Source organism: Benincasa hispida, chromosome 6 (assembly GCF_027475165.1).
Source record: "Benincasa hispida cultivar pf3 chromosome 6, pf3_genome.v1.1, whole genome shotgun sequence".
Classification (NCBI taxonomy): domain Eukaryota; kingdom Viridiplantae; phylum Streptophyta; class Magnoliopsida; order Cucurbitales; family Cucurbitaceae; genus Benincasa; species Benincasa hispida.
In genome coordinates, this window is record NC_143483.1 from 4,590,543 (window position 1) to 4,662,631 (window position 72,089).

General features: G+C 34.5%; 3 protein-coding genes and 2 long non-coding RNA genes across 21 annotated transcripts; 1 reads left to right on the plus strand and 4 right to left on the minus strand.

Annotated features, from left to right (window-relative positions):
• The first annotated feature begins 9,179 nt into the window (after positions 1–9,179).
• APG10 (Aldolase-type TIM barrel family protein) lies at positions 9,180–29,746 on the plus strand. 17 transcript variants are annotated; one of them, XM_090314843.1, is made up of 10 exons: positions 9,180–9,455; positions 13,173–13,334; positions 13,431–13,489; positions 13,700–13,907; positions 14,248–14,333; positions 14,546–14,658; positions 14,899–15,024; positions 15,107–15,155; positions 15,330–15,491; positions 29,086–29,746. In XM_090314843.1, exons 2-10 carry the CDS (start codon positions 13,208–13,210, stop codon positions 29,095–29,097), a joined length of 942 nt encoding a protein of 313 aa, XP_090170969.1. In that variant the 5' UTR covers positions 9,180–9,455; positions 13,173–13,207; the 3' UTR covers positions 29,098–29,746. The 17 variants fall into 17 exon arrangements, with proteins under 17 accessions (XP_090170969.1, XP_090170970.1, XP_038890082.1 ...); XM_090314844.1 differs by having other exon boundaries at positions 14,557–14,658; positions 14,891–15,024; XM_039034154.2 differs by lacking the exon at positions 29,086–29,746 and adding an exon at positions 28,321–28,856.
• LOC150035361 (uncharacterized) lies at positions 22,047–22,594 on the minus strand. Its single transcript, XR_016530202.1, has 3 exons — positions 22,455–22,594; positions 22,266–22,367; positions 22,047–22,187 (listed from the first exon to the last, which is right to left on the minus strand). It is a non-coding gene; the product is annotated as an uncharacterized LOC150035361 (long non-coding RNA).
• On the minus strand, positions 22,627–23,501 carry LOC150035362 (uncharacterized). The gene is made up of 5 exons (XM_090314734.1): positions 23,372–23,501; positions 23,163–23,306; positions 22,988–23,086; positions 22,713–22,919; positions 22,627–22,635 (listed from the first exon to the last, which is right to left on the minus strand). Exons 1-5 carry the CDS (start codon positions 23,462–23,464, stop codon positions 22,627–22,629), a joined length of 552 nt encoding a protein of 183 aa, XP_090170860.1. The 5' UTR covers positions 23,465–23,501.
• LOC150035363 (uncharacterized) lies at positions 24,204–29,087 on the minus strand. Its single transcript, XR_016530203.1, has 4 exons — positions 28,949–29,087; positions 26,720–26,788; positions 24,416–24,562; positions 24,204–24,342 (listed from the first exon to the last, which is right to left on the minus strand). It is a non-coding gene; the product is annotated as an uncharacterized LOC150035363 (long non-coding RNA).
• On the minus strand, positions 29,560–35,088 carry LOC120079848 (putative disease resistance protein At4g27220). The gene is made up of 4 exons (XM_090314288.1): positions 32,181–35,088; positions 30,918–31,448; positions 29,642–29,836; positions 29,560–29,598 (listed from the first exon to the last, which is right to left on the minus strand). The coding sequence occupies exons 1-4, from the start codon at positions 34,917–34,919 to the stop codon at positions 29,560–29,562; spliced, it is 3,504 nt and encodes a 1,167-aa protein (XP_090170414.1). The 5' UTR covers positions 34,920–35,088.
• Between the last annotated feature and the right edge of the window lie 37,001 nt (positions 35,089–72,089).

The window sequence follows — 72,089 nt, forward strand, 5'->3', positions numbered from 1 at the left end:
TTTATCCAGTAAGTCATTTCTTTGGTTGTATATCCAATAATTCTTTTACATTAACAAAATTATTAAAAATTAAATGTTGTAATTAAGGTTTAAACATTGATGTTGATGAAAATATTGAGGTCCCGATTTTATGAAAATATTAATATCGAGGGAAATTCCAATAAACTTTATGGAAATTGATGAGAATATTGTTATAATTAGTTAATAAAACTTTAATTGTGGCTGAATTAGACCATTATTGACCATTTTCAATTATCATTTCTATAACGTAAAACGACATTTAGATGTATAGTGTAAAATATATATGTAAATGTCTATGCGAGAGCAAAAATTTAAAAAGAAAATGAAAAAATAAGTACAAAACAATATCAAATATTGACAATTAATTAATTAATTAAAGACATGAAATATTTATATACAAAATGACTATAAATTGATAATTATAAAATGAAGTGGATACATAAACAAAAATCATAGCATTAAACTTACATAACATAACATAACATAATAACGATATAAAAATCATAATATTATGTTTGCACGAGATTTCAATAGAAATTTATTTCGTGGAACTTGTATTAATTTTGTGGAAAGTGAGTACAATCTCTAATACATAATATTTTGATGCTTTCAAAATAAACTATAGTCTTCAAGCTGATTGATCTTCTCGAATGATCGGGGCTTGTTGATCTTCTTGGATGATTTGCCTTTGAGCTTGTTGATCTTTTTGGAGATCGGTCTTTGGGCTTGATGATCTTCTTGGACGATTGGCTTTTGGGCTTGTTGATCTTCTTGGATGATCGGTCTTTGAGCTTGTTGATCTTCTTGGATGATCGACCTTTGGGCTTATTGATCTTCTTAAATGATCGACCTTTGGGCTTGTTGATCTTCTTGGATGATCGGCCTTTAGGCTTGTTGTTGAACGATCGACCTTTGAGCTTGTCGATCTTCTTGGATGATCAGTGCTCGCATGAAGCTTTCGGAGAAACTTGTTTCGTGGAGTTGAACTTGAGTTGGTGTTGAAGTTGATGTTGATTTGATGCGATGTGGTTCGATCTCTAGTACTTGATCCTCTGATTCTCTCTCAGTTGAATGCGTACGCTTGATGTATAGAAGCGGGGCATGTGAATGTTCTTGAGCTTCGAGTCTTGGAAGAATGCATGTATCTTTAAAAGACTTCAGTCTTCAAGCGTGGTCAGATTGCTTATATCTTCAAAGGACTTCGGTCTTCAGAACTTTGATATGTCTTCTGATCTTCAGGGCTTTAGTGTTTTCTGATCTTCAGAGCTTTGATATGTCTTCTGATCTTCAGAGCTTTAGTGTCTTCTGATCTTAAAAGCTTTGGAGGAGTTATGTTCTTCAGATCCTTTGAGCTTTATACTTCAAATCTTCAGAGAGATTTTGCCTTCATTTCTTCCCCCTCCCCCCCAAATGAAAAGATAATGTCTCTATTTATAGAGGTTTCTCATGAGCCTTACATGGGTTTGGACCTAATTACTTTTTTGAGCCAAAATTGCCGAAATTTCTCATTCAACACATTAAATATAAAAGGGCATACAAAAAGTATAACATTAAGTATAACACATTACAGAAAAGAAAGAAGAAAAAGAAACCTCTACAATAAGATAGAGTTTGAGAGAAAATGGGAGGAATATTAAAGAACTCACGTCAATTCAAGTTTGAGGTGAAATGATATGAAAATTCGATGAAAATTTTTAAATGAAGTTAAAAATAAATATATGTTATTTTTCTCAAATTTTATTTCTTTGAAAACGAAAGCTTTGGATAGTAAAAAAAACAAAACTCACACCAATTCAATTTTGAGGTGAAATAATGTGAAAATTCAATGGAAAATATTTGAATAAAGCTAAAAATAAATATATGTTACTTTTCTCAATTTTTATTTTTTGAAAATGAAAGTTTTTGGATAGTAAAAAAAAAATAAAACTCACATCAATTCAATTTTGAGGTGAAATGATGTTAAAGTTTAATGAAAAAAATGAAATTAAAAAAATACATATATAGTTTCTTGAAAATAAAATTTTTATGTTAAAAGTGCTATTGAACTAGCATAGCTAATTGTTAAATTTTAAACAAAAACTCCAAATTTTGTTGAAAATTTTGAAATTTAAAAAAATTGAAAAAAAAAAATCAAAATTCATTTCAACCGAAAATTTCAACTATGGTTATCATAGATATAAATTTTAATTTTGCATCCACCAGGTATCATTTGACATTATCAAAAATTAATGCAGCTATTAGCTATAGGATTGGTAACGGGGCTGGGGCGGGGCGGGGCGGGGGAGGGTTCCCTGCCCCCACCCCTATGATTTGAAGGCGGGGACAAGGGTGGGGATTCCCCGTCGAAGAAATGAGTCCCTGCGGGGATCCATTCCCTGTTTTTCCTTTTGTTTCCCTATGAGGACTTTTTTTTTTTAAAAAATTTTTTTCCTAAAATTCTATTTAGTTTGGGCTTGAATACTTTAGTTGGACTTAGATTGGGCTAAATTAAAAACTAGGCTAAATGTGAAAAGTTAAATACCTATATATATATATATATTTAAGAACCTAATCGAGGCGGGTTCGGGGACGGGAATGGGGCGAGGTTATCCTCCCCATCCCCACCCCGTCCTTGGTTCAAAGTGAAGGAACTCTAATTTCAGAGAACCTTTAAGCGGAAGTGGATCGTCCAAATCCTACTATGAATGAATTCATACATTTATAGTTATTCAGAACATATTATGCAACAAAATCAAAATTACAGCATGCTTTGGAAATGAAAAACAATGGATAAGAAATTATACCTTTGAATTTAAGGAACTCTTATCAAAGAGACCAGTAATCGAAAGCAAGACCAAACCTCATTGTGACAGAACATACACATTTACAATCAAACAGTAATAGTTATGCATAAACTCTAAATTATAGTATGCTTTAAAAGGAAAATACTAAGGATCAAGAGAACATACCCTTGAAGAACTTTTTTTCTCGTTCCCTCGATCTAATAGCATGATCGTTCACCAACACGGATGTCACACCTTAGCAATCTCTTCGAACAAGTATAAATACCACCTGACCCTCGAACAGTAAGTAGACACCACCAGAAGGCTACCTTGTATTCTCGTTGTGAGAATCCAGGAGTTGTGGGCTTTGTATGGATCTGGTAAAGGGTAGGAGGAATTGGCAGATCGTGTAGACGATCAAGTAAATGGGAGATGACTAAAGTTTATCGTATAGACTGAGTACTCGATCGTTTAGAAAACAAATGTCTATCATGTAGTAAACTCATGGCACGATTGTTTATGCTCTCAAGCTATCATATACCTATTTCTCTTATGCGTCTGATTGTTAATCGTTTAATGATCGCATTTTTAAAAAATGAAAATTATTTTCATTTTATCCATCAGTTACCATAACTGATCACAACTTCCCACTAAGTTAGTTATTGGGAGAAAAAACTGAAACCAATTATCCTATAATTGATTTAATTACAAATAAATAATATATTCATAACTTATAGTTTTAATATCACATCTCATGCAATATATAAACCATAGTTCTTTTTCTCCCTTATAGCTTTTAATAATAATTCCTCCAATTAATATATCTAATAGATTAAGTCAATTATATCTCATATAATTGATGCAATTTAATTATATCATTTATAACCAAATTTCCTCTTGTTAATTTGAATACTTCAAACAAACCCAAAAATTGATTCTCAACAGGAATCCATTGAATTACCAAGGGGACCTTATGGACCTGTAGCTTGAAGCTCCAACGGTATGTGAGTAATTCACTAAACTCTTTAATCACGATATCCACCATCCATTAACTTTTGGGCATTCCACTAAAGACCGACAGCTGCACTCTTTGCGCTACAGATATATTTCTATGTCCATTGGATATAACCAATCAACAGTACGATGATCCTTCACAAATCGCTCGTAAGTACAGTCGGGCCAATTTACTGCTTTGCCACTATAATTATATCTAACTTCTTAAGTACCACCGATTCCTCTAATGAACAATACATCATAGTCCTACTATGAGTAAATCCTTCTCAGGCTAAGAGAAGGTGTGACATCATATTGTTCAAGCCTCAGAATCAACCCTTAAGGGAGCAATTTATCTACTTATCCCTGAATCGGGGAAGGAGTGAGTTACGTCTTGTGTAGCTAAGTACCCAACTCCCCAATCAGACGAATCCCCAAAGTAGTAGGTTTGAGTCGGCAATCTGGTCACTCACATCTCATACAAATCAAAGGACCACCCGCATAGGCAGGAGTTCCCAACTCACTCAGAATTAAGGTCATGTTACCTATAGTCATCCTAGTGCAATGAAAGTCTCTGTCATGAACGGTGTTATATAACGAGACTAAACATTTCGTAGTCTAGTCTTATACAAACTCTTTTGTATAGAGCATCCCCGCTCGCATATCTAACACATGAATGGTCAGGATCAAACCACTTGTAGCACTTTACAACACTAGCATCAACAGGATAAGGTCTCCCTCCTTTATCCATATACTACAGACCATTTAGGTTATCACTTAAAGCACGATCCACTTGTATGTCAACACATACATGCTTAAGTTGCAACGATAACCTGAGATCTTAGTTTATTGATTTGTGGTTAATGCAACTAAAATATCTCATATTTCAAAGACTATAGTGAATAAAATATCTCATATTATTACATCACAAAATGTTTGTTCATCAGGTGTTTACAAACTACTGGACCTTACGAAATTTAGGACATCAACTCAACATGAAGAACCTTTCTTCAAGATAATCCCTTAAACTCGCTCACGAACGTAGCGAATAACTCGATCTTCCTCGAACAAGTAGCAACTCGATCCTTGAACGAACCAGACACTACCACTAGATTACCTTGGTATTCTCGATATGAGAATCCAGAAGCGGTGTGCTTTGGTTTATTTTGGTAAGAGGAAAGTTTAGCATGGAGGAAGAGGATGACTGAGTAAACGAAAACACGGTTGTGTAGAAGATGAAGTCTATTACATAGACAATATACTCGATCGTGTAGTCTCTTAAGTGATCGTATAGTAAGACTTTCTTACTCGATTACTAATAATGTCAGTAGTATGTGATTTTGAAATCCAATTTGATTTTTATCCCAAATTTTCCATAAAACAGTATAACTAGCCATAAGGGTGGTTGTGGAGAAAAATAAATTTAATCAAATAATTAATAAATATAAATAAATATGATAACTAATTTATCATATTATATTTATAACCTATAGTTTTAATATTGCATCATATACAATATATAAATCATAGTTATTTTTCTTTATTTATGACATTAAATATAAATCATGTTTATATTAAATTTAATAACTATGAATCTTATTCATAGAAAATATATTTGAATCATATTCAAATATTAGTTCCTCTAATCAAACATTAATGTATCAAATACATAATATCAATTATATCATATACAATTGAATTAATTTAATTATATCATATATAATTGAATTCCCTCTAATTAATTTGAACACATCAAATTAACCCAAAAACTGATTTCAACTTAAATCCATTGAGCTAGGACCTTATGGACCTGTAGCTTGAAGCTCCAACGACACGTGAATAACTGACAAAACTCTTCGTAAGTACTACTGATCCCTCTAATGAATAATAAACCATAGTCCCACTATGACTAAACCCTTCTCGGACCAAGAGAGGGTGTGGTGCCACATTGTTCAAGACCCGGAATCAACCCTTAAGGGAGCAATTTATCTACTTATCCTTGCATCGAGGAAGGAGTGAATTCCATCTTGTGTTGCTGAGTTCTTAGCTCCACAACCAGACGAATCCCCAAAATGGTAGGCTTTTTGAGCGGCGATTTAACCACTCTCACCAATGTAAATCAAAAAACCGCCCTCATAAGTAGGAGTTCACAACTCACTCAGGATTAAGGTCATGTTACCTATGGTCATCCTAGTGAAATGAAAGTCTCAATTATGAACGACGTTATATAAAGAGACTAAACATTTTGTGGTCTAGTCTTATACAAAATCCTTTCTATAGAATATCCCGCTTGCATGTCTAATACATGAATGATCAGGATTAAATCATTTGTAGCACTTTGCAACATTTGTAATATCTACAAAGCGAGCCATATTCGTAGTGCCACCAGGATAAGGTAACCAGCCTTATCCATATACTATAGACCATTTAGGTTATCACTTAAAGCACGATCCACTTGTATGTCTCCACATATATGTTTAAGTTACAACGATAATCATGGATCTTAGTTTATTTGTTTGTGGTTAATGCAACTAAAATATCAAATATTTCATAGACAATGTGAATAAAATATCCATATATTATAAATCACAGAATATTTATTCATACAAGTGTTTACAAACTACATGACCCTATAAGATTTAGGGTTTCAACCCCAATACGGGGACCCTTAACCCCATCCCACCCCGATCCGTGCGGGATCTCGCGGGAACCCGACCCCGCGAAAAATTTTGCCAACCCTAATTAGCTACAAATATGAAAATTGAAGGTTTAGTTAGACATAAAATTGAGACGTATATAATAAGACAATAATTTTTAAAATTTTTAATGTATCAGACTATGAGATGTAATATTAAAAATTTAGATGCTTATACACAATTTTAAAAATTTAGAGGATGTTTGGAGTAAAAGGTGGAATAGTGAAAAGTAAGAAGTTATGAAGTCTACGGAGTCTACGGAGTTGAACTCCTGGGTCCACAATCCAAGGAGTTGATAAGATATAAAATTGATGTTTTTTTAGTAGTGATCTAGATCCACTAACTTTTTGAGCCAAATAAGGAGTGAAGTTCACAAATTCCTACTTCCCTACTCCTACTTCTCAACTTTTTACCCTCAACACTCCCTTAAAGGACTAAATTTATAATTTAACAAATATAAATATAATTTAAAAAACTTTGATATATAATATTTATTATTATATGAGAAATAATTTTAAATGACAATATTAATTACAAAATTATTATAAACCTATACAAAACAATTCACTTAAATATATAAGAAAAGAATGAAGCTTAGACAAATTTCTCAAACTAAAAGTCTGTTTTTTATACAATAACTCGATACTTAAATATTAAAAAATGTAGGGAGATTTAAAATATATATATATATATATATAACAAAATTTTGATATTCTTTGATAGAGGTTGATAGAAGTCTATCAATGTCTATCAGTGATAGAAATTGATAGAAGTTTATCATTAATAGACACTGATCGTGTCAATTTTTTTTGTACTATTTTTATGAATAGTTGACATTTTTTCTATTTGTGAAAATTTTCAAAAAGGTATATGTGCATACATATGTGAAAAATTAAAATATAATTAAACTTCTCATACCACTTACAAAATAAAATAATCATAATAATAATAAAGAATAAGATTACAATAAAAAATAAAAACTGCCATAATAGGTTTTGAGCAACTTAGGGGTGTTGAACTGATTCGATAATCCGAACTACCCAACTCAAATCATAAAAGTTTGATTGGGTTAGTTTTGTTTTTAGATAGGGTTGGATTGGATTGAAGTTAGTTCTATTTTATTTGGGTTGGGTTGGGTCTCAAGTTAGAGGAAAAAAAATTGGATTGACCCAACGAAACCTAATATATATATTTGTTTAATATGTTTAAAATTGTTACGATGTTTGTCTTTGTTTAAAGCTTATAATAGATATCATGAATATTTAGTATTTAATATTTGAATTTTGTGAGATTTTAGTTATTACTCATGGGTTCTAGATAAATTTAAGTATTTTAAATTAATAAAAAAGTAATAACCCAAAGTTGGGTTGGAGACCTGTTTGGGTTTTTCGAGTAGCCAAACCGACCAACTCGAATTTTTGGGGTGGTCCAAAAAACCTATCAACTCAACCCAACCCATATATACCTCTACTTAGACTAGATAGAAAGAAAAATTGCAAATGTCTGCACGATTACCATAAAACGGAAGGAAAAACTGTCATTTAAAAGGCACGTACCCTGACCCCTGGCTCTTACATGGCTCCACCCTTAGATAAACGGCCATTTAAAGGCACGCACCCTGACCCCTGGCCCCTACATGGCTCTACCTTTAGATATACTCAAGGATGAAAATATATGTCGATATGTTGATATATCTACAAATTAAAGGGTTTAACATCGACATTAAACATCCACAAATTTCTTTAATATCTTTTATAAATACTCGTAAAATGTAAAAAACATCATCTATTGAATCCAATATGAATAGAAATACTAATAACAATGTCAATGGCTAACTTTGAGAGTAAAAACAACTTAATTATTAATTTAAACAAATTTTCTAAATTTTTTGACTTACATAAATATCCGCGGATATTTATATTTTATTGACATTTTTGTCGATAGATCCGTTAAATTGAAATATCGATGTCGATATGGACATTAATATTTTAATCTTTGGTTATACTTTATATTTATAGTATATCATTCATAAAATTGATATACCAAATTATGTTATTGCTATACGAAATTTATAGATCAACATGTGCACTATAACACCCTGCATAATAAAATTCAGGCCTTTTGAAGTAAAATATGTCTTTAATTCTAGTCCCTTAATTTTAAGTTAATTAGATTTTTCCTATCGTGAATTCTTACCTTTTTTTTTTTTTAGTACAAATGGGATAGTAAAACATGTCTTGTTTCTTGTTTTTGGTTTCTTATTTCTTATTTCTCGTCCTTTTGTATTTTTTTCCTCTTACTTTTTCTCTCATGTATAAATATAATATATATATATATATATATATATATATATATATAACATGCATTAAAATATTAAAAATAATTATAAAACATTTACATTGTCAAATACACATAAGCCTGGTACAAAATTAATAATAATAATACAATAGTTTCTATCATTCAAAATTTGATTTTCAATATTATTTTTCACTCAAATCATTTATCTAAAACGACGTCGACTCAAATCTAACTCAATTATATTAATAAGTAAATATCATGGTGGTAAAATATTAAAGTGAAATTAAATAAATTTCTTACTAAACAAAATTTATATCTAATTTATATATGGTAAAATTCTAATAAGTTTTAGACGTAATAAAACTTGAAGTATTTAAATTTAAAGTAATATATAAACATGCATGTTACAAGATTTAACAAAATAAAATTGTCTGAACTGGGATTCGATCCGAGGACCATGAAGATGTAGGATAGCGTAAAACTTTTCCCACTCCACTTCCCAGCCGCACGCCTCCCTCTCACTTCACTCTCTTCTCCCCAGTCTTCGGTTCACCGCCCAGCGCCCCGCCTGCCACCGAACGTCCTGTCGTTTTTCATTCACCGGCAAGTCCCGATTCCACCAGCCGCCGGTCACTCTCCTCTTTTAGTTTCAGCTGCTTCTCTCCTCTGTCTCATCTTCTCCAAGGTACTCATTTTGAAATTATTTTACATTTTGGGTTGTAAGTTTGTGTAAATTTGCAAGCTAATGAAAGGAACACACTTTATTATTATTATTATTGTTATTATTATTCAATTTAGTTTGTTTGCGTGAGTTGAAATTCTTCATTGAATCAGCCCAAATGAATAATGGTTTTCATTGGGGCTACATGAATTTTCCTTTTTTTCTTTCTTTTTATTTATAAGAAACAAATTTTATTGATGTATGGAATTTACAAAAAGGGCCGAAGCCTAATCCAAAGTAGTTATAAAAGAGATCTTCAATTCGTCATAAGGGAAGAGAAGGTGTATGATTTGAAAGAAGAATTGCATTTATACCAACTCATAACATGAAAGATAATGAGTTAAAAAAAAACTATCAAAAGAGCTTCCCTTATCTTTGAAAAGACGATGTTCCTTCCTTCCAAGCATTCCATAAGCACGAATCAAATGCATCAAGATGAGCTTCTTGTTTTTGGTAAAAGGATGACCGGTGAGAGTGTAGGTTAGGGTACTTTCAATGTCCTTTGGAAGAGCAGTGTACCAACCAAAGGATGAGAATATCACATTCCAAAATCTCCCGGCAAAGCGACAGTGGATGAAAAGGTGGATAATAGATTCATGTCCAGACTTGCACATGAGGCAACGGTGAGGAGATGGGGCCATGTGGGGGAGACGTCTCTGTAACTTGTCACAAGTATTGATGGCATTGTGACTAACTTCCCAGAGGAAGAATTTAACCTTTTTTGGGTAAAAATCATCCCAGATGGCAGCATAAAAAGGATGGTCAGAGGAATCCGAATCGGCTCCCAGTGTGCGAGATAGGGATTTTGTGGAGAAGGACCCGAAAGTGTCTGGTTGCCAGAGCCAAGCATCCTTAGTATTGGATAGGTGGACATCATTGATGGTGTTCATAAGATCAAGCCATCCATCAATCTCCTCCTCCTTGAGGTTCCTTCTAAAATAAAGAGACCATCCATGTCTAGCATCCCACAGATCGTGTACAGAGGAGCGTTTATGAATAGATAAAGAGAACAATTGGCGGTAAGTCTCATTGAGAGGAGAAGCACCAATCCATGTGTCAAACCAAATAGATGTGTTTTGTCCATTTCCCACTTTTATAGTAACTTTTTCTTTAATGAGGTTCATGTGCATCAAGATGGCATTCCATGGTCCTTTGATGTAAGCGGGGAAATTAGTATTGGGCCAAGACTTTGCAGAAGTCACCCCGTACTTAGCATCCACAACCTGTTTCCACAAAGCCCTATCCTTGTGATAATATCTCTAAACCCATTTAGGGTTGGAGAGTGCAGTTTGTATCAGCCATGCTTTGTAATCCGAGGCCCCCTTTAGCCTGAGTCTTGATGATCTTTCCCCATCTAACAAGATGCGAGCCACGGTCTGATGAGGCACCCTCCCAAAGAAAATTCCTGAATAATTTCTCCATAGAGTTTGCCACAGATGATGGAAGCTTGCTTTAAAAGAGAAATGATTTGAGCACATGGAGAGTTGGGCAGCATCATTTAATTTTTTTAATTTGGCTCTGACTATATGCTCTTCGAATCTATAACCTAAACATGAGCAATCTTAATTTGAGTTTGTTGGTGTCTAATTTTATTGCTTTTGAATTTTAAGCTTATAAGCACGTTGGTGTCTTGTTTTGTTGTTTTTGAGATTGTTAACAAAAATTATTTGGTTAAAATTAAACGGAAAAGTAGTAAAAAAAAAGATGGGAAACTTTCCCTGCAGGGAATCCCCGTAGAGAATTTCGTGGGGGCTTCCCCGTCCCCACACCACCCTGTGGGCATCTCTAATACCAACCAACCAAAGCTGCTTTGTAATTCATAATAGAAATGAGTTTAATAAAATAGAAACGGAATGGGGAGAATGTACTACATTTTTAAATTTGGCCCCATTTTTTAGAAACGTTGTTCAAATTTTAAAAATGAAAAACGGGAATGATTATCAAACAAGTCAATTTCTCAAAAATTAGAAACAGAAATAAGAAATAGAATATGGGAACATTATTGAATGGACCCTAAGACACTCTTATGTCAGTCGAACTATGCTCACTTTGGCTTGTGAATTCTTACCTAGAAGATTAGAATATTAATTCAGCCCTTAAGCTAAATTAAAATTTTCAGATGTTTGGGAAAATAGATTTTTGTTGAAAGTTGAAAAGGTGAATTAAACCCAAGAGAAGAAATTCTACCCGTTTAGTTTGTTTGTTGTGTGCTAGCATGCTACGTGCTTTAGTTGTCCTATATTTTATTATTTATGACATAAGGTTTGATACTCTTGAATCATGTGTCTTGGATATATATAAGCATGTTGTGGTGCTGTGTTAAGTGTTTGAGAGAAATCAACGTATTTTTCAAGAAAAGTCTCTTCAATAGTTTGACCGTTATGAGATTGCAAGGGTTAAAGCTTCTTCTTGGTGTTCACTTTCCAAGAATTTTTCGAATTATTCTATTCAAGATATTTGTCTTAATTGGAATGCTTTCATTCATTCTATGTAATAGATTTTTAGACACATGGTTTTCTATTGTATTCAAAATGTTCGTTTTGGGATATATTGAGGATACTATGGGTGTGTCAACCTAATTAAGATAGCCAGTTGCATCTGTTGATCTCTAATTTTTATTTTTAATAGTTTCTTATAATTCGAGCATTAGTCTCTTTTCATTTCATCAATGAAAAGTGGTGTTTCCTTTTAAAAAAAACTTGCAATATGATGAGTTATTAAGTGGCCTTGTGTTTATTTGCATGTGTGCTTGTCGAGAAGCCTAGGTATCCATATGATTAAGTTGAGGGCGTGCTGTGTTTTATGTGTTTTGGCACAGAATATAGTTGTGTTATGTTGTGGAACTCATATATCTAGTGTGATTGTGTGAGGAAGAGGTTAGAGACCCTTTTAAGTTTGTAGAGGAAAGTAAGGTGAATATCATTTGCCTTGAGTAAAACTGGTCGATGGGTGATATGTCACTGTTGAATTAAAAGGAACATCGAGGCCTTGTGTGAATATCAAAGGCAAAGCAGTTGCATGTGGGCTGGAGGTTGTTGGAAAAGGTGTCCCGTCTATGCAACCCGACCCGACCTAGTTTAGTTTGATGTATGGTTTTTTAGGGCTTCTAGACTAGAACTTGAGAACCTGCCTTTTTCCTCTCGCCATTGCCAACACCAATGCCGACTACTTAGTCATCGTGCCATCATGCCATCAACATCAAACCTCTTAATCTGCTAAAGTCAGCCTCCTCTCAAAGCTATGATGCCATTGATCAGTGAAGCTCGTTTTCAGGTAGGATTTAGAATTTGTTTCCTCTTCAACAATTTGATCAGCGTAATTTGGATGAGATGACAATTAGTGAGAATTATTTCGTTTTGGAATTTCACTGGCAGTTACTTCAGTTTGATTTTTTTTATTTTTTATTTGGAAGAATACTTGAATTCGTTAAGGAGTTGATGTTCGGTAGCAAGTGTTTGATGAAACATCTGAGGTTTATATAAGGTTTTATGCCGGCCTTGAGGTTTCCGTAAATCTTAGTTTCCTTTCTTTTTTAAGGTTTCTTGATTGTTTGTCTAATCCCAATTGTCCATGGTCTCTGTTTGCTTTTTTTCACTTTTCACACTGTAATCTCCCCAACTTCATTTGTTGACGGATGGCATTTCAATCTATTTTTGATGGAATCTATAATGCCTTTTACAGTTTGAAAGGCGAGAAATCAGTTTCATTAATTTGAAATGAAATTCCAAAACCTTTGTTCTACCAAAAGTTCCAGTCTATGTGCATTTGTCAGAGCTTCAAGCTCTTCGCATTTTGGAGCTATGAAGCTTGGAACCATTGGAGTGACGACTTCGCTATCTTCCAGTAATCTTGCATTGGCCTTTTTGAGATACTCACATGTATTGTGCATTATTGTATGTAACTTGCAAAAATTTTGACTCTCATTTATATTCTGGGCAGGATCCTCAAGAATGACTGTTTGCGCAGTTAGTTTCCGCCCTTGTATTGATATACACAAGGTATTTGATCTTTTGTTTGGCTACATTCCTCAACGTTGAGAAATTTATTGTGTTATGAATATTCGAATTGTGAAACTAGTGGCAGTTGTAATTTAAACAACTTATTTAGTACCAAATATAATGATCAAGAGGCTTCTACTTGTTTAAATTTAGAAAATGTTGTGTTTCCTCAGGTTGTAATCTGATTTTTTGAGAAATGATTTTTATAAGGGGAAAGTGAAACAAATTGTTGGATCGACTCTTCGAGATTCAGAGCAGGATGGATCAATTCTTCTCACCAATTTTGAGTCAGATAAATCAGCTGCAGAGTATGCAAACTTGTATAAACAAGATGGGCTTACAGGCGGTCATGCCATCATGCTTGGAGCAGATCCTTTGAGCATAGTCGCTGCCCTCGAAGCATTGCATGCCTATCCTGGTTTGTCCTTTTTATTCTCTCTTTTTGTTTACCTTATCATGCTTAGTTCAACTATATTAATGATATTAGCTCATCTTGGGTAGTCATTATTAGTTCTATTTATTTCTAGTGTCATTTGGATGTTGTATCTACTTTTGGATATCTATAAATGTGTTCAACTTGGTATCTCAGTGAACATCAATGTTTGTTTATGGTCTATTAAATTTCTTTTGGATGTTTGTACTTCCCTTGAATTCTTGTAGTCATGACAGTTTTTGAGGATATTCTTGTGCTCATAGATTTAAAAACTTTAAGAACGTTCGTTAGCTTAATCTAATGCAAGTGGTGATGAAACATGTAGGTGGCTTACAGGTTGGGGGTGGGATAAATTCAGAAAATGCTTCTAGTTATATTGAAGAAGGAGCTAGCCATGTCATTGTTACTTCAGTAAGTTCTTTCCTTTTATCTATTTACGATGATATTGCTTAATGTATTGGCCGAAATGGAGGCAGTGTAACATGATTCTGAAATTCTGTAACACTGAACCTTGTTGAGCTATTGTAGTACTTGAATATAGAAGATAATAAAGATTTCATTTGGTCTTAAGTGAACTGTTTCCGAATGGTCCACAATGGCTTTAAATGTTATATGTTTCTTAGTTTTGTCACAGTATGTGTTCAATAATGGACAAATGGATCTTACAAGGCTTAAAGATCTTGTTCGCATTGTTGGGAAACAGAGGCTTGTGCTGGATCTCAGTTGTAGAAAAAAGGTACTTCTTTTTATGCTATTGTTGCTGAATTTTCAATTTAGAAGCTGCCATGATTGATTAACATCCTAAGTTATGGTTAACCCTTTAGATCTAATCATATTATCTATCATGGATTCATTCTAAAAGGTTACCCGAAGTCATCTGCACTGAAACGAACAAAACATCTTGCAGCTTTGGGCTTCACTAACATTTGTTTATGCTCATGCATTGATTAACATTTAGTTCGATTTAGGAAGGTAGATATGCAATTGTGACGGACAGATGGCAGAAGTTCAGCGATGTATTTCTTGAGGAGGAAGTCCTGGCTTTCCTGGCTGACTATGCAGATGAGTTTTTGGTCCATGGTGTGGATGTTGAAGGGAAAAAGTAGGTCATGATACTCTAATAATATGTTTCTGTTGTTATCTTAATTTATATATCTTGACATATGTTATTTGATTAAATATAGACTCGGCATTGATGAAGAGCTAGTGACATTGCTCGGCAAGTATTCACCGGTTCGTCTACTCCTACACATTGCCTTCAAATTTCTTTCCTTGTTTGTCTGTCTTCTCAAAAGATGAAAGACCGATATTGATGGGCTAATGTCACCATTCTTGCTTCTGAAGTACATACAAACTTCTGCCCCTGTATTGCTGCAAAATACTGATCTTGCTTTTTAAAAATGGCAGATTCCTGTCACATATGCAGGCGGGGTTACGACGATGGCAGACTTAGAAAGGATCAAAGATGCGGGCATGGGGCGTGTGGACGTTACTGTGGGAAGTGCTTTGGATATTTTTGGAGGAAATATGGCATACAAGGATGTTGTTGAATGGCATGCCAGGCAGAAGGTATCAACAGTTTAGGACCCTCTTGTTTGCTGCATAATTTTGTACTGTTTTAACTATCACTGCCTTGTTGGTCACAACCCAGAGGACTGAGTGCCTTGGATATTCTTTATTCACCCTAGGATCTTAACATCTCAAACTCCTAATTGATCTTTAATGTTCCAAGTCATTCATGAATAAGATCTGATTACATGTGTGGGCAGGTCTATTTTTCTTCAAAAATCAAAGAATAGTTATTATTATTATTTTGAAAGGAAACAAAATTTTTCATAGATTTAATAGAAAGAGACTATGTTAGGAACCAAGGTAGTATGGGATGCCTTTGTCCCACATTGGTTAGAATGGGATGACAAATGTGATACTTAAATGGCTTGGCTCTCTCACCCAATAGCTAACTTTTGGGGTGTGGTTCTTCAAGGTGCTTAAGTACCTAATAATGGTATTAGAGGTTTTGACTGGGTGTAGCCGAGTGAAGTACCATCGGAGTAGTCGTTGAGACGTTGGCTTTACGGGGCTGAGGTATTATTAGGAACTAGGATAGTATGGGATGTCTTTGTCTCACATTGGCTAGAATGGGACCGCGAATATAGTTAAGTGGCAGAAATTGGTATTAGAGCCTATTCATCCTGGAACAAGGCTTTTAATTTTAGGAATGGATAGGTTCGAATTAGTAATGTTGGAGATACAGGAAGAATTGAAAGATTACAATGCAAACGACAACAAATGATTAAGGATTCCTAGCAACGAGAAGAGAGAAGATTGGCAACCATGAAGGAGCGGAAGGAAACCCGTGTCCGAAAACTGTCAAGGAAATTCGTACGGATGGGTCAAATTTTGAGGCCCACTCGAAATTTGACCCACCTTTAAAAAATATTTGAAAATTGGCCTCCTGATGACGTGAGTCTCGTGCAAAAGTACCGTTTTAGCCCCAGAATGCGCGCGAGACCAGATGCAACACAGATTTCTCACTCTTTTCTCTCGTTCTTTCATCTCGTTCCTCTCGCTCCTTTTCCCTAATTCATGTTGTTCTTCATCATTTTTCCTTGATTTTTTCGCCTTTTGAATTCTTCCTCTTGCTTCTTCCTCTCGTTTCTTCCTCTAGCTTTTCCTAATCAATTTTGTAGTTTTTTCCCTAATTTTTTTCCCTCCATTTGCATTCAGAAAAAAGAAGAAAAGAAAGCCAGAAGAAGAAAGAAAAAGAAAAAGAAAGGTAGAATGAAGCGAAAGAAGAAACTGGTGGATTGAAATTTAAAATTTAAAACGTTCGATTTGCTCGATGAAGAACAAGAGGAAGGCATGAGAGGAATGAGTTCAAAACGAGATGAAAGAGCGAGAATCTGCGATGTGTGCGCGACATCGAACGCTTTGGGGACTAAATGAACATTTCACACGTGGCTGACATCATCAGAAGGCCAAAATTCAAGTGTTTTTGAAAGCTGGGCCAAATTTCGAGTGGTCATCAAAATTTGACTCATCAGTATGAATTTCCCAAATTGTCAGGTTGAGTTCGAAGGGTTGTTGAACGACGTCGATCCTACCCGAGAATGCCTCAGAAAAAGAGAGGAAGAATCAGACGACAAAAAAGGAGACTTCGATGAAGACAATTAAAAACACCACGAGAAGGTAAAAACATTCAAAATCTAAAAGTGGTGAAAGTTTGTGAAACGAGAAAGGGAACGAGGAGGAAGCGGTAGAAGAACGATTGAGCAGTAAAAAGGGCAAAAATTGAGATAGTGTTTGGAAGAATAAAGGAAGAAGAAGAAGCAAAATAGGGGAGGTTATTTGCAGGAGGAAAGGGTAGAGATGCTGAATACAACAAGAGGTTGGAAGTGCTGAATATGGTAGAAGAGGTGCAGAGAGTAAGGGTCGCGGTAGTGACTCAATTGAAGAGGGGACCCGAAAGGGGAAGATGGAAAAGAAGAAGTTGAAGGGTGCTCAAACTCACGGATGGGCGGATGAAGAAAGGTTTGCTTCTTAAAGTTTAAAGAGAATGGTTGGCCTCGATGGAAGGAGAGGGAAATAGTTCATGGCAATGGACGGGGAGGAGGAATGGCGGAGAAAAGAAAGTACGCCGACAACCATAGGGTTCTTCCTCTCATTTCTTCCTTTTGTTTCTTCCACTACCTTTTCCTCATCAATTTTGTACTTTTTTCCTTTGAATTTTTTCCTTCATTTGAATTTAGAAAGAAGAAGAAAAGAATGCCAGAAGAAGAAAGAAGAAGAAAGAAGAAGAAAAAGAAAGGCAGAATAAAGAGAGAAAAAAGCCGGTGGACTTAAATTTAAAATTTAAAACGTTTGATCTGTTCGATGAAAAACGAGAGGAATGATTCCAAAACGAGATGAACGAGCGAGAATCTGCGATGCGTGTGCGACATCGAACGTTTTGGGGACTAAACAGACATTTCACACGTGGCTGATGTCATCAGAAGGCCAAAATTCGAGTGTTTTTGAAAGGTGGGCCAAATTTCGAGTAGGCCTCGAAATTTGACCCATGAGTATAAATTTTCCAAACTGTCAGGTCGAGTTCAAAGGGTTGCTGAACGATGTCAATCCTACTCGAGAATGCCTCCGAAAAAGCGAGGAAGAATCAAACGACCAAAGAGGAAACTTCAGTGAAGACAATTAAAAACACTATGAGAAGAAGGTAAGAACATTCAAAATCTAAAAGTGGTGAAAGTTAGTGAGACGAGAAAGGGAATGAGGAGGAAGCGGCGGAAGAACGATCGAGCGGTAAAAAGGAGCAAAAATCGAGACAGTTTTTGGAAAAAGCAAAGGAAGAAGAAGAAGCAAAATAGGTGCAGAGATATTGAATACGACAAGAGGTTAGAAGTGTTGAATATGGTAGAAAAGGTGTACAGAGCAAGGGCTGCGACAGTGACTTAATCCGGGGGGGACCGAAAGGGGAAGATGGAAAAGAAGAAGTTGAAGGGTGCTTAAACTCATGGATGGGCTGATGAAGAAAGGTTTGCGGCTTAAAGTTTAAAGAGAACGGTTGGCCTCGATGGAAGGAGAGGGAAATAGTTCATGGGGAGGAGGAATGGTGGAGAAAAGAAAGTACGCCGATAACCATAGGGTTAGAAAATCGAGGTGTTGGTAGAAATAAGTCGCGATGGAAGAAATACACTGTGCCGAACATCAATGGCAAGATGCACCAACGAAAGTTGATGGACATGGTCATCAACGAAAGAGGAAGGCCAACCAAATGTTCACTAACTAGGTGGTGGGGCCAGAGATTAGAAAAAGTTGCAGCATTCCTTCTGAATTATTTGAATTAATTTATGGTTCGAAATGGCATGGAAAGGTCCAGATAGTCTTCAAAGGGCCTCGTTTAAATAAGGTAGTAGAGTCTAAATTGGTATATGAGTGGTGGGTCAGATATGAGGGGCTGGAATCTTGGAAATTAGCTTGAAGATTTATGAAGAAAGAAGAACAAGAATATGTAGGTGGTAATCTAGGGGGTTTGGATGTAAGAGGTGACATTTTCTTTCAGGACTTTTTGTTGGAGTTGTATAATCTAAGTGGGATTGACCCAAAAAACCACAATCTCACCCTAAGATGTCTATACAACTTTGGATATAGGGTTCCTACGTATTTGATACGAAATGATCAAGAACTTGGGTTCTTTTTAAATGGTGAGGATGCATGTAGGTCTTCTATTTATTTATCAATGAAATCCAAACCTATGTATGGCGATAGTGACTTAAAGAACCCTAGTTGCTCATACCAACCAAGTTTTTCATACAATTTAGCCTAATAATATCCATCCCTTTATTATCTTACACAACCTTCCTTCGAACAAAATTATCTATTAGACTATGCTACATCACTAACCCTTTTAGATAATAATGTTGCCCATATAACATATCTGATGACAATTTCTTTGCTTATCCATACAATCTTGAGGATAATGGTCCATCTTCCTCAAACGGTGAAGAGGATATTGGTTGTGCAGACGAGAGGTTTGGGCAAAATTTAAGGAAAATGACAGAAGATGAAAATGTACGGGGTTTTTGAGCATGGTGTAGGAGAGGAGAACATAGTTGAAGATAATTCAAACTACGAATGGGAATTACTAGAGGAATTGGATGATGAGTCTAATAAGTCTGATGATCTGACTAAAGAGGATGACAGAGACGTTTGAATGGAGGGTGAGTGTAGTAACCGTCAATGCAGAGATACCAACCTATAGGTAGGAAATACTCATGCGGAACCTTCGAGTGTATGTCCTAAAGTAGCAATGATTGTGTTAGGTCAGATGTTTGAGAGCGAGGATATTGATATTAAGGTAGGGTAGATATATCTCTCAAAGGGAGAACTTTCATTTGCATGGTCCCTCTTTGCTATACGTCGGAATTTTGAACATAGGGTTGACAAATCCACGAAATCACTATTGGTTGTTAAGTGTAGACACGTTGTCTATCATTGGAGGATTCGGGCTCGAAAGCTTAAGGATATGGAGTTGTTGAAAATAACAAGGTATCAAGATGTCCATACATGCTCTCAACAATTAATGGATCACGACCACCGTCAAGCTAGAAGCAAGTTAGTTGGTCATCTGATTAAGTCCAAGTTCACGAACGTTGGTAGGACGTATAAGGCCGAAGGATATTATGCAGGATATATGGGAAGGATATGGTGTTAATGATAGTTATATGAAAGCTTGATGGTCTAGAAAAGAGGCTTTAGTAATGGGCTTGGTGGTCTAGAAAAAAGGCTTTAGTAATGGTTCGACGAAGGCTGGAGGAGTCTTTTGGCCAGTTACATGCTTATGGGGAAGCTTTGAAGATAACGAACCCTAGTACTGTCTACAAATTGAAGCTTCAAGATGATAGGTACTTCAAGTATGTCTTCATGGCTTTGGGTCCGTCAGTACGAGGCTTCTTAAACTACAGAAGGCGTGTTTAGGTTGTTGACGGGACACACTTACGGGGTAAGTTTAAGGGTGTCATGTTAACTGTGAATTCGGTGGATGGGAACGGTCAAATATATCCAGTTGCATTTTCCATTCTGGATGGTGAAACGGATGGCATTTGGACATGGTTTTTTGTGTAGGTTAAGGAGATGGTTGGTGCAATATCTGAACTTGTTATTGTATCGGATCCCAAAGCAAGTATTAGCAAAGCAATCAGTATAGTATTTCCTTTTTCCTTCCATTCTGCATTCATCATATAAGTATAAACCTACTCAAGCATTTCGGAAAAAAAGCTCTCCTCCCCAATTTCTACCTAGTCGCAAAATCACCTCATGAGACTACTTTTCATGTACATTGGGCCAAAATCACCCCATTCAGAGGAGTGGGCCAATACTTTAGGAGATTGGATTTGAAAAGTGGACCAGGGTATTTCAGTGTTGACGAAGGTTCGATCAGATGACTACAAATGCGGCTGAAAGTTTGAACGCTGTATTGAAGGACGTTTGAACATTGCCAATAACTAAATTTCTTGACCACATAAGGAGTTTGTTGCAAGATTGGGTTCATCGGCGAAGAACCTACACATTGAGTCATTAAACGATGCTTTCAAATTACGTGGGGGCGAAAATGGCGACGGTAAAGTATAGATTTAGAAGGCATTTTGTTAGGCCGATTGATCAACACATTTTTAAAGTCGTTGATAATCATCTTAGTGGAGTTGTTGATTTGAATGCACATATGTGTACGTGCAAGGATTTCGATTATTACGACATTCCATGCTCCCATGCAATTACAGTAGCCCGTTACCAAAACATTGATCCATACACATTTTGCTCTCCATGTTACAACATTCAGGTTGTTTACGGATCATATGCATAACCTATTTTCCTTGTAGGCCCTATTTCAGAATTGCCTCGGGGTGATGATAACGGAGACATCCAGATGTTGTCACTGATACGTGTTGCTCAAGTTGGCCGCTGCCAGGAGATAAGAATACCGTCTGTAGGAGAGGTCACTTAGATTCACAAATGTACTAGGTGCGGTATGCGTGGCCACAATCGAGTAAATTATCGATAACCATTGACAACGACGTGAATCCAATTTATGTTAAAATTTGATTGGGTTATTTTACGGTGTAACATCTTGTAATTAAACTAACGTGACAGTGTAATATTTAATTATCTCAAGCGAAGTATCAAAAGAAGGCGTAGAAAACGAGCATTGTTGAAGATAAAAAATGCACTAATAAATAGCTTTGTTCATGTATATTTGTACAGCAAACTGACGTCTGAAGAAATCCATATTTGATTGGGTCAAAGTGGACATATCACACCCAGTTACAACATACTCAAACATCTTGCCACAAAATATACTGCAATCTCCGCTAACTGATTGCTGCGGTGCATCCTTAACTCACTCCAACTCCCAAGGAGTCAGTGGTAGTTTAGGGTGAGCCAGCATCACACCCGCTCTATGAAGTATCGCGGTACAACTGTCCGCATGACCGTTAAATGATACCCCAACTCTGGCCAAGTACATCGTCTCTTGTATGAATCCCAAACTACTAACCTACCTCGTACCATGTCTATCTTGATGAGTATCCAATGTACGTCAAGTATATTGTAAGGCATATATATGGCATCAACCGTCAACCACGGAATGCTGTAGTCAGTCAGCTCGCCTTGAACATATTTCATGACTGTGCTTGCTTTATCCCAATCGTATGTCGTGGTGCTTTGTGACTTTTTCCATTCAGAGTACAACGTATGTGGATGACGGAATAAGTTCTATCAACAAAATTAGGTACGATCAACATAAACAAAATGTTGTATATAAACTATTATATTTAACTGATGACAACTTACAGTAACTACTCGATCAGCTGTTGTGAACAAATGGATATTTTGGGCTGGAGACTTTTCACTTAGTATCTTGTTTCGTAAGAATATGAACAAGATATCCATAGTCTGTTTATGGATGTTAAAAATTATATTAACGAAGACTATCAAAAAAAAAAAAAAAAGGGGAAATAATGAAAAAGTTTAGATGGTTACCTCGTCATCCGACCATTGACCCGGATGAATTAGGGACTTCCACCAATCATTCCCTTTTCTAGATAGTACGCACAGTCGCCATGAGTTCGACGGTGTTACTTGTGGATGATTTATCCACTCCATCATGTACTTCTCCATCTGTTTTGGAACTGAGACCATCGGGTTATACCCCTTATGTTTCCTCTTACCGTTGTTTCGTTGAGGTTCAGGGGCCTTATATGGTGATGATAGTTTCCACAGGACTCGACGTTTACACACCAATTCGGACCGGCTTTCCTGCGATGCCACTGGAACGTTCGATATAACTGGAAAAGGTACAAGAACTGGAATTGGGTCATCTAGTATCACAAATGTCTCCTGCTTCACCTTCAATCGAGCAGCTTCCCACTGTTCCTCCAATGCCTTAAGGTGCTTTTGGCATTCCTCGTCTATTTTTGAACGATCCAATTTCCTCGTGGACGTATCCTGCCAAATAACTATTAAGAACGTAGTACGACATTCAAAAGCACACATCAACATCATAAAATACAAACCTCAACTTCTTCGGTATTTGAGGGTATGGCTGCCTTGCCCTTGCGACTGGTTGTCTCCTGCTTTTTATCCCTGTCCTCATCGTCCACCAGTTTTACTGTCTGAATTAGAAAATCAGATTGACCAAAATGAATAAACTTAATATAACAACGTACGTATAACATGTAGAGTACGTACCGATTGGGTATTGGTAACTGATGTATTGTATGCCTTTCGTTGACGTTTTGTTCCCGAGCCTTGTTTAGGCCGATTATGTATGATGACCGAGGTGGCATCTTTCATCGGTTGGGTCTCTGAGGCTATAATGGATGTATTGTATTCCTGACATATATTAGCTGAAATCAGAATTTGCGAGATACTAATTTGATCTATTGAGTTTCACGTACATTTGATTCTTCAGACTCATCCTTGCTTGTGCCACCGGCACCTGAAGGCATAATCTCCATGACACTAACGTCCTGTGAGTCAAGTGTAATCATCTCCTATCCTCCGAGTACTGGTTTCGAAGGAACGATTTGGAGAGTGAGGACAATTGAGTCATCCTTTGCCTCAGCTCCTCCCTTTAGAGGGCTCTGATGCAATATCCCCCTTAACTCCAGATGGGCCACTAACATCCTCAGACACGATATAAGGGAAATCAATTTCTGGTTGTACATCGGCATCATCAGACTGAGCAACATCTTTTTGCTGCAGTTGCGTTAAAGAAACCATAAGCGAACGTACAAATTTGTAAAGATCGTATAGGTTCAAAAGATAATCATACCTTCAATAGTTGCCTAAGATATCCCATCATAACTGAGACATCTCGCTGAACAGCAGCGACCTTGGAATGAAGGGTGTCAAACTCGGACTTAACACTGGCCTCAAACTGATCTACGTGACCCTCCAATCGTCTTATCTCTCCCGCAACGCGGGATGTCTCGGCATCCAGTACTTCACAACGCGTCGAATGTGGAGAATTGTGAGCGTTGATATCTGGTCTGCGAGTGGGCTCCGGAGAATTCTGAACATCGATGTTTGGATGAGAGGGATCTTCTTTCACCCGACTCATCTCAAAATCAACATGAACTCAGTCTTGGTCCTGGTTATGTTGGTCATTGTGTCCATGATCATCCTCATCGTCATCGTGATCACCCTTACTATGGACGTGATCACCCTCGGCATGACGATCGTGGCCAGAATCACCCTCATCACCACGATCACCATGATCGTGGCCAACGTTAGCCTCAGCACAACGAGCGTCACCCTCGACAATAGGATTAGGTGGGAGGACATGTACTTCAGGGGCAGGAACTACACGGTGCATGTGAGCTACCTCCTCTGTTCGTACTAGTCGTACAGTAATAATGGGGTTCTTCTGCACGTGACAGGTTAGGATCATAAGCAGAATGAACTTACAACAATATATCAAAAGAATTGCAATCCATTACTTGTCGTGTCGTGAAAATATCTTTGTCCAATGCGGCGTATGTTGGGTTTTTCCTGCTCTCCCATCTAGACAAGCGTGGAATGACTGTCTCACTAGTACGAGTTGCCACAATATCTCTGAGCGAAGAATTCGTCTCATACGCCCACAACTACAAATAGGAAGATAGAGTCAAAGCATAAAAGTAATTGACGATAATGAAGAAGGAAACATGTGTAGAATACGAATGTGAACTAACTTGTAAGGCAAATGGGAATCCTACAGGCTGTATCTAGCTAGAGCTCCGGGTTCTGCTCGATCAATAGCACTGGTGAGAGTTCTCTTAAGACTATTGATAGTCTTCTAAAAAATCACATTACTCCAGTCGTGATTGCAAAAAATCTCCCAGTCATCCATAATGCCAAGTATGTGAAATGGTTAAACACTTGCCTTTTCTTCCTTCCCCATCATGACTAACTCTATGAAATATGCAAGTGCTACTTTCACCGCATCCTCATCGCTCTCAAAGTTCATGACAAGAAAATGTTCCTTGGCTTCAAACGGTTTCAGTCTAGGCCTATTGTTGAAGTATAAGTTTCTAAGCCTAGTAGGGTTAGGATTATTTCGCACCACTCGCGTCTGTACACTAAACCCAGTGATGAGGTCAAACTCGTCCTTACCGAAGGACACCTTAGACCCGAATAGATTAAAAGAAATTACATTCGGCCTATCATCCATAACCTCCCTTAGAAGTAGGTGATGTATCAGTTGTCCATTGAGGGAGAGAGTACTATCTAAGATGGGTTCGAATATGGTCTGCCTAAATATGTCTAACTGGACCCTTGTTAACTTCATCCGGATCAGCATACAGGTCTTAGCCAAATGAGAACACGAAGATAACAAAACCTTAAAGTATTCTGTTGGCTTGATCCTCGGTTCTATAATAATTACCTATATGTGCCACAAAATACAGTACAATGTAAAAATCCCTAGTGAAAGAAAATACCTTTAAAAAGGACGACTTCACGAGAAAGAAGCCTGAAAGCCATGACCAAAAGACAAATCTCGTGCAGTTTGTAAAAAAGCTTGAGTTGCACTCTCTGTGGTGGTTTGTCTCATGAAGTTGAGTTGATTTCTGTCGTTTGTCTCATTGTTTGTCTCGTGAAGTAACTTCAGAGACAAACTTACAACATTACGAGACAAATGACAAAGAGCTTTCGAGCTATTTTAAAAACTTTCAACTGTTGTGCTTCACGAGATAAATATTCACAACAACTTCACGAGATATTTGTCTCGTAAAGTTCAATCCACCCAAAAAATGGCACAAATCAAACCCAGACGAACATATGGCCCGTACCCCATATATTTTACAGGTTCTTTTAAGTTCGTTAAAGTTCAAAGGATGATAAAAAAAGGATTTTAGGTTTTTCACTACACATTAGAAAACAAAATGGAAAAGGTACCTTTTGTCAAAATCTGAATCAGGCAAAGGGGTAACGGAAGACGAAAAGATTGATCTTTTCTACAAAGGTTGGGGAATCTTTGCGAGAAGAGAGTCCAACAATGGTGAAGACAACTCAACAAGAAGAAGAAGAATAAATCCTAACTTCCACGGGAAGTTGAAGAGATTTCCACGGGAAGATGAGATTTGATTTAACTCTTTGAAATGACCATTTATGTAGGGGTAAAACTATCTTTTTACGTGGTAGGTCCTCCCACTTAAAGTCTGAAACGTTGGAAAAAAGGTTAGAAAAAGTGGATTTTAAAGACGAGGTTACTTTTGAATGGGAAAAAAGTTTTTGGGTCAAAATCGGCAATTTTCTAATAGATTTTTGGTAAAGATGAGATACTCATTTTTGTTTTTCAAATTCAAGCTTTAATACCGCTTTGTTGGAAGTGTGTGTTGGAGACTTGCAAATAAATAATAAAATATATATATATATATATATATATTTGAAGTAAACAAAATCACTTGTATTTGAAAGACTCTTCAAACTTGGTTCATACTTTTTATTTGAACTCTCTTTGTGTATTTTTCTCCACACTCAAATGTAATCCTATTTATAGGATTTTTTTGAGCAATTCTAGATCTATAACTTTTATCAATGACAATTCTAGATCTATAACTTTTATCCATGACAATTCTAGATCTATAACTCTCATCTTAATTAAATTTATGAAACTCATTTAATCCCATATTAACTTGATGAAAACACTTCCATCTTTAATCTATGTATAACTTATCTAGAGAAATATAACACGTTTAACTTTCAACAGTTACAATGAAAAGCTTGTAAATTCTAATTTTAGCAGCATATAACGAAATTACCTTTGTGCTATAAAACAAATGCACATCCCATCATTGAACTATAGAATCTGCATAATCTTCCTCTCCATCCTGAAAAACAAAGAAAAATATGATTTGAAATCAATTAATCAACATACAATATATAATTATTATGATTTTAGTTTTCTGTAATTTTAGCTTGTATGGTTTAATTTTTTACTATAACTATGATCCCTATTTGTTGTAGCCCAACTTCTAAAAATGAAAAATAAAAGTAGGTAGTTGCAAATGTAGCAATTAGACTTAAAATATTATTAAGTATATCAAAATACAAAAGAATTTGCAGATATAGCAAAACTTATATCTATCTCTTCGAGTCTATCAACGATAAACTACAAAAGGATAAATTTTACTATTTTTGCAATTTAAAAAAAATATATTGTTATACACTTAATATTATCCCTAATTTCATTGCAATTACCCAAAATAAAATTTATACTTTTATTCTCAGAAATAAAATTTGATTTTTGAAGATAAGTTAACATATATAGTGAATAATAGTGATACAATGATAAAGATATTTAGACCAAATCTATGACCAAGCAAGGAAATCTATCACAAAGATGAGAGAGAGGACTCCCTAGAGAGAACAAAGGTTCTATATTCAAAATAAATAATCAAAAGCTTCCCATTATAGACCCTAAAGGGGGCGTTTGGTGCGCAAGTTTGGAATGTAAAGCCTAAGAATGTTGAGCCTGGCTGGAGGTTTAGGTAGTCAGGGTTTAAGAAAACTGTATTTGGAATGCAGGTTTTGGAAGTCTGGTTTAAGAAACCTATGTTTGTTTGGAGTGTAGGCTTAGGAAGTTTGGGAATGAAGTGCAGATTTATAAATTTTGAGTTTATGAAACATTTTCTTGTATTTAATTAGTGGTTAGATTTTAGATTAGTTCAAATTTGTCATCTTAATTATTTTAATATAGTTAAGTTTAAAATAATCTAAAAAAAATTAGAAGAATATTTATTTTTTGAATTTTGAAATATAGATTTGACTAAAATTATAATTTTATTTAATTTATTGTTTTATAATTTGATATTTTGATTTTATTAGGTTTTGAGATAAAATGTTATACAAACATTTATCTCTTTTACTTATTTAAATTGGTGTTTCTACACATAATTTAAATAAATATACTTGATTACGCAAAAATCTATTCTAATTTACTTTTCATCCCTCCTTACTATTTAATTTTTATTAAAAATGTGTATATAATAATAATAGTAAGAAGAAGAAAAGCATGTAAGGAATGCTTCTTGTAGTGATTGATTGACAGCTAGGAGAAATAGGAAAACAAAATAAAGGAAATTTCCTGAAATAAAGGAAACATATAAATAAATGAAAGAGAGCGAATTAAAAAAGATAATCTAATAAATAATAATAATTAAAAGGAAAAAACTCCAAATGAAAAAAATAGAAGAAAACGAGTTTATTTAAAAAATATTATCATCATTAAACTAAGGGTCTGTTTGTCTTGATTTAAAATAAAAACACATGTGTTTAACAAATCTTTCTTAGAAGTATTTTTATACACAAGTTTGTTTGGTTTGTTATATACTAAAAATGTTTTTATTAATATTTTTCAAAGTTGATCGATGGTATCCGAAGTGTGGTCAGAATCAGTGGTCGGAAGTTTGCTAGCAGAGGTCGCCGACGGTGGTCGTCGAAGTTGGCCGATAGTGATCACCAAATGTGGTGGTCAAAGTTGGCTGATGGTGATCAAAGTTTGGCTAGAGTTGGTAGCCGAAAGTCTATCGACGGTGTCGTCGGAAGTGGTGATCGAAGGTGGCCGACGATGGTCGTCGGAGGTGGTAGTCGGTGTTGGCCTATAGCGGCCACCAGAGGTGGTGTTTGGAAGTTGGCCGACAAACTTCCTAAATTAAATTAGAAAAAAAAGTGTAACCCCATGGATTTGAATAGTGTTTACTATTCAAACTCATGGGAAGAGGATAGGAAGCCTGACTTCCTAAACTTTTATTCCAAATAAGGGTTGGGCTGAGGATATCTAACATTTCACAAACTTAACCCTTGAAACAAACACCGCCAAAGTGGCTATTTATAGCCTTACAAGGAAATATGAAAATAACTAATTGAACATTAATTTAATCTAAATTATCAACTAAACTAAACGTTGTACTAATTATCTTCTAATTCTCTCATCAAATAGGGATTTTAATATAGAAAAATATATATAAAAAAAAAAGGATTGTATATACCTCTTGTGTGAACAAGGATTTTATGCTCCTAATGCAATCATCCTCCAACCAAATGTTGTAAATGATGAAATTTAGATCATGTTTTAGTGATATTTGAACTTTGTCATGTTGTCTTATCTTCAAATATTGCAACTCAGGTGTGCTTATAATTCCATGAGAAAACAGCTTCACTTCAGGACATTTATTTATGATCAATTTCTTCAAGCATGGTAGCTTAATTGTGCATTTCCCAAAGTAAAAGCTCTCTAGTCTTGGCAAATCATCAACTTTCAACTCAACCAATTTGCTGAAAACAATTTCATCCTTTCCTTCTTCTCCCTCTCCTTTTGCAAGTATTGAACTCATTCCTTGGCATTCACTTATCCTCAATTTCTCGAGTTTCGAAAGACTTTTCGCGATCGAGAAGCATAGTAAGTTCATCAACTCATGGCAACGATCGACTGAAAGATACTTGAGGTTTGAGAATGTGATTGACGATGGTGGAACCAAACACTTTAATTTACCACATTCCTCTACATGGATGGCTTCCAAATTATCAAACAATATGGTCATTTGGATATTGTCCTTCCACACATGTTTAAGGTTGGGAAGATGAGACAATGTTAATTTCTTCAAATCTGCACATCTTTGAATAGGATTACTAATTTCCTCTTCATTTGAGAATATTTGTACAAGTTGAGACACAAAGCTCACATTGAGTACTTTAATATTGTATAATATTTGAGTCATTTCTAGGGGCAAAGTGGTCATCTCATCATCATAAGAACCCATTAATGAAAGATTTCTGAGATTGGGAAATGACCTTGATTTTGAAAATTGAGTTAGCCAAAAATTTGTCGTCATCGCCTTTGTGTCCATTGACAAACCTGTCAAGCTTGGGAATAAAATCTGACAAAAAAGAAAAAAGTGTTAATTCCCTTGTAAATCATAACCTAAAAATGTCAAATGTTGGTTCAACAGCGATGTATTTTGTGTCTAGTAGGTTATGTATTATTCGACCTTTCTTGAAACTATATTAAATTTTAATTTTTGTGTCTAATGTTCATGAATTTGAAAAAAATATCAAATAGGTCAAAAATCACCGTAAGACTAAAATTGCAAGCTTAAGAATTTATTAAACACACATAAGGTTCAATGTTTAGGCCATGTTTGGTAATCATTTGATTTTTGATTTTTGGTTTTTTAAAAAATTAAACCTATAAACATCATTTTCTCTAAACTTCTTGTTTTATTAGTTACTTCTTACCAATGTTTTAAAAAACTAAGTAGTTTTGAAAATTAAAAAAAGTAGTTTTTGAAAACTTATAATTTTTGTTTTTTGAATTTGGCTAAGAATTTAACTCTTTTACTTAATAAATATGTAAAATATTGTAAGAAAATTGAAAGGAAGTAACCTTAATCGTCAAAAACAAAAAACTAAGGTCTCGTTTGGTAACCATTTTGTTTAATATTTTTGGTTTTGAAAATTAAGCTTATGGACATTACTTTCACCTCTAAATTTCTTTCTTTTTTATCTATTTTCACCAATGGTTTAACAAATCAAGCTAAATTTTGAGAATTAAAACAAATAGCTTTCAAAAAATTGTTTTTGTTTTTGGAATTAGGCAAAAAATTCAACCATTATACTTAAGAAAGAAGCAAATCATTGTAAGAAATGTAGATGAAATAGACTTAATTTTCAAAAACAATACCAAAAAATCAAATGATTATCAAACGGGGCCTAAATTGTTACCAAACAAGGCTTTAAAGATCTATTAGACACTTTTTATTCGGTGTTTTTTGTTCAGTACAACAACTATGGGATTAGGGGATCAAACTTTCGACCTCTAGAGAGGAAGGTCATGTCCATTACTATTTAACACAAATTTGAAAGTTTGAGAAACTAAACTTGGTAATTTAACCGAGAAAAAAAAAGTAAAAATTTAGAAGGAAAAGCAAGAAATATAAAATGGTAAAGAATATTCATTACCTCATGGAACATTGACTTTGATGTTTCATCTTCAGAAAACATCTTATGAATCCCAAGAACGACTAAATTTTGGAGTTGGTGAACATGTTTGATTAAGGAAGCTGGAAAAAGAGTCTGAAGCTGAGGACAATTTATAGCAATGACATCTCTTAACCTTGGAAACTTCAAAAACTTGCCAACATCTTTGTTCCACACATACTTCAAATTTGGTAGATGCTTTAAATTTACCTCTACCAATGGAATTACTTGAGCATCATCATCATCATCATCATCTTTTTGCTTAAAATTGCTTGTGTTTTCCATTTCAAATATCCCATCAAGTAAATAACAAGACTCAACCACCAAAGTGTTTAAGGAAACAAGTGCTACCACAACATTTGAAGGAAAAATGTATCTTAAATTGTTGCAACCATTGATACTTATCCTTTGGAGTTTGGTGAAGAAATTTGGAGCCAACCCATTTTTATGCCATAACGTCTTCAAATTATTTGCTCCTATGATTGTTAAATCCTTCAACTGTGGAAATGCAACCTACAATGTAACAAACCATTGATTATTGAAGATTTTTCTTAAAGAAAAAAAGACACCTTATGTTTTTTTTCTTTCCCGAAAATAGTGAATTTTAGACTAAAATATCATTTCGGTCCTTGACTTGTTCAATTCTAGTGCCTATACTTTTAGGCTCGTATTTTGTAACAGTTTTGTTTTTTGAAATATATGTTTGTTTTCTCATAGATTTCCAAATTATGATTTTTACTTTTTTTTTTTTTTTTTGTTTAAAAAACACTTGAATTCTTAGTTAAATTCTAAAAAAAAAAAAATAAAATTTGGAAACTACTTTTTCGGTTTTCAAAAATTGATTTGGTTTTTGAAAGCAATATTGGTAGAAATTGGGTAACAAAATAAAGAAACTTTTAACTAGAAGTAGTGTTTAAAAGCTTAAATTTTCATAAACCACAATAGTTACCGAACAGAATCTTAACTGTCTAGTTTTAATATTTTTCCGATTTTTCTTAAAACATTTCATTATCTATTAGTCTTTCCACCATATAAATCTTTGAAGCATGTTTATATAGCGTATTTTCTTGCATGAAAATTACTATCATTAATTATGTAACCAACTTCAATAAAATTAAACATGAAAGAACGAAATTTAAGTTGTATAAAAAAAAAATAAAAGGACTAAAATTGAACCAGACCAAAATACATGGATTACAAAAAACAAGATATACTAGGTTATGAAGTTTGCAAAGGAAAACTTACACAATTGCACTCAGCTTTAATTGTTGAGTCTTCACTATCCATGAAAAATATCTCATCCATCATGTTGCAATCATATATAAAAACCTTTTGTAGATCCACAAGGCCTTTAAATATAGAGAAGGAGAAGAGATATCTTAATCTTTTACAACTTATTACTTTTATGGATCTCAACTTTCTGAAAGGATTTGTAGATACTTGCACATGAACTATATTCTCCAAGCTCTCCATTTTTTCAAGAGACAAGAACTCCAAAGAAGGAAAATAAGCAAAGCAACCATTTCCAATCAAATGTCTCAACTTTGAATCTTTAGTGAGAGTAAGATGCCTCAAATATGGATAATTATTTCCATTATTTGGTTTGAAATGAATATTTGTAACCATCATTGATCCTTCCACACACAAATTTTCACTTTGTTTCAATAGTATTTCAAGTACCTCATGATGATCAATTGAAACAATTTGGGATGATGATGTAATGATTTTAAGCATCAAAGTTGTTGCATATTGTTCACATCCTTGTAATCTTTGAGACATTTTCAAATCACCAATATGGATAACAAATCTTTCTAGCTTCAAATTTTTAAAAAATAATAGATCTGCGAGAATATTGATGTCCAAGATATGTAACTTTAAATTTGTAAGATGAGATAAGCACTTTAACTCTGAAGGTCGTGCATTATTGATCAATTTATTATTGTATAATACTTCTTCTCCCCATCCATTGAAGCTTGTGCATATATCTAATGCTTGCAACTTCAACATACTTGAAATAATGTTTGGAGGAATCACTTTCAAAGGGCAATTTGATACTTGTAATACCTTAAGTTGTGTCAATTGACTCATGCTTATAGGTAACAATGTGATCGAACATTTATCAACCCTCAAAATTTGCAGCTTCTTTAGATGACTTATTGCATCAATGTCGTTGAATGTACAATAGGACATGCATAATGTTTGAAGATTCTCTAAGGAGTAGATTGATGACCTCCAAAGTGTTTGAAAACTCATCCTTGACAAGTTCAAAACTTTAAGTTCTTTCATTCCTTCAAAAAAAGGGTCACAAATTTGAAGTTTTTCTCCCCTCCAATCATGTCCATCTAATATCAACAATTCAAGTTTGGGAAACTCTAAGTTTTGAGGAAGGTTGTAAAAGTTGTGACAGTTTCCAAATATTGCTCTATAAGATCCATGTCTATCTTTTTCTTGCCATTCACTCAACCCGAAACCGTAGCTCAACGTGGACATATTAGCTTCCTTTGATGCAATGTATATCGCAACATCACGAACTGTATCATGCATTTTAACATGATTATCCCTTGAATTGGATTCTAGAAGTAACGAGGAAGCTTTAAGATCATCAACCAATTTAATCACCCTATTTCTTGCTTCATCCCAAGTATTCACTTGGTTTAACAATCTTAAACCCATCGCATATATTTGTAAGTCTTCCACAGAAATCTCATAGTCATCTGGAAATACACTACAAAGAAGAAATAGTAATCGAGCTTCTTCACCTTTTAGGTAGTCATAACTCAATTTAAGTGAAGCATACACTACATCACTCACTCCTTTGACATCCACTGTAATAGGATTTTTCAATTGCTTCAAAGCATCCTTCCAAATGGCCTCTTCCTTTCCCTTCAAGGCTTTTACAATTGTAGCAAGTGCTATTGGCAATCCTCCACACTTCCTCACCATCTCTTTCCCTATTAGTTCTACACATTTATTATCAAACTCACCACCAATCATGTTCATGAAAAACTCCCATGACTCTTTTTCACTTAAAGGTTTCACCTCAAAATAAACTTGCGTGTCCATTTCATTAGTTAAGACATCTTTATCTCGACTTGTTATGAGTATCTTACATCCCTTTTTACACAACTCTGATCTACAAGGAATTCCAATATCTTCTAGATTGAGTCCCCTCCATAAATCATCTAACACCAAGAGGATATTACTTTCCATCTCCAACTTATTTTGTATTAAAGATGCTCTTCCCTCCTTACTCTCTACCTTCTTATTTAATTCCAACCTTAACTTATCTCCAATTTGAGCTTGTATGCCTTCTACTCCCAATGTTTGACCTACATTCACTATAATCACTTGATCAAACAATTTTTCTTCCATTACTAATGGTGTAACTTGTTTGAGCAATGTAGTTTTTCCCACACCTCCCATACCATATACTCCAACCCTATTCACATTATGATCAGCAAGTGCATCCCTAATTTGTTTGGCTAGGGATGTTCTTGATTCCAAAATCTGATCATAACCATGAGTAGTAGTAGAACTTCCACTTCCAATAATCCTTGGAAGAGGGGCAGGATAACCAACTTGGTGAAACATCTTTCTTTTCTCTAGGATTTGTGAAATTACTTTCACCATCTTCTTAGCTTTTTTACTCACTTGATAATGATGAATGAAGTTAAGCTTATTGGAAAAATACTTGCCATTTGATCCATTATCTTTTTCATTCTTGTACCACATGTTGGATCGTTCAATGATTTTATCCACTTGAATCAACCATTCTGAAACATCACTTTCAATATTGTATGCATTACTTCTTGCCTCATTAACCATGTGTTGTAGCCTTGTTTTAGCATGCACAAGATTTTGAAGTTGGTCTTTGAGATCGTTGGTATTTTTGTTGTATGAAAAAACATATCCTATTTGACGTCCAATGGGTGCAACTGTGTACTCACTGACTTTGGCTAGAATTGAGATTAGAATTTCTATCATTCTCTTTTTCTATCCTTTTATCTGTAGTGTTTGGAGAAAGTAAGAAGATATGTAAATATTTATGGAAGGAAGTCTATAAGGATTAAAGAACAAGAAAGAAGGATATATGGATTTGAGTGAATCGTAAACAATGTGTTAGTAATATTTACGGATAAATAACTTTAGTTCATTATCTAGATCGTTTAAGTACAGTTAGAGGGTTTATCTTAATTTCTAAACAAAATAGATCCAAAATATAGGTGCAAAATTGAAACAGGAACATATAATGTCAATATGGCTTGGTAACCAATTTCAGTTTTTTGTTTTTTGGTTTTTATGTTTTTTTTTTTCTTCTGTTTTTAAAAACAAAAATCATATACGTCTGGGACTGTTTTCGTTTCCTATTTTTTAAATATAGAAAACCAAAATTTATTTGGTATTTTTTTTTTCAAAATATAGGAAAATGAACCAAAATAATTATAAATATAGTAAAATTTTATTATTTATCTGCGATAGACTACTATTTGTGTCTATCTCTATCATGATACGCACAGATAGTAGTCTATCGCAGATAAACTATAATATTTTGCTATTAGTTTTAAATATTTTTAGCAATTTTATCTTTTAAAATAATTTTCTTTTCAATTTGATTCTTAATTTTTAAAAACGATCAACTTTATTGTTATTGTATTACAATATAATCAAGTCTTCACAAGAAAAAACCAAAAGAATTACTTGAAAATTTTAATATAAAAAAGCCTAAATATGCAATATTACCCTTCGTCCTTTGTAAATACTGTCGCCATGTGCCGACGTGGAGCGACTGACGTCTAAAAAATGATTAATTTTAAAGGAAAATAAAAAAAAGTCGTCACCAATCCTTTTTACGGTGTGATTGTACACCAAGTACAATAAACAATTTTTAATTAGAAAAAACAAAAATGGTCTGGGAAAACTATAGTTGTTTTCAGGAGTCATTTGTGTATGAGGAAGGTATTAGCACCTCCACAACACTCATTTAGAAAACGTGGCCAAAATCTAAACCTTGAATTAGAATTATTCTTTAAAATAAAATTTGTTTAGATTTTTTTTAAAAAATAAATGTCTTATTTTACCTCTCGTTACTCCAATATTTGAAGTAATTATCCCATAAAATAAGTGGAATAAAATTTCATCAATTGGACTATATTAGTATGGAAGAAAATTTCTCACATCAAGAATGTGAGAAATTATTACAATTTGTTAGAATCTATCATAGAAATAGCCTTTTAATAAAAGAATTTTTTTAAAATATTAATTAAATTCATTTTTTTTCGGATCAAATCTCGAACTCCCAAAGATGTGATCCCTCACCTTAGAATTCTAGAAAATCAGACATCCAAATTTCCTAGATTTCATCATAGAAAACCTTTTGAAATAATATATTGATTTTTAAATGTTCAAAAACACCCGAAAAATATAATTTAAAGAAAAAAATTTAGACAACTTAAAAGAGTTTTAAAAAAGATTTTAAAAGCTTAAATAAATTTAAATTAAAAATCAAATAAAATTTAATATAAACATTACATAAATAAAAACATAATTTAAGAAACATGATAATAAATTAAGTAAACATAAATAAACATATTAAGATTTTAATAAAAACATATTGGAAGTCGATCTCAGACTCCCAAATAATCGATTCCTCACCTTCAGATTCTAGAAAATCGGATTTTCAAATATTTCTAGAATCCAATTGTCGGAATATTTTTTACGAAAAAAGTGCAATTAAGCATTAACAGTATTAGCGTAATAAAATTTATAGCATGAATATATCAAAATAATAATATAATAACATACTTGTAAAATAAAATTAAATGTAATATAAAAAAGAAAAATTATTTTAAATGACAAAACTACTAAAAATATTTACAAATAATAGCAAAATATCACAGTTTATCTGTGATAGATTACGATAGACAGCGATAGACTATTCTATCATGAAACAGATAGACATAATAGTGGTCTATCACAGTCTATCGTGGTCTATAATAGATAGACTGTAATATTTTGCTATTAATTGTAAATATTTTGGTTTATTTTCCTATATTTGAAAACAATTCTATAAAAAATATCGAGGGATAAATGTCGATAGATAAGGATCTGAAATTTGAAATAAAAAAACTGAATATATTAAAAGAAAAAAATTAAAATTTAAAATAACATTTTATTTAAGAAACATTTAAAATAACTTAAAACTATTAAAATATAACTAAAATTTAAAAAAAAAATTGAACTAATAATACTACTACTAATAATAATTTAAATTGATGGGGTTGATGCCCATCACCTTTACACACACCTGCACATACTCTTTTAAAAAAACAAAACAAAATAAAATAATAATAATAAGTATAAAGAAAATTCTTACTAATGAAAAATTTTCAAAAATATTTACACTTTATAATAAAAAAAAATAAATATTTAAAATTTTTTTTACTATAAATTATAAATATTTATAAATATTTTTATATTTAAAAAAGACCCATAATTATAAAGGCTTAGATGTGATTGTAATCCCATCATGTTTTACTTTTCTTTCTTTTTAAAAACAAAACTAAAAATAATAATAACCAAGCAAAATAAAATGCATATCTTGAAATCCTCTTGTAAAACTTCAAGATAAAAAAAAAATCTCTCCACTTTTTTCATCTCATTCACTTTCTCTTTCTAAACTTCCATCTTTTTCAATTCTTCTTCGAGTATTTTTCTTACTCCTCAAAACAGTATTTTTAAGAGTACCAAAATAATAATAATAATAATAATAATAAAAAGTCTCTTTCACCTCTCAAAGTATGTTAATCTCTATTTTTTCTTTCATTCCCCCGTTTTTTTTTTTTTTATACACTTAGTTTCTTAATTTTTTTTTTAATAAAACAACAAAATAAAATGAACAGTAATAGATCTACACTAAATATGTATGAAGATAGATTAATATTAAAGAATAAAAAGATAAATAAAAAAAGAAATTACACGAAAAGAAATTAGAAATAATTTTCCTTATTCCTTCCTTTCTCTCTATTTTTTTAGATCTAAAGGAGAAGGAACAAGATTGAAGGTTGGACACTACAATACAAAGCCATCCGATTTATGAGATACGAAACTAGACCTCTCTTGTGGCTGACTTTTATTTATAAAGCTGATTGATTTTGCTCATTGTCTCTCTAGAATCATTTCTTTGTAAATCTCAAGGGTTTTCTCTTTAGAATTTTTGTTTGTATATTTTCTCTCTGTGGCTATCTTCCCCCATTGTATTCCTACGGTTTCTGTGATTTTCCCTCTATCTGTGCTGTATTTTTTTTTTTTTCCCCAAAAATCCTCCATGGCTTAAGAAGAAGAAGGTTTTTATAGCCAAAATTATTTCTCCATTTGTAGTAAAAAGTTACTCGCTAGTTTTTTTTAAAGAGAAATTATTTCAAATGGTAAAACTATTGAAAATATTTACAAGATATAGTAAAATTTTAAAATGATCAATAATAGATGCTGATGGACTTTTATCAATGTCTATCAATATCGTTGATAGTCTATCAATGTCTATCATTGATAGTTATAAAATTTTATTATATTTTATAAATATTTTGTTTTATTTTTCTATATTTAAAAACCACATTTTTTTTAACTTGAAAAACATGCTAAAGATAGCAAAAGCTCCAAAAGGTAAGAACATTTTAAAATAAACACAAATTATTATTATTTTGCATTTTTGTAACAAAACTAGTTACTCTAACTAACCAACTAAGTTACTCTAACCAAACTATGTACAAAGTAGTAAAAATTAACTTAAATAGGTAGATAGTCATAAATTTTAAAATTAGTAAAATTAAGACCAAATTAATCTAATGATCAAATTTATTTTAAATAAGGCCGGAAAAAAATAGATGACTACACTACAAATACCTTTGAACTTTGATTAATAGTTCAAAAGTATGTTTGAAGTGGTTTTTTTTTTAAAAAAAAAAATCAAATGAAAATTGGGACTTAAAGAATGTGGTAATGTCCTAAAATGCGTGACAATTCAAATTTTGGTTTCGTAGTCATCCTCACAAAATTTTAGATCTAGAGGTAGTTAATTTTAACACGTTTATGAAAGATCACAAGGACACTTTTGCAAGTGTTGAATGACAACTAGACGTGACACTATCATCTTTTTAAGTTACAACAAGTTCTAATTTAGATGAGGTAATCACGGTCGAATAACAACAACGATATTGAAATATTTTTAAAAAATAAGTTTGTGAAATTACTATATTTAAAAAAGATTCAACCTTATAATTTATTTTTCTAAAATTAATATAATGTACTAAATTTTTTAAAAGTTAAAAATTTTAAAATAATATATAACTTTGAACCCAACATTATAAATTGTTCTTAAGCCACATATTATTAAAAAGGAATTGATATAACCAAGTACAAAGCATATCGATTATTTTTTTGTATTTTTTTTAGAAGAATATATTTTGTCTTTTTTAACCATATATTTTGTATTAGTTAATTGACATATTTTGTAGTAAGTATAATCATGGGTTAAATTAGAATAGTTAAATTTTGGAAATTAGATTTCAAGTATTTTTCTGTATCTAAAAAACTCAACCAAAGGAAAAAAAACAATATCTAAATTTGTAAATATACTAAACATTTTTATCACCAATCACAAATTATCATGAAAGAAAAATGATACTAGTAAAATATTATTCCAACACAATCACAACATCAAAATTAAAATGTTTTTAATTTTAAAATCTTAAGTTAATATTCATTGAATCAATTAAAAGGTGAAGAAACTTATTTTGAAAATCAAAGTTTGACTATGATAAACATTTCTAACCTTTAATACCCAAATCTTTCAATTAACCATCAATCTCTATTTCATGTAATGCTAGTAATAATTTCATGTTTGGATTGACTTTTTAAATATTCAAAAATATTTTTAGATAAAAATTATTCAAACACCTTAAAATTAATTCAAACGTAATTTATATATTTGAGGACAATATTTCTTATACATCTAAGGTTTAAAAGATCGATGCCGACGGAAATAATAAGGTCTTCATTTGCGAAAATTTCGAATAAAATATCGATTTCGATGGATGTTTATGAAATTTATAAAAACAAAAAATTCAAAAAAAATAAATAAATTTAAGTTAGTAAATAAATATTTATTATTTCAAATAAGTAAAAAGGTCTATTATTTATATTAGTGATTTTTTATGGTTATTCTTTGTGCTTTATGGATTTTTAACATTATGATGAAAATATCGATTAAATCCTTATATCGATATCGAACCTATAGAAATATGAAAATATCGATATGTCGATGAAAATTTAAAACTAGGTATATATCATAGAATAACTCAAACATAAACGTACTAAAAAAAACTTCAAATTTATGATACTCTTATCAATTGGAAGTATGATCATAAAAAATGGTTGAACAATTAACTTTGTGAAAGCATATTACTCACCTGAAAGAGATATTGTTGAATGATGAATTTTTTTTTCTGAAAGCATTATTTGATATGAGGACATAAAAGTATAATAAATATAATTGTGAGGGGGAGAAAAAATAGTGGTTTGATGAGTGAGAAAACTTTGTGATATATTTAAATTTGTGTATGGAAGAGATGGGGAAGGATGATAGAGATCATAATCTATTTTTCATTTTCTATTCATTTATATATTGTCTAGATAAACACAAGGAAGATGAGAAGGAAGTTTACATCATGAAATTAGTAAGAGATTTGTTTAAGGGGACTAATCTATTAAATAACTTAGAATATTATATTGGCCTTCAACATTTTTTTAATTACCCTAAGCTAATTTCTTCTTCTTCTTTCTTAACAAAAAAAAATGAGGTCATGAGGTGCATTAGATATCTCCATGAAATTGGCACATTATTAACATCCTCATCATATCCCGAGTCTAACAATACTGCATTCATTCAAAAGGATAGAAAGTTCAATATGTATAAAGAAAACTAGAGAATAACTCAAATAACAGATAAAGAAGAAATAGGTTAGTGGAAAATCTTCTAATTAAATATAATAGTAGAGACATCATAATTACAAAACAAGACGAATTTTGTACTCCAAAAGACAGTCGGGATATAATATCATCCCATAAATGATTATGAGGCTTTTCAATACCTTGAAAAGTTCTTCTGTTCCTCTCAAGCCATGTCCATTATTGTAATTGTGTTATGCATATAAATTAAAATGTGGAATAGGAAGGTGTGAAGTTTCCATCACTGAAGTTTGAAATATTGCCTGTGATATAATAATTTATTAATTAATTTTGTGGACTTACCCAATAATTCATTTTAAACAAATGTTGATGTATACATATGGGTTATAATGCAAATACAAAACTAAAATGTCAACTATCTAAAAGTATTTTCTATAATCTATTGTTGCCTAATATTAGCGGAATAAAATGTACCTAATATACACTTTTCTTCCAAATGAGTAATTTGATGTAGAATGAGGGTCAAAATAGAAATTTTTAATTGAAAGAATTTTGGTTGGAAAAGTTAAGGCCCGTTTCATAACGAAAACATCACTTTTCATGCACTACATCCTTTTGCTTTTCTTTACTTTCTCATTTCCATTTCTTCCAACATTATGAGCTAAATTCTTCTTAGGGGTTCAAACATGTGAATGTCTTGAATGAGGAAAAAGTCTCACGTTGTGGTAGTAAAATGTGCTCAACAATTGCATTCTATTATTTTTATTGATTGTTAAAGAATTATTGTTTACTTAAATTGATCACTTATGTTAGCATAGTTTGGGTCAAGTTTGTTGGGTTGTATGCCCTAAAACTTGCAGTTTGTAATCTTTAAACACATTCTATTTACAATAAAGTGGTTATTAAGGTTTATTCAATAAAGTTGCTATTGAACATGTAAATTGCACTTGTGAAGTCTAAATCCAATAAACTAACGAACCCCTAGCTATAACATGAATACTTAAACTTTATGTAGAGACACATAAAAGAGGATCAAGTTTGAGTATATAGTCAAAATAGTCTATAAGTATAAGGATAAGGACACTATGGATGTAACTCGTTTTGTATTTGATACAAAACGATGTGATCCCGAAATCTTTCATGTGGAGACATGTGAGTGAAGGCATCCTATGTAAAAGATGTTTACATAAGACTAGACCACGAAATAGTAACTTTTCTTTATAACGCCGCTTACTGTTAAAACTAACTATTCCAACTTGATGACCTAAGGTAAATTGATCTCAATCCTAAGCAAATTATGAACTTCTGTTTATTCGGGATTATCCTTTAATCCGCAATGGAGAGAATGTCTCAACATCGCCCCTAACAAGCCTCCCATTTTAGGGGTCAGGTCGGGTAGATAGCTAAGGACATAGTCCTACAAGATGGAAATAACTCATACCCGTTTTCAAGGATAGTAGATAGGTTGTTCCCGTACTGACTCCTAGTCTTGAACAAGGGGTCCACTCTCTCTATGACTGAGAGGGACTCGATTTTTTTGGTAGGACCATAAACCAATTGTTCATTAGTGGATCAGTGGAGACTTAAGGAGCAAGATGTATTACAGAGGTAAAACAAAATATATATACAGTAAGGAGAGTGCAACTATTGGGCTTTAGTGGAGTGACCCGATAGTTAACGAATGTTGGTTAATTTGGTTAAAAGGGTTTAACCAATTAATCTCGAATTGTTGGAGCTCATGATCTGTAGGTCCATTAGGTTCCCTTACTAGCTCATAAACGAACTAAACCTTAGAATAGTGTGATGAGAGAATTTGAAATATTTAAATTTGAATTACGAAAATTGTTAATTATATGCGATATAATTAAACGTTTAATTATCAAATTAAAAAAAATTGGAGTATTGAAAAATATTTAAATATGATTTAAATATACTATATGAATAGGGATTCATATGTGGAATAAGGTGTTAAATTAATTTAATATTTGATATTAAATTAAATTAATTAATTTAATTAATTTGATATTTGATATTAAATTAAATTAATTTTATTTAATATTCATTATTTAATTAATATTATTTTTAAAAATAAAATAAAATAAAATTTTGTGGAAATTCATAAAAATTGGATAAGTGGGATTTTCCATCTTTTTCCACTTAGTTTACACCTTGATCCCACTTCTTAGTGCTCACATGTGTGTCACTAGTATATGCAATTGAGTTGCATGAAGCATTCATTAAAATTAGAAGAAGAAATGCTGGAAAATTAAGACATGCAAGCTGAATCTTAGAGAGAAAAGTTTTCTCTCCTCTTCTCACCAAATACTCTTACTCTTTATAATTCCCTAAATTCAACCTTATTTTAGATCCCACAATCTAGTCTAAGGGCCAAGAGGATATTAGAGAAGATCAAGTGGTGGTCTTTAACCATTGAAGTGAAGATTTCAACTGGATTTGAAGAAATTTGAAGAAATTTGAAGAGTTCTTCAAAGGTATTTTCTTGAAACCCTACTTTTATATTTATGAACTTGCTTGCTTTAGATCCAAAATTAATGATATTAGAGTGCTTAAGATCTTGATTAATTCTGGATGTTGAATATCAACACCATCAATTGGTATCAGAACACGATTTGAACACTCAATTTATGTAATTTTAGCTTGATGAGTGATTTTCATAAGGTATATGAAATGGGTGTTGATATGGATATATTACAGCTTTGGCATTAGATTTCCCTTCAATTTATGTTGAAATTGTTGTAATTGGCTCCTTGTTTATGGGTCTTAATGTGTGTAAGGGTCTCATGATGGAACACGAGACATACGCAGTGGAATTAAGGCCTAATTACACTTTAATTGCTTTTAATTTAAAGGAAAAAATGCACGCAATTGAAGGAAAAACAGTAATTAAAAATTACCTTTGAAGCTCCTGAAACCCGCTTTTCCTCGCTGAATCTCAACCCGAACACGAATGGACCACCACTAGAGTTGACCTACTATCCTCTAAACTCAGAACCGGGTTGTGGGACCCAGTGGATGAAGAACCCGAGAGGGAGAAAGAGATTGAAAAGAAGATGGAATTTGGGTAGGGTTTGGGTTTGTTTTTCCAGCCCAATTTTGAAAACAAAAATTGGCAAATTATCAAAACTTTTTCAACTAAATTGAAAAGCCCAATTTATAGAAAAAAGTCATGCAACAATTGCATGAACCAAATCCATAAAACCCAACACCTATAATCCACTATCTTAGTGGGCTTAATGTCTCCACTATAAGCCAACACCTAGCCCACTATTTTGTTAGTGGAAAATTTATTAGAGTCAATAGAGTGGAATCTAAGTTGTAATAGGAAGAAGGAGCAAACATGCACAGACAAAACAATAGCAGAATAGCTATTGCCTTTGCAGCGTTGCAACATTGCTTGAACAGCATTGCAACGCTATTCATCAGACAACCCAGAAACGCGTGTGCAAAGTTTGTCCGATTCGGGTGGCTTTGGTTCGTTCGGTTCAGGTTAAGGAGGTCCGGTTCAGCTCATTTTTCGGCCAATTCATCTAATTTCTTGCCTTGGAGGTCCGGTTCGGGTAGTTTGGGGCCGGTTCGAGTCGATTTATGCGTTCATTGCCGGTTCAAAGCTGTTTTTGAATTATTCTTGTAATAATTTAGCTTATTTGCTTGCTTAGGATGCCAAAACTGATCCATATCAGTACATTTAATTATTTATGCATTGTGGAATGTATGTTATAATTAAATAAATCTTGTATGTGCATATAGTATGTCATGTAGATTTAAAATCTACCATAGGAAGCAGGTATCATGCATTGAAAGTATGTTATAATTTGTTATAATATATAATATGCATGATCTTTATCTAGGATTTCATGTGTTTAATATAATTTATTATATTAAATTATGAAATGCTTGGTGTATATTATGGATTGAAAGTATGTCTATAGTTTTATAAAGTATTATAAAAGGAATTATAAATTTAAAATCTATAACAAAGATAAGATGCATGCTCACCTAGGGCTAACAAATAACAACTTGTTTTAATTAGTTAAAATAGGTCGTTATCTTGTAAAACTTTGATTACAAACTCACCCAAGCTAAAATCCTGTTTAAGATTGGAGGTACTTAAGTTGACAGTTTATGGAACACTTGCTACTTGGGGACTTTAGTTGGTTCTTGAGCATTGTTAATCCAATTTTATGAGCATGCGTGAATGATGTGAGATAATAAATTGGTTTATCAGTTAGACATCATAGGTGAAATCCAATTATAAATATTATACTTGGATAAAACCTAGACTTAGGTTGTATATATTACCTGAAATATACCTAAATAAACATTTACCCAAAACAAATACAACACTTTAGTGGGAGATTAATAATATATAAGATATATTGTTTTTAGCTCTCACGTCCCTAAGAGTTCATATCTTAAGATTCGTGAGCGGCTTTGAGTCATCCTGGAAGTGACCTCAATTCGGAAAGTGTTTACATGAGTCAATATCAAGATGAATAAGGAAAGTTGTTCATAGTAAGTGGGAGAAGAAAGTGTGTCAATACATCCTACGGTTTCCTCCATTAGGTTGGACCGTGAGATTCCTATGTTGCATCTGCTTGTCGTTTTTAGCGGCATGAGCTAGTCGATTTTCCAGCGACTATCCCCTTGGAGGGTTGTAACATGGGATTCAGAACAACTCAAACTTCAGAAATGGATAAGGTCAATTCCCAATTTTGACTCTCAAATTCAGTAGCATTATTGGGGCTGACCTTTGAGGTCTGAAAATTGAGGGTTACACTTCCAAGAGTTACTAAGTATTAGTAAGTTTTTGACCGAAAATGATAACTAATTAACTATAGGAATAAAGAGTTATTCTGGAGTTAGTATTTAGTTAAGAATGTCTTGCTTCAGTGAAGGAGTACTTGATTGCCCCTCGGTAGCATCTATTCTGACTCAATAACGTATCGTTGTAAATAAATAATGAAATTTGGGTACATTATTACTTTTGCTGATTGGGTTTAAAAAGCAATTTACTATTTAGAATTTGTTTATGTTTTCAGCATGTCGAATTCTTCTAAAACACTCGCTTCTGATATCTTTAACAGTTTTAAATATTCAACATGGAAATCAGATATAAACGTAATACTAGCAAATGATGATTTAAAATTCATTTTAACAGAGGAATGTCCTCCCATCTCATTTTCAAACCAAATGGTTTGGAATGCTTATGAAAGATGGATTAGGAAAAATGATAAAGCTCGAATCTATATATCAGCAAGCATGTCTAATATACTAGCTAAGAAATACAAGAGCATAGTTTTCGCAAAAAAAATCATAGATTCGATACAGACATTGTTTGGACAATCAGTCAAGCATAATACTCATGATAATGTTTATAACTTTGACATATAGGATAGAACCTCTGTTAACGAACATGTTCTAGATATGTTGAAAGTAATAAACAGTAATGTCATAAATGAGGAAGCTAATAAAGCACAACAAAGTAAATATGATTTACTGGTTCTTGAAATATGTTTAGTGAAAAATGATAAGTTAACCTGGATATTGGATTCAGGTGCCATTAATCATATTTGCGCAGTCGCTCAAGAGACTAGTTTCTGGAGGCAATTTGCAGAAGGCGAGACAACTTTCAAGGTCGGGACTAGAGAGGTTGTCTCAACTAAAGCAATAGGAGATATGAAGTTATTTGTTGAAGATAGATTCGTTTTGCTTGAAAATGTATTTCATGTTCCTGCTATGAGGATGAATTTAATATCTATCTCTTGTTTGCTAGAACAAACGTATAAAGTTTTTTTTTTTAAGTTAATGAAGTGTTTATTCTTTCAAAAGTAATTAAAACATCTTCCGCAAAACTAGAAAACAAGTTATATGTGTTAAAACCAATTGAGAAAAAAGCTGTTTTGAATATAGAGATGTTTAAACAACTGAAACTCAAAATAAGAAGCGAAAAATTTCTTCTAATGCCTATTTTTGGAATTTAAGACTTGGCCACATAAATCTCAATAGGATTGGGATATTGGTTAAGAGTAGACTCCTATATCAGTTAGAAGACAACTCTTTACCTCTATGTGAATCTTGTCTTGAGGGTAAGATGACCAAAAGATCTTTTACAAGAAAAGGTCTTAGAGCCAAAAAACTTTTAAAGCTCATGCATTCAGACCTTTATGGTTCGATGAATGTCAAGGCATGAGGAGGGTATGAATACTTCATCAGTTTTATTGATTATTATTCTAGATATGGCTATATTTACCTAATGCATCATAAGTCCGAAACCCTTGAAAAGTTCAAGGAGTATAAGGTAGAGGTTGAGAACCTCGGTTAAAGGATTAAAACACTTCGAGCAGATTGAGGTGGGGAGTATATGGACTTGAACTTCCAGGACTAATTGATAGAACACGGAATTTAGTCTCAACTCACAGCACCCGGTATACCTCAACAAAATGGTATAGTGGAAAGGAGAAATAGAACCCTGTTGGACATGGTTTGTTTAATGATGAGTTATGCTCAGTTGTCTAATTCATTTTGGGGACATGCAGTAGAGACTGCTATTTACATTTTTAATATGGTTCCTTCGAAAAGTGTTTCTAAAACATCGTACGAGTTATGAAGAGAGCGTAATGGTAGTTTACGTCACTTTAGGATTTGAGGATGCTCGGCACACGTGCGAGCTCAGAACCCAAAGAGGTTGAACGCCATTCGAAAGTATGCCTATTTCTAGGATACCCCAAAGAAACAAAAAATGGTCTATTTTATGATCCTCAAGATGAAAAAGTATTTGTATCAACAAATGCTACATTCTTAAAGGAGGACCACATAAGAAATCATCAACCTCGCAGTAAGCTAGTATTGAGTGAAATGACTAAAGAAACTACAGATATATCAACAAAAGTTATTGATCAGGTTGGTCCTTCAACAAGAGTTGTTGATGAAACTGGTCCATCACATCCTTCTCAAGAGTTGAGAGTACCTTAACGTAATGGGAGAGTTGTTCAACAGCCTTACTGTTACATGGGTTTGATAAAAACTCAGGTTGTCATACTCGTTGATGGCTTGGAGGACCATTGTCCTTTAAACAAGCAATGGAAGATATGGATCGAGACTAGTGGATAAAAGTCATGGACCTCAAAATGGAGTTAATATGATTCAATTCAGTATGAAAATTTGTAGATCAACCAGATGAGATAAAACCTATTAGTTACAAATGGATCTACAAGAGAAAACAAGACCAAGCTAGTAAGGTACAGACCTACAAAGCTAGATTTGTGGCAAAAGGGTTTACCCAAAGAGAGGGGATGGGCTATGAAGAAACCTTCTCTCCGGATATCATGATTAAGTCTATTAGAATACTCTTATCCATTACTGTCTTTTTTTATTATGAGATCTGGCAAATGGATGTCAAGAAAGCCTTTCTGAATGACTATCTTGAAGAGAGTATCTATATGTCTCAACTAGAGCGGTTCATTGAACAAGGTCAAGAGCAAAAGGCTTGCAAGCTTAAAAGATCCATTTATGGGGTTAAAACAAGCATCTCGATCCTGGAATATAAGATTTGATACTGTGATCAATTCTTATGATTTTGAACAAAACGTTGACGAACCTTGTGTATACAAGAAAACTGTCAACAAGACTGTAGCTTTTCTGGTATTATATGTTAATGATATCCTACTCATTAGGAATGAGGTAGGATTTCTTGTTGATATTAAGGGATGGCTGGCATTGCAATTTCAAATGAAAGATTTGGGAGATGCACAGTATGTTCTTATAATCCAAATAGTTTGGAATCGCAAGAACAGAATGCTAGCATTATATCAAGCATCTTATATTGACAAGATGTTGTCTAGATATAAGATGAAAAATTTCAAGAGAGATCTGTTATCTTTCAAACATGGAATTCATTTGTCTAAAAAACAGTGTTCTCAGACACCTTAAGAGGTTGAGGCGATGAAATGAATTCCATATGCTTTAGTAGTAGAAATTTGATGTATTTCATATTGTCTACACGCCCAGACATATGTTATGCAATTGGAATAGTTAGCATATTCTAGTCGAATCCTAGATATGTGAAGGAACTCTTAAACAAGAGAATCGTTGAGCAGAAGCAAGATCGTTCCAAACCCATTGTTAAAGAACAACACATTTACAATCAAACAAGAAATAGTTATGCATCATCGAGTAAATTACAGCATACTTTTAAGTTAAAACAAGAGGAATGAGTGACATACCTTTGAAGAACTATTCTTCGAGTATTCCTTCGATCAACACCAGTCACACATCCAAGTAAACTCGATCAAATGCACTAACACAACGAACAACCAATGAATCACACGAGCTGTCAAATCCTCGACCCTCAAATAGCAACTCGACACTACCAAGAGGCTACATTGGTATTCTCGGTGTGAGAATCTAGGAGGTGCGGGCTCTGTGTGGATTTGGTAGAGGGAAGGAGAAAGTATATGATCGAGTAAGTGGGAGAATGAGAAAGTCTATCATATAGACTTGGTACTCGATCGTTGGGTAACGAGGAACTATCGTCTAGCAAACTCAATGCCTCGATGCTTGATCGTTCACTCTCTCAAAGGTTATCATATAGCTTTTTTCTTTACCCGATCGAAATGAGTTGCCTTATTGAAAAATTGAAACCATTTTTCTTTTATTAATCACTTATTAAAACTGATTAAAAACTTCCTACTCTAAACGATTAAAGGAGAAATTAACCACCAACAATTGCTTATAATTGTTTTATTAGAAATAAATATAATAACTAATTTATCATATTATATTTATAACCTATAGTTTTAATATCACATCATATGTAATATTTAAACCATAGTTCTTCTTCTCCTTTATTGCATTTAATATAAATCATATTTATATTAATTCTTCCAATTAATGTATCTAATGCATCAAATTAACTATATCACATATAATTGAATCAATTTAATTATATCATATATAATCAAATTCCCTCTTGTTAATTTGAACACTTCAAACTAACCCAAAAACTGATTCTCAACATGAATCCATTGAGCTACCAAGGGGACCTTATAAACCTGTAGCTTAAAGCTCCAACGGTACGTGAATAACTTACTAAACTCTTTAATCGCGATATCCACCATTTGTTAACTGTTGGGCATTCCACTAAAGACCGACAGATGCACTCTTCGCACTACAGATATATTATGTGTCCATCGGATATAACCAATCAACAGTATGATGCCCAAGACAAATCACTCATAAGTATAGCTAGGCCAATTTATCATTTTGCCCCTGTAGTTACATCTAACTCCTTAAGTACCACTGATTCCTCTAATGAACAATACATCATAGTCCCACTATGAGTGAACACTTCTCGGGCCATGAGAAGATGTGGCGCCACATTGTTGAAGCCCCAGAATCAACACTTAAGGGAGCAATTTGTCTACTTACCCGTGCTTCGAGGAATGAGTGAATTCCATCTTGTGTAGCTGAGTTCCCAACTCCCCAATCAGACGAATTTCCAAAGTGGTAGGTTTGAGTCGGCGATCTGGTCATTCGCACCCTTGCAAATCAAATGACCGCCCTTATAGGCAGGAGTTCAAAACTCACTCAGGAGTCATGTTACCTATGGTCATCCTAATTAAATGAAAGTCTCTATCATGAATGGCGTTATATAACGAGACTAAACATTTTGTGGTCCGGTCTTATACAAACTTCTTTGTATAGGATACCTCTGCTTACATGTCTCCGCATGAATGACCAGGATCAGATCATTTGTAGCACTTTACAACACTTGCAACATCTATAAAGCGGGTCGTATCCGTAGTGTCACCTGGATTAGGTTTCCCTCCTTTATCCATATACTACAGACCATTTAGGTTATCACTTAAGGCATGATCCACTTGTATGTCTCCACATACATGCTTAAGTTACAATGATAACTAGGGATCTTAGTTTATTGGTTTGTGGTTAATGCAACTAAAATATCTCATATTTCATAGACAGTAGTGAATAAAATATCTCATATTATTACATCACAAATATTTGTTCATACACGTGTTTACAAACTACAGGACTCTATGAGATTTCGGACATCAATCCCAACAATATGATCATTGGATTGCCTTTAGAAACATCCTCAAGTATATTTGGAGAACGATGGACTATAGGCTTGTGTATGGTACTAAGGATCTAATCCTTACAGGATATATCGATTCTGATTTTAAGACCGATGTGGATTCTAGGAAATCTACTTCGGGATCAGTATTCACTCTGAATGGAAGAGCTATAATATGAAGGAGTATAAAGAAAAGTTGTATTGCTGACTCCACCAAGGAAGCAGTGTATGTTGCTACATCTGAAGTAGCGAAAGAAGTAGTATGGCTTACAAAATTCTTGAATGATTTGGAAGTAGTTCCTGTTGGGGTTGATGCCCCAAAATCTCGTGGGTCCTGTAGTTTGTAATTGTATTGTACAAACAATTTTATTTATTTAATAAAGTATGAGATGTTTTATTCGACATTTAGTAGCATTAATCCACAAATCAATACACTAATATCCAAGATTATCTTATGTAGTTTAAACATGTATGTAGGGACATATAGGTGGATCATGTTTAAGTGATAATCTAAATAGTCAGTAGTAGATGGATAAGGTTGGGTACGTTGTCCTGGTGACACTACGAATACGACCCGCTTTGTAGATATTACAATTTTTGTAACGGGCTACAAATGATCTGATCCTGATCATTCATGTGGAGACAAGTGAGCAGGGGTATTCTATACAAGTTTGTATAAGATCAGACCACGAAATGACTAGTCTCATTGTATAACATCATTAACAATAGAGACTTATATTTCACCAGGATGACCATAGGTGACATGACCTGAATGCTAAGTGAGTTGTGAACTTCTGCCTATGAAGACGGTCATTTGATTTGTATGGGTGAGAGTGGCCAAATCGCCGACTCAATAAGCCTACCATTTTGGAGATTCATCTGATTGGGGAGCTGGGAACACAACTACACAAGAGGGAATTCACTTCTTTCCTAATGTCAGGGTAAGTTGATAAATTACTCCCTTAAGGGCTGATTCCGGGGGCTTGAACAATGTGGCGCCACACCCTTTCTTGGCTCAAGAGGGATTTTGGTCAAAGTTGGACTATGACTTATTGTTCATTAGAGGAATTAGTGGTACTTAAAGAGTTAGATGTAACTATAGGGGCAAAACGGTAATTTTGGCCCAGTTGTACTTATGCGCAATTTGTGAAGGGACATCGCACTGTTGACTGGTTATATCTAATGGACACAAAAATATATCTGCAGTGTGGATAGTGCAGTTGTCGGTCTTTAGTGGAGTGACCGACAGTTAATGAATATTGAATAATTTAATTAAAGGAGTTTAATTAATTATTCAAGTACTATTGGAGCTCCAATCTACAAGTCCATAAGGTCCCCTCTGTAGCTCAACATGGATTATTGAAAATCAATTTTAAATTAATTTTAATTGTAGAAATTAATTATATGTGATATAATTAAATTAAATTAATTATATATGATATAATTAATTATAATGTATCAAATACATTATATTAATTATATCACTGACTTGTATGGGTGAGAGTGGCCAAATCGCCGACTCAATAAGCCTACCATTTTGGGGATTCTTCTGATTGGGGAGCTGGGAACACAACTACACAAGAGGGAATTCACTTCTTTCCTAATGTCAGGGTAAGTTGATAAATTACTACCTTAAAGGTTGATTCCGGGGGCTTGAATAATGTGGCGCCACACCCTCTCTTGGCTTGAGAGGGATTTTGGTCATAGTTGGACTATGACTTATGGTTCATTAGAGGGATTAATGGTACTTAAAGAGTTAGATGTAACTATAGGGACAAAACGGTAATTTTGGCCCAGTTGTACTTATACGCAATTTGTGAAGAGTCATCACACTGTTGACTGGTTATATCTAATGGACACAAAAATATATCTGTAGTGTGGATAGTATAGTTGTCGGTCTTTAGTGGAGTGACCAACAGTTAATAGATATTGAATAATTTAATTAAAGAAGTTTAATTAATTATTCAAGTACTATTGGAGCTCCAATCTACAAGTCCATAAGGTCCCATCTGTAGCTCAACATGGATTATTGAGAATCAATTTTAAATTAATTTGAATTGTAGAAATTAATTATATGTGATATAATTAAATTAAATTAATTATATATGATATAATTAATATAATGTATTTGATACATTATAATATAAATTTTACTTGATAAGAAGTATATATTTGAATATGATTCAAATATTAATTATATGGATGAGATTCATATAATTAAATTTAGTATAAATGTTATTTATATTAAATGTCATGCACTATTGAGAGAAAAAGAAACTATAGGTTATATTATATTTGATACAATATAGAAACTATAGGTTATGTGTTATATTTGGTATTACATATAGTTCAATATATATAATATATTATAAGGTAGTTATTTTATATATATATATATATATATATATATATATATATATATATTTATTTATTTGAATTTAATATTGGGAGGGAGTTGTAACTCACTCCTCCTTAATTCTCTCATCAGATCGTGGAAAGGGGTAGTTTAGTTTTTTGACGATTACTTTGTCTTCTTTACAGAAGGCCATAGTGAGAACAATCAGAAGAAATCTCTCTGCAAAAGAAGTTTCCTCTCTAAAAATCTCAATCACTCTTTCCAAAAATTTTCAGAGCCCACACACTCCTGATATTCTCATCCTACTCTATAGAGAATACATAGGAAATTCTATTGGTGGTGTCCTCTTTGTGGCGGTGCTCAGTTCGTGATTGATCGTAAACGTTTTGGAAAGGGAATTTTGTGAAGAAGAATAAATTGTTCTTCAAGGGTAAGCTTTCTTGAAACCCTAACCCTTTTTCTCATTCTTTTTAGCATGCTGTAAAACTATGTTAATGCATAATTTGGTTTTGTAAATTTCAATTCTATGTAAAATTAAAAATTGGGAACGATGTCGCTTCTGCTGTGGAATTCACCGTTCCTTCAATTGGTATCAGAGCGTGGTTTTTGGTCCCAATTTTTTTAATTTTCAGAATTGCTTTTACAAATTGGTGGTTCCATTCTGTAAAGTTTATTCATGTGATGAATGTATAGAATGTATGATAGTTTATAATTATTGGATACTTTCGGGATTGGATTTTAGATAAACTTTATTTTACAAATTTGATTTGTAAGAGCCTGTTGTTTTGGGCATAATTTATGTTATAAAGACTGTAATTTGAAAGTCTTGAGTCGTTCATGAGTTTTCAAGTGTTTTTCTGGAGAAAACAAGGCCCAAATCGGAGAAGGGTTGATAGAATTCGCAACTGTACAATGGCTACTGTTCAATAGAGTTGCAATATTGTGTCCAAGCGTTGCAATGCTGCGAACGGAGAACGGAAAAATTTTCGTAGCATTACAACGCTAGGTCACAGCGTTGCAATGCTCCAAGACAAAAATCTTTTCAAGTTCGTGCGCGGTTCAATTCGAGATTCATTTGGTTCACGTCGGATTCGCTTGGTTCGAGTGATTTGAGGGTGGTTTGGGTGTTGGGCGGTCCGGTTCGTGCGGTTCAAGGCCCGGTTCACCTATTTTGAACCGGTTTGGCTATTCATTATGTAATTATTAGTTTTTTTAAATTAATTAAGTTAATATAATTGTTATATTAATTTAATTAATTGCTTAGCATTCTAATCCCAGTCCAATAACTATTGTTTAAATTATGCATATGATGTTTGGTTTAATTTATATAATTATATGTCATAATGTATGCCATATAATAAAATCCTACCATAAGTTATACATTATTCATGCATCATTTATATTATAAATGTTATAATATATAGTTGAATGATTTAATTTTATAGCATACTCATGCATCATATAATATAGGTGTTATAATATATGTTTGCATGCATTACTAACATAGTCATGCATTATTTATATTATAACGTTATAATATATAGTTTGAATGTGGATGAATGTATGTTATTAATTATTTCATTACTCTATTATATAAGTGTTATGTATGTTAAGCAATGAAATGAGATTGCATGAAGCATGAAATTACTTTAGGTTATTTTATAATTGTTATAATTTACCTAAGTATGGTTTCACATGCAATGATTGGTTTTAATTTATTTCATTTCTTTTATAACTGTTATAATTAAATGAAATTAGAAATTAAAATCAATAATTCAAAACTACATGCAAACCTTAGATTAAAATCAAATAGTTTTAAAACATGATTCACATAGACTTAAGATCACATTTCTTGATATTAGAAATAAGTTTAATCTTATAATCAGTTTAATAGGATTAAATTGTTTTTAATTAAAAAAATAAATTTGTAACAAATCTACCTATAAAGGACCTTTTATCTAAGGCTAGTTTGGTCTAGGCTGAGGTCTTTAAGTAGATGGAAACGGAACACCCCTACCTGAAAACTGACCTGAAAAAGTGAATTAGATAGATTTCCTACAAGCATGCAATCATTGAAAAATTTAATAAAGTGTTTAATGAAAATTAATCAAAGTTGTTTAATTATCCAAAGTAAGTATTACTTTTGGGCAAATTTAAACAAACACTTGGTAAAAATAAGTAGCCGTATTTTTCTAAGTTAAATAACCCTAGGTAAAACACTCAATGGGAGGAAAATGGGATATATGATACTTCATTTTTTGTTTCCATGTTTCTCCCTCAAAGTTCACACCGTGAGATCTATACTCAACCTCGAGGCACCTTTGCTCCCCCTACGGGTGGTGTTTGTATAAGTTAATACCAAGGTGAATGGAGAGAGATTTTATAGTAAGTGAAAGCAAGACGTGTTAGTACATCCATCGATCTCTTTGATTAGTTTGTAGTAAATTTTCATGCTCGGCCTCGAGGCACCTACGGGCAAATGAGAAGGCCCGAGTGTTTATCTTCAAAAGTCTTTCTGAAGTCTTGGCTAAGAAGCATGAGCCCATGATCACTGTCTATGAGATCATGGAGTCCCTGCGGGGAATGTTCAGACAACCGTCTGCACAACTCAGGCATGACGCTCTGAAAAACATCTTCAATGCCCGTATGCAAGAGGAGGCATCTGTTAGAGAACACGTTCTCAACATGATGGTCCTGATAGAGTAACTAACATGCAACAGAAGAAATCAGAATTAATAAACACTCTAATTACATTTAATTTGAGTCTAAAAGCATGCAAAACAGTTTTATGCTAAAGTAGGTTTTAAGAATACAATTACCTTTGATGAAAAACTTTGATTCTTGTTCCTCTCCGTGAATTTGATCTCCAAAACTTCAGTGGACCACCACAAAAAACTTCTCTACTATCCTCTAACTTGAATTTGAGAAGTGGAACTCAGAATTGGAGACAATTATGTGAAGGGTTAGAGAGGGTTTGAGAGATGGAGAGAGGGTTTCAGAATTCCAACAGCATGAGATCGTCAAAGTTGAAATTCAGCTTATTTATCAACTCTAATCATGCAAAACACTTACTTAGCTGCTAATTGACACTTCAATTAGCAGTAAGTAAGTGGAAAATGTGGCTGATTTGGATGAAGCCACTCCAATTGAAGGAAAAACTTGGAAAATTCCACTCAAAGTGGAATTTTCATTTTTTCATTTTTTCAATTTTTTTTATTTCCATTTAATTTTCAGTAAACCATATATATCTGAATTTCAATTATAAATTTGATTTCCATGTGTGTTGTAAATTTTCATTTCAAAACTAAATTTAATTTTCAGTAAAACATTTAATTTTTTTTATTTCCATGTGTGTTGTAAATTCAAATCTAAATTTGAATTTCAATAAATGGAATAATGTTTTATTTTAAATAATTCATTAAACTAATTCATATAATTAATTAAATAATAATTTAATATCAAATATTAAATTAATCAAGCATCTAATTGGACATGAATCTTATTCATGTAATTTAATATTTAAATTAACATTTAAATGTTTAAACTCTCCAATTTTGTTCAATTTTCACAAAATTAAACGTTTTAATTGTATCAAATACAATTAATTAAAACCTTAATTGAATTTCAACACTTCAAATTCAAAACCCTAATTTCGAATTTGAACATTTCAAATCCGCTCAACTCACTAATCCAAGATATAACTTTACGAGCTAGTAAATGGACCTTATAGACCTACAGATCATGAGCTCCAACGATTTGAGATTAATTGGCTAAACTCTTTAGACCAAATTGATCAATATTCGTTAACTATGGAGATACACCACTATAGCTCGAGAGTTGCACCCTTCTCACTGTAGATATATTTCTGTCCATTTTAACCATAATCAGTAAGTCGATCCTTCACAAATTGTTCGTATTTGTAGTTGGGTCAAAATTACCATTTTACCCCTGTAAATACATTTTACTCCTTAAGCTCCAATTGTTCCTACATTGAATAGTTGGTTTATGGTCCAACTTATAAACTATAACTCTCTCGATCATGAGAGGTCGGAGCCTCGTTGTTCAAGACCAGAAATCAACGCTTAAGAGAACAATCAATCTGCTAACCCTAAGTCAGGTAGGAGTGAATTCCATCTTGTAGAACTATGTCCCCAGCTATCTATCCAGTCTTATCTCCAAAATGGGAGGCTTATTGAGTAGTGTTGTTAGACTACTCTCACTTATGCAGATTAAAGGATAATCTCGAATAAACAGGAGTTCATAGTTAGCTCAGGATTAAGATCGAGTTTACCCTAGGTCATTGAATTTGAAATAGTCAGTGTTAACAGTAAACAATCGTTATAAAGAAAAATGACTATTTCGAGGTCCGGTCTTATGCAAACTCATTGCATAGGATGCCTCCACTCACATGTCTCCACATGAATGATTTTGGATCACATCATTTGTATCAGTATACAACATGGGTCGCATCCAATAGTGTCACCAGGATGAGGTACCCAATCTTATCCATATACTTAAAACCATTTTGGTTATGTACTAAAACTTGATCCTTTTTTTTGTCACCACATAAAGTTAAAGTATTCATATTTATAGTCATGGATTCGTTTATTGGATTTTTATAATAGAATGCAATATCAATAACAATTGAATAATATATTCAATAATACTTTTATTGATAAATAGAATATGTTAACCATATTTATGAACTGTGAGTTTAGGACATTCCCAACAGGTCCACTTCAACGTAGTTGAGATTAATGAGTCTATCATCGATGAGGCCAGTCAGGTTAGCTTCATCCTGGAATCTTCAACTAAAGTTTCCTACAGTTTTGTAGTAATGTTGTTATGAAAAGGATTGATTACAACTTGACCACCTTGCTCAACGAGCTACAGACTCTCTAATCCTTGATGAAAGCCAAGAAACAAAAGGGTGAGACAAATGTTGTTTCGTCTTCTAAGAAGTTCTACAAAGGATCGTCATCTAGAACTAATTTTGTGCCTTCTTCTTTCGGCACCAAAAAGTGGAACAAGAAGAAAGATGGAAAGGGGATAGCTAACCCATCAGCTGCTACCTAGAAGGGGCAAGAAGGCCAATGCTGCAAAGGAAATTTGTTTCCATTACAACCATGAGGGACAATGGAAGAGGAATTGTCCCAAATACTTGGTAGAAAAGAAAAAAACGAAGCAAAATAAATTTGATTTACTTGTTTTGGAGACTTGTTTAGTGGAGAATGATGATTCAACCTGGATAATAGATTCAAGTGCCACTAACTACGTTTGTTCTTCATTTCAGGACATTAGTCCCTAACAGCAACTGGAGGCTGGAAATATGATGATGCGTTTTGAAATTGAGCATGTCGTTTCAGCTATGGCAGTGGGAGGGCTTCGACTCTACTTACAGAAATCTTATATTTTATTAAATAATGTATATGTGGTTCCAGGATAGAAAATGAACCTGATTTCTATAAAATGTCTTCTAGAAGAACATTACTCTTTAAATTTTCATGTAAATAAAGTGTTTGTTTACAAGAATGGAGTACATATTTTTTGTGCTAATCTTGAAGATAATTTATATGTGTTAAGACCGTTAGCCCTCATAAATACTGAACTGTTTAAAACTGTGGTAATTCAAAATAAAAGACTTAAAATTTCTCTTAAGAAAAATGTCCATCTTTAGCATTTAAGATTAGGACACATAAATTTCAATAGGATTGAGAGATTGGTCAAAAATGGACTTCTAAGCAAATTAGAAGAAAATTCTTTACATGTATGTGAGTCATACCTTGAATGCAAAATTCTTTACATGTATGTGAGTCATACCTTGAATGCCCAGAACTTCGACGAACGACTCAAAACTTCAATCAAACTTTGAATACAGACTCTATAACGATCATTAATGCCCAAAAACGTAGGGGCCTTTACAAATAACCGCAACTGTAAAAGGATCTAAATCAAACCGAGGCTAATCATCCCGAAAACATCGATTAATCTCGTACATCCACAACAGATTTAACAATTAAACTGCGTAGAAATGCACCTACCATGAATGTATATTTCATTTCGTTGCAAAAAATGAAATCGAAGTATCAGAACCTGGCTCTGATACCAATAATAGGATCTCATGTCGATGAGTTTCATGAGCGTGTTTGAATCGCTCCGATCTCACTGTGACTTAAATATAACATTATACATTCAACACATACAGTTATACAAATAAACTCTAATTAACGGCATGCTATGAACAACAAAATCATAAGGGAAAGAGTTCCATACCAGTTGAAGACTATCTTCAAATTTCAGAATTCCAACTCAGCGGAAACCCTCCAAGTGATCTACCAACACCCAGCGGAAACGTCGACTGCAGCAGCACGATCAACGCGAACTCACGACCGCAACGAGGACGACACCACCATTAATGAGCCCCAAGTATTCTCGGAATGAAAACCTAAAGGGTGGGCTTTGGTGAATTTGGTAGATGATGGAAGAAACACGAATCATGTAGTCGATAAGCAAGTGGGAGGGTGAAGGCTGCTATCGCATAACAGAAATGCTTATCGTCTAGAGAAGCTATACAATCATGTAGGATTTGCTGAACGATCATTTAGGAAAAGGTATACGATCGTTTAGTTAAATCGACACACTATACGATCGTTTACAGAAGCTATCTGATAGTGTAAGCGAGAGTGTGCGATCATTTAGCACTAAGTGTATGATCGTTTAGGCAGAGAAACGAATATCGTATAAGCTCTTGAGCGATCGCTTTCTTTCATTAACGCACGCTTCACAAAATCTCTTGGGCCAATGACCAGGCGATCGATTGAACGATTAAAATATGAAAACATTTTTCATTTTAACCCATCGGTTACCATAACCGACATTGCCCACTTACCCACGTCCGAACGTGAAATTTGGTATAATTATCTTATAATTAACCAACTAATTAATTAATTAATAAATATAATCATATCATATTTTTATCCTATAGTTTGATACCATATATCTACTATAGTATTTTCTCCTCTACTTGATATAAATCATATTTATATCTAATTTCCTCCAATATAATGTATCTCATACATTTAGCCAATTATATCATATATAATTAACCAGTCCAATTATATCATATATAATCGAACTTCCTCTTGTCAATTTGAACATTTCAAATTAACCCAAATACTGGTTCTCGACTTTATCCAAGCTACCCAGAGGACCTAATGAACCTGTGGCTCGAAGCTCCAACGGTACGTGAATAGCTAACTAAACTCTTTAGCCACGAGATCCACCATCCATTAACTGTCATGCATTTCACTAAAGACCAACAACTGAACTCTTCTTACCACAGATATATTTCTGTGTCCATCGAATATAACCAATCATGAGTACATGACCCTTCACAGATGCTCGTAAGTACAGATGAGCCAATTTATCGTTTTTCCCCTGTAGTTATATCTCACTCTTTAAGTACCACTGGTTCCTCTAATGAAAAATACAACATAGTCCTACATGTGTGAACACCTCTGGGGCAAAGAGAAGGTATGTGGACCACTCGTTCAAGCCCCGGAATCAGCCCTTAAGGGAGCCATCAATCTACTTACCCCTGTCTCGGGGAAGGAGTGAATTCCATCTTGTGTAGTTGAGTTCCCAACTTTCAAATCAGACGGGTCCCAAAATGGTAGGTTTGAATCGGCGACCTGGCCACTCGCACCCATACAAATCAAAGGACCGCCCTCAATGGTAGGAGTTCCCAACTCACTTAAGATTGAGATCATGCTAACTATAGTCATCCTAGTGAAGTGAAGTCTCTGTCATGAACGGTGTTATATAACGAGACGTTAACACTTCGTGGTCAAGTCTTATACAAACTCTTTGTATAGGACGCCCCCGCTCGCATATCCCCAACACGAATGATCAGGATCAGACCATCTGTGACAAGTCACAACATTTGTGACCATTCCACAAAGCGGGCCGCATCCGTAGCGTTACCAGGATAAGGTTTCCCTCCTATATCCATATACTACAGTCCATTTTGGTTATCACTCAAGACATGATCCACTTGTATGTCACCACATACATGCTTGAGTCACATACAGATAACCAGGGATTTTATGTTTATTGGTTTGTGGTAAAGCAAATAAAATAAGTGACTGAGCAAAAAATCAAGATGTGAAGTAAATATCATATATTAACAACACAAGCGTTCGTACAAACTGTTTACAAACTATAGGGCACGATACTTTAGAGCATCAACCCCAACAATCTCCCACTTTTCCTAAAGCGAACTTAGTACAAAACAATAAACTAGGGCATAAAAGCCCAGTACAAGAAAATCTCCCACTTGCCTTAATCCAACCGCTAGCGATCCTGTAGACCTATGCTCTGTAGGTGACCCTCAAACACTGTAGCCGTGAAAGCCTTCGTAAACGAGTCAGCAACATTTAAATGGCCTGGGTTAGACTAATATGTCTCATCTCTTCAACCTCTTGAGGCGTCTTAGGACACAGATCCTTAGACAAACTGACTTCATGCCTAAATGGTAGTATGCCCCTCTAGAGTCCTGCATCGAGTACTTAAGCAACATCTTGTCAATGTACGATGCCTGAGACAATGCTAACACTTTGTTCTTACGATCCTGAAAGATCTGTATACCTAGAACAAACTGAGCCTCTCCCAAATCTTTCATTTGGAATTGGGTCGCTAGCCAGTTCTTAACTGTAGTCAGTAGACCTACATCATTCTCAATGAGTAGGATATCGTCTACGTACAACACTAAGGAGACTACTGAAGCGTTGATGATATTCTTGTAAACACAAGGTTCATCAACATCGCCATCCCGATCAACATCCTCTATTGCCTTCTTATAAGACAACAGATCCTCAACGTTGTTACCATTATAAGGATTTCCGTGAAACCCAGATAGCGAATGGGTGGGTTCGCAACCCTCCCACTACGTCAAGGTTCCCTCAACTCTTGAGGTGGAACCGACCTATTGGATGAACTCCCATCAACAACTTTTGTTGATGTAGCAGGCTCTTTAACAACTCTTGTTAAAGTTTCAGTAGTTTCATTGGAAAGCTCATGCAACACGACTTTGCTTCGTGGACTGTGCTCCCTTATATGATCATCCTCCAAGAAAGTAGCGTTTGTTGAAACAAACACCCTATTTTCCATCGGATCATAAAAATAACCCCCTCGTGTACCTTTGGGGCAGCCTACAAAGAGACATAACCTTGACTGTGGTTCCAACTTCTTGGGATTATCCTCAAGCACATGTGCAGGGCAACCTCAAATGCAGAAGTGACGTAAACTAGCTTTACACCCATTCCATAACTCCAAAAGTGTTCTTGTAACACTCTTAGAGGGAACACAGTTGAGTATGTACAGCGTAGTCTCCACTGCGAAACACCAAAACAAGTTCGGTAAGGAAGCGTAACTCAACATCGAGCGAACCATGTCTAACAAAGTCCTATTTCTCCTCTCCGCTACACCATTTTGCTGAAGTGTACCTGGCGCTGAGAGTTGGAAAATGATTCCATGTTCTATCAAATAGTCTGGGAATGTCGAGTCCAAAATCTCTCCACCTCGATCCGATCGAAGTGTTTTAATCTGTCTATCTAATGCATTTTCAACTTCAGCCTTGAACTCTTTGAACTTTTTAAAGGATTCAAACTTCCGTTGCATAAGATAAACATACCCGTACCTGGAGTAATCATCAGTAAAACTAATAAAATACTTATAGCCACCTCGGGCTTGCACATTCATAGGACCACAAAGGTCAGAATGTACTAACTCAAGAGGCTTCTTGGCTCCATAAACTTTTCCAGTAAAAGGTCGTTTGGTCATCTTACCCTCAAGGCAAGATTCGCACACAGGTAAAGAATTTTCTTCTAACTCACATAGAAGTCCATTCTTCACCAATCTCTCATTCCTATTGAGATTGATGTTCCCTAAACGTAGATGTCAAAGTTGGACATTTTCTTTTGGAGAAATTTGTCGACGTTTTGATTGAGTTACAACAGTTCTGAACATTTGAGTATTATGGAGGGAATTATTGGCTAACGTCCTTAGCACATATAAATTTGATTCCATATTTTTTGTGCAAATAAATACACCATCTTTATGAATAAATGCTTTATTCACATTAAAAGAGACAGTATATTTACATTGCAATAAACACTTTACAGAAATAAGGTTCCTTTTTAGTTCAGGAACAATATATACATCATTTAAAACAAGAAACCTATTATGTAAAGCTAACTGGAGACCTCCCACTGCCACAGCTAAGACGATGTGCCCGGTGCCTACTCGTATCGTCATCTCATCAGCCTTCAGCTGCCGCCAAGATCTAATCCCCTGAAAAGAAGAACAAACATGGTTAGTAGCGCCTGAATCAATTATCTAGGCAGAATCATCATTCTCCACTAAACAAATTTCAAGCATAAGTAAATCACATTTACCTTTATCGGCCTTGGCATTAGCCTTGGCTACTTTCTTCTCTTTCAGATACCAAGGACAGTTCCTCTTCCAGTGTTCATCTTGGTTGTAGTGGAAACACTTTCCCTTAGCAACTTGTGGACGCCTACTTGGGGCGACAGTCGGTGGGTTAGTAGACGCCTTCACTTTTCCCTTACCACCCTTCTTCTTTTTTCCCTTTGCAGAGTTAGAAGCAGAAGGTGCAGACTTCGTTCCTGAGGTCGAACCTTTATAGAACGTCCTGGAGGATGAAGCAACATTTGCCTCACCCTTCTGCCTCTCCTTACTTTTCAGTAAAGATTGGTATGTTTACAACTCGTTGAGGAGAGTTGTAAGGTTATATTTCACTTTGTTAAGAATCACATTGCTAACAAAGTGCAAGAAGCTCTCCGGCAAAGAATGCAAGATTATGCTAACCTGGCTGCTCTCATCGATGGTAGACCCATTCAACTCCGCCACATTAAAGTGGACCATCATATTTAGCACATGTTCACGAACAGAGGTGACTTCTTGCATTTTGGAGGTGAATATGTATTTAAGAGCCTCATGCATAAGCTGTTTAGACGGTTATCCAAACATCCCCCACAGGGACTCCATGATCTCACGCGATGAGACCATAGGCTCATATTTCTTGGCCAAGACTTCAGAAAGACTTGCCAAGATGTAGGCTCGGGCCTTCTCATTCACCCTTGTCCATTGCTCGTATGCCTCTCGAACATTTTAAGTGGCATTAGAAGTTGGAATAGGAGGACAAGCCTCTGTGAGATTGAACATGAGATCCTCGATGATTAGTATCGTCATGATCATGTGTTTCCATATTGCGAAATTATCGTTAGTTTTTCGACGTTTAACAACGATAACGTGGTAGTTGCTATTTTGAAAATGTTACTGAAAATACGAACAAAACTTTATTAGATTTTACTAAACCACTTTTAAACCAATCAGTTTTGAAAAACAGTTTCAAGTACTCTAAGTTATAGTCTTTTATTTTGCAATGATGCCCTAGTGAGGCAGGACAAACGCCACCGGTGGGGTGATCAGTTGCCTTTTCACTGGGATGAGACATTCTCAACCATTAGGCAAAATCAACTCTTGGAACTGAATCTAACAGCCACCATTTTTCGGTCCAAAATCGTTAACTTTTAATTATTCCACATAAGTGTAACCCCTCGCTTTCGGTGCCAGAGTCCCGCCCTAATGCGCTTACCGTAGGGAAAAAACAGATTAGGACAAAAGACTAAGTTACCTTATCCTCTTACAGGAGATCAAATTAAGAAATGTGCAAAACTGCCATCCTTTAAGGGGACACTCCCAGGGTGCATCGAGGCGATACGCAGTAACTTTATTCAACCTAACGAGGGAGACCGAGGGATATGCTGTCGCACTTCCCACTCCCACTTACTATGAACACTCTCTCCATCCACCTTGATATTGACCTACCAAAATACCATCCGTTGGGGGGACACACCAAAGGTGCTGCGAGGCCGAGGATAGATCTCACGGTGTGGACTATTTAGAAGAAACGTGAAAGGTTTAAGTGAAGTATCTTATGCCCCAAGTACCTCCCACTAAATGTTCTACCTAGGGGTTCATTAACCTAGACAATCCGACTACTAATTTTAGTCCAAGTCGTCTTTTTAAACTTTGCTCATAAACAACGTTTGTCTATGAAATATAAACAAGTTTAAGTAGTCATATTTAAACACTTTAATGGACTGTTCTTAACTTGCATGCATGCATCAAATCTATCTAATTCACTTTTTCAAGTAAGTTCCCAGGTAGGGGTGTTACGTTTCCATCAACTTAAATACCTCAGCCTAGATAGAACCCGCTTTAGACAAAAGGTCCCTTATAGATAGATTTACTACACTTTAACCTTTTGTTAGCCAATTTAATCCTATTAGACTGATTAAAAGATTAAAGCCTTAGGGTTGCTAATCGTATTAGAATCGTGATCTTTGGTCTATGTGATCCAAGTTTTAAACACTTTAAAACCATGAATTAAACCTAAGTGAGCATGCATGTCTTTCTTATTCCTTTTATTTCTAATTTCTCTTTAACTTTTAAAAAGAAACAACTAAAAAACATTGTGCACAACGAGACGTTTATAACATTTATAAATTAACCTATGTGTCATGCTTCATGCAATGTCCGGTCATTACTATATATAACTTTTAAATATAACGCGTAACAACCAAGCAAACATGCTATCATTTACTCTTATACTATAATAATTATAATATAAAGATAATGCATGTCAATGCTTTTTATGCATGCATAAATATAACTCTTATATTATATGCATGAGCATGCTCTTACATAATTAAATCGCTTCTCTAAATTATAGCAATTATAATAAAGAGATGATGCATGACCATTACATAATATAAGGTAGGATTTACTATATGTGCATACCATATGACATATAAAGACATACATTGCATGTAATAAACAAAGGATTAATGGACTGGGATGAGCCTTTACAAAAATCAGAATGAAAAAAACCTATCTATTACATTTTCCATCGAGCAAACCGGTTCACAGGCGAACCGAGTCTTAAACAGCTAGGAGGTCTTCATCATGTAGCAAACTCTGCAGGTAGACGATTGTTCAGCGTGCACTAGACGATAGGAACATAAGTAAACAATCACGTAGACGACGACGAGGCTGCGAAGCCTGATCGTCTATGCGATCGTGTGCCAAAAACTTGATGCGTTATTTTGTGATGTGGAATTGTGGATGAAATGCAATGGTGAAAATGCATTGAGCACTCAAGTTTTCTCAGCGGAATCTAAGTGTAAACCCCACTGAGTTCCTGGTAAGTCCAGGGTCGAACTCAGGGACTTGGGAAAATAATATGCGGTGGTAATTTTCAGAAAACTTTGCAGTAACCGGTAACTCAAATTGTTGTTGGTTTTGTTGATTGCGGTAATGAAAAATAAACAAATACGGAGGATTTGAGAAAATTCGGATTGTGTGATAGATGCACTGAGTATGCGGACGAATGAGTTGAGAAGGTCTTTAGCTAGCATTACTTGGGAATGCGTCAAACTATGCGACCATGCTACAACCATGTACAGCAAGTCATTTTCCAATGCAAATGCGATGCTCCTAAGTCTAGGACACATGTGTTGAATGTAAAAGTATCCATAGAGCTTATTTCTAAGTCTCTACTCTTTTCCTATGCGATGATGTAAAATGCATAAAGGCAAGGGGACCGCATACAATCATATCCTATCTCTAGGATGCATGCGATGAGTTAATAGCAAATAGTGCTTATTTCTGAGCTCCTATCTCTTGATTATGCATTTTAATCTGACTCTCCCGAGCCTAGATTCTGACCTGACCTTCTCAAGCCTAGATCCTGTCCTTAGACTACCTTCCCGAGTATCTCTAATGGACGAATGAAACATACATAATACAAGATAATCTCATAGAATGAAGATCCTCAGTTAAGCTAGCTAAGTGCTTCTCAACCCATTCAATAGATTTAGCAACTCATAAGTGAATAACAGAGAGTGAACAGATATAGAGAAGTAAATTCCATTTCTATAAATGAGTTTGAGTACAAAATAACAATGGAAGATAAAGGTAGAGAGCCTAGTAGAAATTCCTTGTTGACCGAGGCTTTTACATTGTCAATTTCTCTTCGGTTCAAAAGATATTCCTGCTTTCGAAGGAGTCGGCCCTTTCTCTAATCTTGAAGCTTCGGCGCTCTCCCAAGCTTACCGGAACAATCTGTCGGCACAACCTCCTTCTCTCGGTCTACCTTAAAGTAAAAGAAAATCTAAGAACAAGGCTAAACTATGAACAGAACTTGTAAACTCGTAAACAGCTGAACTCATTTTCTGAAGGATGCCTTTGGTATTTATAGAACTTCCAGGGTGAAGGGCGGCTTCTCTCTCATGATTGCACAGATGGGACGACTTTAATTCCCTGACTGATGTGCCGAATATTTGTCACCGAAAAGCTGAATGTACTTGTTATCGTTAGCGGTTGTCAACTTAATTCGGATTCGACTGTCATCAGCTTTCTGTCCCATCGTGATTAATTATGCCTTTCACCCAGATCCGCCCACTATATTGCGTGACCATGTTGTGGCAATCCTTCTTGAGCAGATGTTTGCAAACACAATCATTGTAAAGCCTTGCAATAATACTGCCTTCGACCAATGGTTTCCTATGATCGCAATTTCTGCCTTGCGTCAACGCATATTCTGCATAAAAATACAAAAATCAACTGTTCCTATGCGATGAACTCATGTGACTGCAATATTATGCATTTGATGCTATTTGGATGCAATTTAACATGTTTTATCAACGCAAGCCAACATTGTTTAAGAATTTAGCACTATGATAACGTGCATTTTTGTCCGTTATCCTACCCCCAAATTTAAACAATGCTTGTCCTTAAGCATAAGCTAAAGATTTTCTTTAACAAGTCATCGCAATGTTCTTTTCCTAGATTTCTCATGGATACTTCATTCAGCTCTTATACACCCAAATTTCCTTAAGTCTTATTCAAGTCTCTTCTTAAAATATTTCTAAGACCTAGGGATCGCAAGCTTAACCTTCAAAAGGACTTTACTCGATTCTGGGACATCGCATGATTTATTTCAAAAAGAAAAATTTTCCACCGGGGTGTCAAATGATTTTATCCTTGCATATTTCTTGACATTATTATTTTTTTCTGACCTTGTGCTGATCCAAGAGCCTTGCCTTCATTTTGGCTTGCCCCCACGTGTGTCATGCGAAGATCCAACTATGAGCAATGCGCTCTTTCTCAGACTAAACTCATACCTACTTGGCAGCGGAGTTGCGGTCATTTATTTATGCGTTGATCCTGGTGACTTACTTTCGTTTTGGCTTGCTCCCACGTGTGTCATGCGGACATCCAACTACGGGTAAGTGCCTTTCACAACTTAACTCTTATCAACATGGGTTTTCCATTGCGTTGACAGTGGAGTTGTTATTCTAATTTTTTTTTCCAAAATAGCAAGGTCGAAAATAAATACTTCACCCCCAAATTTAAAATATGGAAATTTCCTCATTGCCAAAAGATTGAGATAAGTCATGTGATGTTATTAGAAAGCTTCGTAAAGAGAGTTTAAAAGAAAGCTAGCAAACCCCTAACTTCTAGAAATATTTCATGAGGTGACTATCTTAAAGTTAGGTTGACTCTAGTATATACGAAAGAAATAGAAGCATGTTTTTCATCATTGAAATCATAAGTGGCAAAGAAACAGCATGCGGCGACGCCCTAAATTTATCAATGTTAAATAATTGCGGTCAAAGAGGATGCGGTGATAAAACTTTTAAAACTAAAATGCGATGCGATAGTGAAAATTTTGAAATAAAGTGAAGGAAGAATACATCCCCCAAATTTGCGTTGTCGCCCACATTGTGTATTGATGCATTCTTCTTTGCAGCGATCTCTCTTCTTTACGGAAATCCTTCTTGAGCAGATGTTTGCGAACACAATCATCGCAAAGCCTTACGGTAATGCTACGTTCGACCAATGATTTCCTATAATCGCAATTTCCACCTTGTGTCAACGCATATTCTGCATAAAAATACAAAAATCAACTATTCCTATGCAATGAACGCATGCGACCGCAATATTATAAATTTGATGCTTTTTGGACGCAATTTAACATGTTTTATCAACGCAAGCCAAAATTGTTTAAGAACTTAGCACTATGATAACGTGCATTTCTGCCCATTATCACACCTCCAAATTTAAACAATGATTGTCCTCAAGCATAAGCTAAAGATTTCCTTTAGCAAGTCGACCGCAATGTTCTTTTCCTAGATTTCTCAAGGATACTTCATTCAGCTCTTATACACCAAAATTTCCTTAAGTCTTATTCAAGTCTCTTCTTAAAATATTTCTAAGACCTAAGGATCGCAAGTTTAACCTTCAAAAGAACTTTACTCGATTCCGGGACATCGCATGATTTATTTTGAAAAGAAAACTTTTCCACTAGGGTGTCAAATGATTTTATCCTTGCATATTTCTTGACATTATTATTTTTTTTCTGACCTTGCGCTGATCCAAGGGCCTTGCCTTCATTTTGGCTTGCCCCCACGTGTGTCATGCGGACATCCAACTACGAGCAATGCGCTCTTTCTCATACTTACTTGGCAGCGGAGTTGCAGTCATTTATTTATGCGTTAATCCTGGTGACTTACTTTTGTTTTGGCTTGCCCCCGCGTGTGTCATGCGGACATCCAACTACAGGTAAGTGCCTTTCACAACTTAACTCTTATCAACATGGGTTTCCCATTGCAATGACAGTGGAGTTTTTATTCTAATTTTTTTTTAAGTAAATAAGTAAAATACAAATAGATAAATGATGATTAAGGTGTTGAAGAAATGAGAGTTCAAGAACCAAACAAAGGATACTCTAGAAGGCTTGCGTCCTAGATGATGTTGCTTGCCAGCGCACGGGCCACTCCATTTTCCTCTCTTCCGGGTTTTTCAGATCCACAAAGGTCTTTTCTGGCTGAAAATCACCCCGGCAATATGCCTTAACTCGCTGTCCATTAACCTTAAATGTACGGCTTCCATTCTCAGTAATCAGCTCCACTGCACCATGTTGGAATATTTCTTTAATGATGAATGGTCCGGACCAGCGCGATTTTAATTTTTCAGGGAAAAGTCATAATCGTGAGTTGAATAGCAAGACCCTCAGCCCGACTTTGAGGTTCTTACCGCATATGTGTTTGTCGTGCCAGCGCTTAGTGCGTTCCTTGTAAATCTTCGCATTCTTATATGTGTTAATCCTCCATTCTTCTAGCTCGACCAGTTGAATTTTTCATGCTTCTCCTGCTTTCTTCAAGTCAAAGTTTAGTTTCTTCACCATTCACAATGCCCTGTATTTCAGCTCTAGCGGCAAATGACACGCCTTACCAAATATAAATGCATATGGGGACATACTTATGGGTGTTTTAAATGCAGTCTGGTATGCCCACAACGCGTCTTCGAGCTTTGTTGCCCAATCTTTTCAAGAAGGCCTTACTACCTTCCCGAGTATTAGCTTAATCTCCCGATTGGACACCTCGGCCTGACCATTCGTCTACGGATGGTATGCGGTGGCCACTTTGTAGAGAATGTTGTATTTACGCAGCAGCTTCTTAACAGTATGATTGACAAAGTGAGACCCCCCATCACTTATTATGGCAATTGGGGTGCCAAAACAAGTGAAAATGTTTTTCTTCAGGAATTGAGAGACTATCGCCGCATCGCTTGCGGCATACGCCACTGCCTCTACCCACTTGGATACAAAGTCGACGGCTAATAAAATATAATGTTTACCATTCGAGGGAGAGAATGGTCCCATGAAATCAATACCCCAAACGTCGAACAATTCAAGCTCCAAGATGATGTTCATCGACATTGTATGTTTCCATGAAATGTTACCTGTGCGTTGGCACCGATCACACTTCTTGGCAGAGTCAGCTGCATTCTTAAACAATGTTGGCCAAAAGAATCCACTCTGTAAAACCTTGGTTGCGGTGCGCTGTCCTCCAAAGTGCCCATCATATGGTGAGTCATGAAATTGTGATAATATGCGTTGTTGAGAAGCATTTGGTACACATAGTCGCAAGATCTGGTCTGCCCCCCTTTTGTACAGATTCGGCTCATCCCAATAATAATATCTGCATTCATGTTTAAGCTTCCTCGGTGGTAGGTATAATCTTCCGAAAATTGTCCGCAAACCAAATAGTTGACTATGACAGCATACCAAGGAAATTCTTCAATATGGAACAACTGCTCATCCGGGAACACCGCACTCACCTCTGACTCATTGCAATCAACCTCAGGATTTTCCAATCTGGACAAGTGATCCGCAATTTGGTTCTTCGTCCCCTTTCGATCAATTATTTCTAAGTCAAATTCTTGAAGGAGGAGAACCCATCTGATCAACCTCGGCTTTGCGTCCTTCTTTGTCATTAAGTACTTTATTGTCGAATGATAAGTATGGATGAGTACCTTTGTCCCCAATAGATATGTTCTAAATTTTTTCAACGCAAAAATTACCGCAAAAAGCTCTTTCTCTGTGGTGGTATAATTGGTCTGAGCAGGATTTAATGTCTTACTCACATATCCGATGGGATGTAAGATTGTTTTTCTCTTTTGTGCCAAAGTTGTTCCCATCGCATACCCACTTGTATCACACATTATTTCAAAAGGAAGTGTCCAGTCAGGTGCAATTAACACGGGTGCGGTAATCAGCGCATTCTTCAAA

Bases quoted from the DNA above. Each gene is read 5' to 3' on its own strand.
- APG10 (XM_039034154.2), top strand. From the start codon at position 13,208: ATGAAATTCCAAAACCTTTGTTCTACCAAAAGTTCCAGTCTATGTGCA. The intron at 13,335-13,430 runs GTAATCTTGCAT...TATTCTGGGCAG, and splicing joins GACGACTTCGCTATCTTCCA to GATCCTCAAGAATGACTGTT. The intron at 14,659-14,898 runs GTACTTCTTTTT...TTAGGAAGGTAG, and splicing joins ATCTCAGTTGTAGAAAAAAG to ATATGCAATTGTGACGGACA.
- LOC150035362 (XM_090314734.1), bottom strand. From the start codon at position 23,464: ATGATTACACTTGACTCACAGGACGTTAGTGTCATGGAGATTATGCCT. The intron at 23,307-23,371 runs GTACGTGAAACT...AATATATGTCAG, and splicing joins ATGAGTCTGAAGAATCAAAT to GAATACAATACATCCATTAT. The intron at 22,920-22,987 runs GTTTGTATTTTA...GTTATTTGGCAG, and splicing joins CAAATACCGAAGAAGTTGAG to GATACGTCCACGAGGAAATT.
- LOC120079848 (XM_090314288.1), bottom strand. From the start codon at position 34,919: ATGATAGAAATTCTAATCTCAATTCTAGCCAAAGTCAGTGAGTACACA. The intron at 29,837-30,917 runs GTAATGAATATT...CTTTTTTGTCAG, and splicing joins CAAAGTCAATGTTCCATGAG to ATTTTATTCCCAAGCTTGAC. The intron at 29,599-29,641 runs GTGAGCTTTGTG...TCTCAAATGAAG, and splicing joins ACAATATTAAAGTACTCAAT to AGGAAATTAGTAATCCTATT.